Source organism: Lactuca serriola, chromosome 6 (assembly GCF_051521515.1).
Source record: "Lactuca serriola cultivar US96UC23 chromosome 6, Lser_US96UC23_V15, whole genome shotgun sequence".
NCBI lineage: Eukaryota > Viridiplantae > Streptophyta > Magnoliopsida > Asterales > Asteraceae > Lactuca > Lactuca serriola.
The window spans coordinates 26,188,157-26,260,245 of record NC_136413.1 but is presented as its reverse complement, the minus strand read 5'-3'; the positions used below and the strand labels follow the sequence as shown (position 1 = coordinate 26,260,245).

The 72,089-nt window shown below is 35.8% G+C and overlaps 1 protein-coding gene and 1 pseudogene across 1 annotated transcript; one reads left to right on the top strand and one right to left on the bottom strand.

The window, feature by feature from the left end:
• Nucleotides 1–40,984: 40,984 nt before the first annotated feature.
• LOC145058522 (uncharacterized) lies at nucleotides 40,985–42,140 on the bottom strand. Its single transcript, XM_079006415.1, has one exon. The coding sequence runs from the start codon at nucleotides 41,985–41,987 to the stop codon at nucleotides 41,130–41,132; it is 858 nt and encodes a 285-aa protein (XP_078862541.1). The 5' UTR covers nucleotides 41,988–42,140; the 3' UTR covers nucleotides 40,985–41,129.
• Nucleotides 42,141–42,645: 505 nt separating this feature from the next.
• LOC145059590 (mitochondrial import inner membrane translocase subunit TIM23-1 pseudogene) lies at nucleotides 42,646–51,528 on the top strand (annotated as a pseudogene).
• The last annotated feature ends 20,561 nt before the right edge of the window (nucleotides 51,529–72,089 follow it).

The following is a 72,089-nucleotide window of genomic DNA, read 5'->3' as shown; positions in this document are numbered from 1 at the left end:
GCATTTCATATGTAACGCTAGGTTATAAAGATATTCCAATGATGTAGTGACATTCGGTATATACCAGTTCAAAAATGGTTAGAAACCAATGATAAAAGGAGTCACCCTGTGTGCTCATGTTTATGGGAGGAACACCTTTAGACCCAAGAACTCCAAGAAGGCCAACAATGATGGATCTTGTTTCTACAATGGAGAAACCGAACACTGGAAGAGAAACCGTTCCTCTTATCTGGAAAGAAAGTCTGGAAGAGACTAGTACTTTAGATATCTACTCGATAGAACTCATACTTTTTATATAACACTCAAGTACTTTGTACTTAAATCTTAATCTGATATTTATAATTGGCTTGCAGATATTACATAAGAGTTACTAGCTGAGCACAATCAAGTTGGAACTGCAGTCTTGGAGCATAGTTTACTAATTATGTTAGGATCATAATTTAGTTGTATTGTGAAACAATGATTGTTTTTGTAACATCCTGTTTCGGATCGTTTGTGATTTAGGGTTCGTGGGCTGCAACCCGGGCATGAGAAAGCCTTGAGACTGCGGCGAGTTACTAGAAGCGTTGGGCTTCTCACCATTTTTCCGTGGATGTGGGGATTGTTGGAAATATGCTTATAGTGAGGAAGCTATGATAGTTCGAAGCATTGGCAGGTTTGGTCCCTTATTTTAGAAAAGGTTGCAGCTAAGTACGCGGGGCGTACATGTGTGTACGCTCAGCGTGCTCATGTGCTTAATTTGGACGCAAAGCCACCTAGTATGGTGGGTGTACTAGGCTCAGAGAGAAAACCCTAAATGTGGGGTGTGACCCTATTTAAAGAACATGATGGCCTCATTTCTGGCCACCATTTCCAGCCTTGAACCCTCTTAAAACCCTAATATCCATTTCTCAAGCTTGAGTGTCCATTTGTGAGCTTCTAAGTGTTCTTGTGGTATCCTTGAAGTGAAGAAGGAGAATTGAGGAGGATGGAGTTTGGAGTCCAAGACTTAACTCTGAGCTTTTCTGTGGTTGGAGCATCATTTGAAGGTATAAAACTCAAACCTTTCTCATCCTTTTGATTTGAGCATATTATGGTTCATTTTAGGGTTTTGGTTCCAAAGTTTGAAACTTTATGAGTTGTTGAGCTCCAGAACTTAATATCTGTCCTATTGAGTGTTATTAATGGAGTGGATTCATAAATATCAGGTCTTGGTTGTTAAAAACACCCCATGCATGAGATATGAGCATTTTAGGGAGTAAAGAGTGAAAGTGTTTGTGTTTGGGACTTCCTCAGCCATGCAAAGGCTTAATGTCACGAACTTTATGGAGTATGAGCCTCTAGGAGGTCCAGATCTTAGAGTATAGCTATGGTATTAACGGATTAAGACCAAGCGAGTGGGAAGAGTAAGTCTTGGACGTACGCCCCACATAATCCTAGTACGCCCCATGTACTGATCCAATGTCCCCGATCAGGATTTATATGGACGCTTGTGTACGCTGAGCGTACCAAGGGAGGTAGACCCCGTGTAATCTAGCTGTGGGATTTTTGGGCTAAATCTCATATTGGGCCGTGAGTGTTGGGCCTGGATTTTGGGCTTGTTGTACTAGATATTTTGATCAGAGAAATATTGTGTATGTTCTGGGCCTTGTGTTGGTCTTCTCATTGGGAATTAAGTTTAGGAATTGGGCCTTGGGAGAGCCCATTTAGTATTTGGCCTTGGTGGGCCCAATGAGCTTGAGTAAATTGTGGGTCGGATAGTGAGCTATCTTTAGACCTAATGAGTAAGGTTTGGTCTTAGATCTTAATTGGGTAATTGTGGGTTTTTGTTCAGCATTAAAGGCTGGTGTGCAGCAGCAGCATCTATAGGAGTTGTTCATCATCCGAGGTGAGTCTTCTCACTATACTTACCTTGAGTGGTAATCTATGTGTGACCAGAGGGTCGTATGTGGTTATATTGTGTATTGTGATATCCTGCATTATGTCTTTGTGATTTATGTTGTGTATTATACTGAGTTTACTAAGTTACAACCGGAGGGTCCACCTGAGTTGTGGGACCGGAGGGTCCCTCTGAAACACATTGACCGGAGGGTCTTATTTGAGCATAGCCATGTGTGGTATTTTTGGGAACTCACTAAGCTTCATGCTTACCGTGTTATGTGTTTCAGGTACTTCTCCGGATCACGGTAAGGCATCGACTTGATTGTACACACGAGATTGAGTTATATTTTGTGGATACTGGATTTTTTATTATAGACATGTGTTTGATAAATTGAGATTTTGGAGAATTTTTGATTTATATTGATGAGATTATTTTGATTTTTAAATGAAAATTTTGTTTGAAAAATTACAGTGTTACAAGTTGGTATCAGAGCCTTGGTTTGCGGGATTCAGATGCACCTTCAGGTATGTCTAGACTCAAACTGAGGATTTGAGAAAAGGTTTCTAAATAAATGATTTTTCTAAAATGAGTAAGAGTTTGTAAGAGAAAAACAAGAAGGAGTAGTGTGTACAATATGCCACAGCCCGAACGGTGATTTCCCAAAATACCTTAATTGTTCACTTTATGATATATTTATGAGATATTTATGAGATATTAGAATTGCATGCTAGAGGATAGGCTAGGTATTTCAGATTCTAGGGCTAGAGTTTCCTGATTTGTGATGCCTTAGCGTAGGAGATGTTGCTATCTGTTATTTGCTTTGTGAATGTGCTGAGTAGGAGTACCTAGCATGAATCATTTAGAGAGAGAGAGAGCTTTGAGTAGCGGGGTAATCTAGGAGAGATACCTAGATGAGCATTTGAGGACTCTACTGAGAAGAGTGATTAGATACCATGAGATGTAAGATAGCCTAAGTTTGGTGATGCCTTTTGACTTGTGAATAGAGCAAGTGGAGTTGTGTGCTCGAGTAGTGTTTTGTGTCAGTGGAGGTTATTCGATGCCCGAATGTTGCTTGCTTCGTGCTTTGTGGAACTCTTGATGATGGTAGTCTGCTACTAAGAGAATATAACGATATTCAGGAGGTAGATGGCTGACATCATAAGGTGTTCTTCAGAAACTCGTGGCATAGAAGTGTGAGAACCTAGGAAGAGCCTAGGGAGTGACCTTAGTCAGATGAGTATGCTGATAGAGGAGAGTATTCGTTGGAGAGCGACCAGGTATAACGGGATTGGTGATTAAGAAGGTTGAGAAGCTACTTAGGAAATCTGGGATGATCCATGTGGAAAGTTTGGGTAGATGTGGCAGGTAATATGGGCCCATACTACTGAAAGCAGAGGACCCATACTCTAAATAGGGAGAATTCCAGGGGTCTAAGTAGCAGATTGAGGGGAGATAACATGATTCGAGTACCATGATTCGTAGCATACAGTGTTTCTGACTTTACTAGTTATCCTGTTGTGATTTTTTAGACTGAAAACCAATATGATATAGTGTTGGAACAGAGGTCCATGTTGAGCAAGCTTCAATTAGAGCGTACCTAGAGAGGGATATTGAGTTAGCTTCCGAGAGATTTTACTAGTGAGATGTCAGTTGGAGTCGCAAGACTCAGGGATGAGTAGAGATGATGCTTTATGGAGGATTGTGATTTGAGTTGAGCAACCGGCTGATAGTTAAGATATCACTTTCTGTGACCAAAGTTGCATTGTTTTTGTTTAGTGTGAGAAGAAGAAGAGATATTGAGCTTCCGGTTTCCGAGTTTGGAGGTAAAGCCCGTGGGGTAGCATATGGTTGCGACTTTTTGACCAGAGTATTTGGGCAGTATGTCTGCTGTGAGGTATTTATTATACCATGAGAGAGTCATCATTAGGGAATAAAATGGATGAGGACAAGGGTATACCTTCGTTGATTATGGTAAGGTATAATCAGTAGTAGTTCTAGCTTCAAGGGGAACATATCGGGGCGGTGGCCCTCATGGGTTATATCGGACATCGAGTGTCGGAGTGAGGTCTCATGTTTCCATGATAATTCTCATGATGGAACGATGGTTGAGGAGTCGAAGATGAGGAGTGTGATAGTTCATTATTTTCCGACTTAGATTCATCGCTACTACGGGACAGTTGAGATGTCCGGTAGTGTGTCGGTATGAGATTTTGGATGACTAGAGGCAGTCATGTTGGGAAATTTTCGAGGAATTCATATGAGATTCGGGATATTTGGAGTCGCTTGGTCTCTATTAGGAAGATCATCGAGTGTTACGTAGTACGTTCCAAGAGTCAAGTGTGATGTACCTGGTGAAACAGTTTGTGTAGTAGATTGTTGGTATGCTAATTGGTGATGGTTCGAACCCTGAGTGGGGGAGAATTGGGTATTTTATTTAGAGGATCAGAGATTTGTTCAAGTGCGGTTAGAGAACTGAATATGGAGATCTGTAGTATGGATTCATGAGACTTGGGTTATTGGTGGATGAGGCAAGGAGAGGAGCGAGATAATGCATGTTGTGCGTGTTCAGGAAAGGACGGGTGTATCCACGGCGGGTAGCCGTTGGTCAGGGACCTTATAGTGGTTAGGAACACTTCGAGGTTGTAATGGTTGAGTTCGAGGCGGTTGGCTCGTTAAGGATAGTTTCGACGGTTGAGAATTTCTAGTTCGGTGTATGGGTTGTTATATGCACTTTGGGAAGGACAGAAGTTGATTAGCAACCAACTACAGAGTTAGTGTGAGTATTCTTGCATGGGTTTTTGAGTAATAGAGGATGCGGTTTTGGATTGTCGTCAACATATTCTGATTTATTGACGATTCTTCTGTGTTTCAAATTGAGAGTTGGAGTATTTCGAAGTTACGAGTTGTGCGAGAGGAAGATCAGTAGTCGAGGCAAGGCATTGTGAGATTATGAGAGGGTGCATTGCGGTATCCGAGTATGATGTCGTGAGTCGGGGATCAGTGGTTGACGCATGACATCGTGAGGTTCTGTGATGGTGTACCGAGGTATCCGAGAATGATGCCCTAAATTTTTGGATTATTTTGAGACTTGAGTTATGATATGGCAAGTGGGGTACCAAGTGACTATGGTTCCAGTGGGAGCCCTTCATCTATTTGTCATCAAACGGGATTATCCAAGAATGTGAATTGTAGTGAGAGAAAGTGTTTTGTCACGACGGTTGTCGTCAGGAGTAGTGATGCTTAACCTGGGTGGGTATGTGTACCTATCTATGTTGGACTGTGGAGTATTCGATAGTGAACTTAGTGGGGTGATGACTCGAGAATGAAATTATGGGTTGATAAGAGAGTGAGTGGATCCGAGTAGGAGTAATCAGTGGAGACTATCAGGTAAAACCATGTGGTGACCCCCTGCTGAGCGAGAGAGTATTGTGAAACTTCAGGGAGTCGAAGCTTTGACTGGCGAGCGAGAGAGTATCGTCAAACTGCATGGAGCCGTAGCTTTCACTGGCGAGCGAGAGACTATTGTGAAATTGCGGGAAGTCGTAGCTTTCACTGGTGAGCAAGAGAGTATTGCGAAACTGCAGGGAGCCGTAGCTTTCACTGGCCAACGAGAGAGTATTGTGTAACTGTGGGGAGTTGTAGCTTCCACTAGCCAACGAGTGAGAGAGAGAGCATAAAGAATCCACGAGGAGCTGTAGTTTTCACTAGCCAACAAGAGAGTATTGTGAATCTGTGGGGAGCAGTAATGATCACTAGTTAGAGCATGACGCAGAGGAATTCTTAGGCTTGGGTAGCCTTACCCATTGAGTCTTTAGGAACCGGGTGGCCGGACCAGGGGTGAGACTAGGGTCTCTATGATGGTCAGGAACAATTATATTCCGAGTTGGGGGTGGGGTTATCGTAATCGAAAGGAATTGGAGAAGTGATGTACGCATGAATGCGCGAATCACTAGTCGTGAGTTGAGTATCAGACTGGAGATGAGTGGTCCCATTTCTGCTGTCGAACCAGACTCTCGAGTTTGAGTTTGGCTCTAGTAGTGTATTGGGTAGACAAGATGAGATTCCGTAGGTTCAGATGGATTTCATTTTGAGAGGAAATGATTTTCACTTAATGTCTTAGACCTGAGTGGGTCAGTTCGTTGGTTTAGGAAGGACCACAAGATGCATAGAACTAGTGAGTGGTAGACGACAGAGGTCGGAGGTGAGAGGACTTCGGAAGGGGTTGTAGTGTTCGCTTAAGGTAAGGCGAACTTCATGACTTGTGTGTCACATGTTGGGCTGAGATAGGCATTGTGAGAAGAAATTTATCAGGCCGACTTGTTAGGTTTGCAAAGAGTAGCCTTTGGAAGTTCAACTGTTGGGTCGGGAGTTGACCTAATGCTTGGTGTTGGAGGGAACATTTGAGAGGAAGCTGGGGCTTACAATTATAGATGTCAGAGGATCGTTCCGAGCAGGCATGCTGTTTCGGATGAGTTATAATAACTTTTCAGGCGCTGGGTCCTTGGTGGGATGTGACCCTTCCATTCCTTTTGAGATATGATCTGGATCGATTGGTATATCTGGTATGAGTAATCGGAAGCCAATTTTTGGCAACGACTTGTTTCCATCAGTCGTAACAAGAGAATCAGAGTTGGTAGTGTGTTCTCAGGGTCTGTTATTTGAAGAGTGATTAACATGATGAAATCTTGCAAGTGCAGTCTGGAAGGGAGAGTCAAAACGGGGACCATAGAGGCAGAGGGGTCCGTCTTTTTCGGGATTGGGAGTTCTTGTTTAGGTTCAGGTGTCTTTGGAAGGGGATTGTTGTAGGATATGATATCCTTTCAGTGGTGCTTCACTGGATATTGGGTTCAATCTATGTGTTGTTGAGGAGCGATTTCGAGGGAGAAATCAAATTAAGTGGGGGAGAATTGTAACATCCTGTTTCGGATCGTCTGTGATTTAGGGTTCGCGGGCTGCAACCCGGGCATGAGAAATCCTTGAGACTGCGACGAGTTACTAGAAACGTTGGGCTTCTCACCATTTTTCTGTGGATGTCCCTTATTTGAGAAAAGGTGACAGCTAAGTACGCGGGGCGTGTGTGTGTACGCTCAGCGTAGTCATGTGCTTAATTTGGACACGGAGCAACCTAGTACGTTGGGCGTACCAGTGGGTATGCTGGGCGTGGCTCATAGAGAAAACACTAAATGAGGGGTGTGACCCTATTTAAAGAACATGATGGCCTTATTTTTGGCCACCATTTCCAGCCTTCAACCCTCTTAAAACCCTAATATCCATTTCTCTAGCTTGAGTGTCCATTTGTGAGCTTCTAAGTGTTCTTGTGGTATCCTTGAAGTGAAGAAGGAGCATTGAGGAGGATGGAGTTGGAGTCCAAGCGTTGGATTTGAGCTTTTCTGTGGTTGGATCATCATTTGAAGGTATAAAGCTCAAAACTTCCTCATCCTTTCGATTTGAGCATATTATGGTCCATTTAGGTTTTTGGTCCCAAAGCTTGAAGCTTTATGAGTTGTTGAACTCCATAACTTAATATCTGTTCCATTGAGTGTTATTAATGGAGTGGATTTATAAATATGAGGTGTTTTTTTGTTAAAAACACCCCATGCATGAGATATGAGCATTTTTGGGAGTAAAGAGTGAGAGTATTTGTGTTTGGGACTTCCTCAGCCATGCAAAGCCTTAAAGTCACAAACTTTATGGAGTATGAGCCTTTAGGAGGTCCAGATATGAGAGTAGAGCTATGTTCTTGACGAATTAAGATCAAGAGAGTGGGAAGAGCAAGTCTGGGATATACGATCCGCATAATCCAAATACGCCCCGCGTAGTGATCCAATGTCCCCAATCATGATTTATGTGGACGCTTGTGTACGCTAAGCGTACCAAGGGAGGTACGCCTCGCGTAATCTAGCTGGGGGCTTTTTGTGCTAAATCTCATATTGGGCCTTCAGTGTTGGGCCTGGTTTTGGGCTTGTTGTACTAGAGATTTTGATCTGAGAAATATTGTGTATGTTTCGGGCCTTGTGTTGGTCTTGTCATTGGGACTTAAGTTTAGAAGTTGGGCCTTGTGAGAGCCAATTTAGTATTGGGCCTTGGTGGGCCCAATGAACTTGAGCAAATTGTGGACCGTGTAGTGAGATATCTTTAGACCTAATGAGTGAGGTTTGGTCTTAGATCTTAATTGGGTACTTATGGGTTTTGGTTTAGTGTTAGAGGCCGGTGTGTAGCAGCAACATCTATAAGAGTTGTTCATCATCTTAGGTGAGTCTTCTCACTATACTTACCTTGAGTGGTAGTCTATGTGTGACCACAGGGTCTTATGTGCTTATATTGAGTATTATGATATCCTTCATTATGTCTTTGTGATTTATGTTGTGAATTATACTGAGTTTACTGAGTTAGGACTGGAGGGTCCACCCGAGCTGTGGGACCGGAGGGTCCCACTGAGACACATTGAGGAATGAGATATGTGTGGTATTTTAGGGAACTCACTAAGCTTTGTGCTTACCGTGTTATGTGTTATGAGTTTCAGGTACTTCTCCGGATCACGGGAAGGCGCCGACTTGATTGTACACACGAGACTGAGTTATATTTTGTGGATCCTGGATTTTGTTACTATAGACATGTGTTTGATAAATTGAGATTTTGGAGATTTTGTGATTTATATTGATGATATTACTGATGGGTTTTGAGCATTCTAACACTTCCTAAGTGTACATGCAACCCTAATAACCTTGGATCTATGTTTTCTCTATATACATGCAAATTTCTTTTTCAAGGTTATTTCCTAACTAGCATGGCATGGGGATTACATAAAACATAAAACTAGTAGAAATACATACCTTGTTGTTGCTTGGATTCCTTCAAGACTTTGTGAGCCTAGCACCCCAAATGTTGTGCCTCAAATGCTTCACACAACACCACAAAACTTGGAATAACTTGAGAGAATACTTCTTAGACTCAAAAATCGGTTATGCCCTCTCTAGTAACACTAGGTACCGATTTTGCTAACCAAAGGGTCCCTTTTATAGTGGTGTCACAATTAGGGTTTCATCATGAAGACCCATAATTGTCATGACTCTTCATTTCTCATGACCCATGGGTTTGTAACTCCCATGGACTATCCATGGAGCTCCAAATTGTTACATCCATAACCCATAAACCATGGATCATTAATCCACCATAAAAATTTGATGATTGTCATAATCAACCCTATATATTTAATTAGTCTCACTCTGATCAGCAAATTAATACTAGATTAATACTTGATCAATACTAATTAAATAATATATTAATAATCATAAGTGCCTTATTCTCTCATTTAGTCTATCCAAGTATTGCAATGCCATGCAACCCAAATGGACCATGCCAGGTCGGGTCAAGTACATACCAAATAAAGTTATGGACTTAGACATTATAACCAACAGTCTCCCACTTGGATAAGTCTAATAATTATATTTGCAAATATGACTTCAAAATCCGACTAACAATGGTAGCTCTTTCAAAGTCTCTCGGAACTGAGATGATGATGATATGCCATTTAAGATAAGTGGTCATATAATCCTCGATCTCTGATTTGTTTCGACATAGAACTAAATTGAACACATCAATTAGGTTCTGATCGGGCCCAGTACATAGGTCAAAACCAAATCATCGAGGGGCCCAAATATCGCTTCTATTTCTAGAAGGAACAGATAAACTTCGACTGATATGCTTGTACTAACTACTTGTTGAATTATTAACAAAGGCACGTTTTATAACATCGAGTTACCAATGCGTTTTCGTACAATCAATGAATAACCAACTCATAGTCAACAACTCATATCTCTAGGTTTGAAGATTTATATGATATTACCGTCTCACGATCACTCGAGATAAATTCAATGAAGTGATGCAAGTGAGCGTGGGTTGAATCCAATACTCAACCCTTATGAGTACTCATGAATGTTGTAGCAACCATTTCATTGTCTAAAGCACTTTAGACAAATCATACAAGCCAAATTCATGACAGTCTTGATTCATATCTACTTCCAACATATGACTGACTGTGGATGGTTTGAATAATATGATATATACCATAACATAATTATTCTAGAAGTCAAAACATGCAAAGTGAAACACAAGAATAATACTAATCTTATATGGCCCCAACACTTTGAGTGTAAATAAAACACCTTTTATTTAAGCACCATATTGATTACTCATTATTTATGTTTCCATTTATCAACTTAATACTTGAATTTAAACAATAGTCAGTCCATGCTCCAAGCACACACACTATGTTTTTCCAAACAATAGTTATGCCATACTCCAAGTATGCATACTATGTTTACATAAGGTCCTCTCTTTGTGAAATATATCAATTGACAATATTCCAATGATGCTCATTTCACAATTCCAATCCTTGTTGTAAATGCAAGAATACCAAACTCTTGCCATTTGCTGTAATCTGTTAGATTCTAAACTTATATGCAATGATCCCCTTGTAATGACTATGCACAGAAGTCAAAAAGACTTGGCAACAGACATTACAAAGTATTCCAATGGAAAACAATTCCATGGAAATGAAGTCTCAAATTCAAAGTACATTCCTTTGAACATCCTTCTTAGCATTAAGTTCTTTAATCTTACACAGATTCAAAGAATAACTTCCACATATGGAGGCAACTCAATATTACCATTTTGACCATCACTTCTGAACAAGAGTTGCCTCTTTTCAAAATATGTCAATATGGTCCTTACTCTATACTTCTAATTGTCATGAGCTGCCACTCTTTGGTAAACCTCAGATTGTCCTCGACAACTTTTCTTAATCATTTTAGTCATTTCTAGTTCTATTCCTTTTTCCATCTTAATGCCCTAGGCATTTGGAAAATTTAGAATGGATGGATATTATAGCACATGTAATCAAACCTATACCCAAAGCATATGAGACATGATTTATGCTATCAAATTTTTTATTTTCCATGTTTTCATAATTCGAACTATGAAGAGGGATGCCGTAATCATAATCGAATTTTGAGAACGCAACATATATAGAATTTCCTTATGTTGAACCATTCCATCATAACATTCATATATATTCTTGACTAAAGTAGATTAAATTCTCAATCTAAGCTTGTAGAATTGGAGTGACGTATAAAATCGTCTCCCTTAATTATAGACTAACAACTTTTTCAAGGCGAATTGAAACTTTTGTTTTCTATAATTAACATTGCTAACTTGCAATACTTAACATAATCATTATGCTCTCACTAGCATAATGATTACCAGCATAACACTTTATGCTCCCACTAGCTTTGATATGTACTCAGAAATCAACTGGACTTCTAGAAATCAATACTTTATTGACTTTCTTACCAAAGTTCATATTTCTGATACTAGATTGCTTTGATAATACTTTATCAAAAACATACACCTTTCCTTAGATAGCTCACATGTTTGTCTAGACCTTTTGTAATTCTGACTAGTTAGTGTGTCGGTTAACCACACACGCTCCACAAACTAGATGAGAATGCAAATATCACAACCGCTATCTACTTAAAATCATCTTAGTGAAAGCGTTTCCTCACCATCATTTTCATGAATTGAAGAGAAACCTTATGACACTTAGATTTTATGGTGTATGTGTTCCTATCCATGTGAATTTGTCATAACCATAATTACAAGACAAGGTTAGTGACAAATCCAAACTCATATGGACTGAACTTGTTCAATCTTAATTTCTTGCCACCTGGTAGCACAATGCCTACCATTGCTTCCGGGTTGTTATGCAAACAATTGAGAACTCATAGAACTCACAAGCATAATCAACTTTTGACTGGAATAGACATAGAAATAAGAATATATCAACACGATAGGTTACAAACCCTTAATCGTGGGCTAGTGATTAACAAAACTCTTGATTGGTTCTTGAAACTTATTTCAGAATCTTTTAGACTCCTACTGTCCTCTTGACATATATGACTTCTCTTTGTCAAGAACCATTCCATGACAAAACAAATATTAAAGAGCTAGTGCGGTTTCTTATCAAGTTAAACACTTCTCAGTATTGGACTTAGCTGGTCTTTGTTTTATCCAAAACATCACAACTTACCAATGTCAAATGTACAAGAATAGGAAACATCTTACTCTACATTTGACAAGTGTTATTAACTTTGTAAAGACTATATCACTCAATGGCTCAATCTTGGAGTATGACTCTAAGATTTGATTTTGATGTATGATTTATCTTTTGATTTAACCATTTCAACAACTCATGATTCCTCTCCTTAGCCAAATAAATGAACTAAGGTGTCCTTAGAGGATCAATTGTGATATGGTTCCATAATCACTAAGATAATCATAAAACAAAATACACAAGTACTCTCCCATCTCTTCAGATTGGAGAAACTTTTATCTTTCTGCCTTATTTGATTCGTCTTATTCATTCTACCTATCATTGAAAATCTTCAATGATCCAGAATTATACTTAAACTTGTAAGTATAACCATATTTACTAAACTTTAGTAAATCATGATGAATAATCTTATCATCCTTTGTGGTGGACCTGACCAACACACAACCAAGTGTACCCAATCTTTTAGTCCTTCACTTGACTCACATGTACATGTGAACAAGGAATTAGTCTTAATTTACCAAAGATTAAAATTCTCATTCATCACACAATACAACTTGCATTATTCTAAGTTTCTATCCAACTGAAACTTAGGTGATGAGAATCTTTCCTTATTTGGTAAATTATGACACTACCAGTAATGAAAGAATCAAATCCATTTACCCATATTGCTTATCAATAGAAACATATAAGCAACAACCTTTTTCACAAATGCCATTGTAAGGATACTTCAAATAAATAAAATCAAAACCATTTTCTTTTATTTTAAAAACTTTGCGGAAAACTTGCCCTTACAATCCATATAGAAAACTTGTTGTTATCTATTGCTAAGCAATATATCATAACTCTTAAGTAACAACTCAAAATTCTGATCACCGAACCATGCGATCGAAATCCATCTTCACGATCAGAATCAACATATACTTCCTTTAAGTTTCTTCACTCTTCTTTGATTCTTAAAACATCAATATGTGACCCAGTCACATCATGCTATAAGAATCTCAGAATAGAAACTTAATAAAGTTTGACAATGGACTTTACCTAAATCAAAGTCAAATATTTGACTTTACTATCCTTATGGACTTTTAGGTAAATTTTGGCAGCTTCGCAACCAATGCCCTACCTTTGGCAACAGAAACATATGGACTCTTTGAAATGGTAAATGGGACTATCACAGACTCAACCTTTCTCTTTACCATTTGGTCAACCGAGTTGACTATGGCCAATCCTTTTCCATTGGGAAGAGAAAGTTTTTCTAGACTTCCGACGTCACCATTTTCAATGTCCAAATCGGTTTGGGAAGTAGATCTTCCAGTATAATTTGCTTTACCAATGCTCCAAATCATTGCTAATTCAGCATCATCAAGCAAATAGATAAGATCATTTAAGGGTCACGTCGTGATCTGTCATCAGGGAGTGACCATGTCAACAGCCAGCTACCTTGAGACTTCGACACCCGACTCTTCCGGCTTGTCAATATGTGACTTAATCTCCAAGACCTAAGCACATATAGACTTTGTTTGCCAATAGGGATTGAGTGACTTAGAACTTATCAGGTCTTGAAACTTGTGGGATAGGGAGATTTATTGGAGGAGGTGGAGGAAGTGAAGTATGATTTCTAGTCTCACTAATGCACAACAAAGGGATTGATCTTTCACCTTGGTTGTCATTTGGGATATCATCTTCATTAGGAAGCTTGTTCCTAAAGATTTGGGAAGACCATATCTGTCTAAACTAGACATCTATAATGGGAGAAATTCAAGTTAGTTGATTTAAAGTCCTTAATATAACACCCAATATGAGATATTAAGGCTAGGACCCAATAACCTATTTATAACTGGAAGATGGATGCCGTAATCCAAATTATAAAATAGTTAAAGGTAGGTAAATGACGATTTACCAATTTCCACCATGAAAAACAAAATATTTTATTATTAAGTTTTATTGGTTTTGAAACTCCTAGATCTTTTGAGATACATTGAACTTTTCAATGGCATGTTTGAATCTCGATTGTGCCATCTCAAGTTTGTGACTGGGATGCCGAGGATCACAAACAAGGTGTCAATACCCATACAAATTGACTTGGTACCCTTAACAATCTTACATAATCGATGTGCCGGTTAACCACACATGCTCCACCGATCTATAATAAAGTCAAGTTACCCTTTGCCACTCTTACTAGTCCACGTTAATGTCAAGGTTAACCACACACGCTCCATTAACGACTTGGTAGGGTACAAAGTGTAATTTTATGGGCTAGCACCAGTTTCACATTTTCATAAAGTAACTAAGATTGAGAATTTATAATGTATAGTTACTTTATAATTCATTATACTTTTAATGAATATTTAAAGTCGTATCCTACCCGTTCGGCTAACGACCCTCCACCGATCAAGGAAGCGGTGGGTGAGAGTGGACACCCATTAAGTCACCATTTTATAGGCAACAACCTTATACCCCCCTTATAGACCGGCTTCGTGAATGAGGCCTACTAACGGTAAGAATGCCATATTCTTATACATATCTATATAATAAAATTATAATAATAGTATAAGTGTTGATTTTTAAACTTTTTAAAAATCTAAGGTTTAATTTGGAATTAAAGTATTAAAGTGTAAGACTTTTCAAATTCCAAAACTTGAGGGCAAGAATTGAAACTATTCCAAGTCTCTTCAATTTGTAACTTATGAGTTTTAATGGTTCATAAAAATGAAGACTCTTCATTTTATGAAACCTATTTAGTTCTTTAATCATAATTTAAAAAGTGACTTTTGGTTATCCATAACTTGAGGACAAGTTATGGACACCATCATTGCCACTAAGATCATGAATTAAACACACATGGAGGTTACACATAATTCCTATGATCTTCTAAAAACTCATAAGAATACAAATTCATGTCAAGCAATTTCAAGAAATCATATAAACATATACAATTCTTGAAAATTGATAAAAGTCATGTAAAATGGGTTAACATAATCATTATCACTTTGAAAAACAGATTTTACAAGTCCAAAACAGATTGGGATAATGATTTTAATCCATTTCCAGCAACAAAACTCGAAAAACTGCCCAGCACGCTCCTACTCGTCGAGTGTGTGATCCTACTCGACGAGTAGGATGAATTTGTTCATGGACTCAGCGAGTCCTCCCCATGAACTTGGCAAGTCCAGTCGTCAGTGAGCATATTTTTCGATTTTCAAGCAGTTTTGCATCAAGTATACAGAAAACAATCCTAAGCTCTGATACCACTGATGGGTTTTGAGCATTCTAACACTTCCTAAGTGTACATGCAACCCTAATAACCTTGAATATGTTTTCTCTATATACATGCAAATTTCTTTTTCAAGGTTATTTCCTAACTAGCATGGCATGGGGATTACATAAAACATAAAACTAGTAGAAATACATACCTTGTTGTTGCTTGGATTCCTTCAAGACTTTGTGAGCCTAGCACCCCAAATGTTGTGCCTCAAATGCTTCACACAACACCACAAAACTTGGAATAACTTGAGAGAATACTTCTTACACTCAAAAATCGGTTATGCCCTCTCTAGTAACACTAGGTGCCGATTTTGCTAACCAAAGGGTCCCTTTTATAGTGGTGTCACAATTAGGGTTTCATCATGAAGACCCATAATTGTCATGACTCTTCATTTCTCATGACCCATGGGTTTGTAACTCCCATGGACTATCCATGGAGCTCCAAATGGTTACATCCATAACCCATAAACCATGGATCATTAATCCACCATAAAGCATTGATGATTGTCATAATCAACCCTATATATTTAGTTAGTCTCACTCTGATCAGCAAATTAATACTAGATTAATACTTGATCAATACTAATTAAATAATATATTAATAATCATAAGTGCCTTATTCTCTCATTTAGTCTATCCAAGTATTGCAATGCCATGGAACCCAAATGGACCATGCCAGGTCGGGTCAAGTACATACCAAATAAAGTTATGGACTTAGACATTATAACCAACAGTCTCCCACTTGGATAAGTCTAATAATTATATTTGCAAATATGACTTCAAAATCCGACTAGCAATGGTAGCTCTTTCAAAGTCTCTCGGAACTGAGATGATGATGATACGCCATTTAAGATAAGTGGTCGTATAATCCTCGATCTCTGATTTGTTTCGAAAACGGATATAAAGAACGTTGAAAACGGAGTTCGTATGAAGAAGATATGAATTTCCGAAGTTTATTAAATAATTAAGATTTAAATTTAATCTTTAAATCGGATGTATATCCGAAGGAGTCACCAATCTGATCCGAGGTACGCCCCGCGTACAGCGAAGCATGACACGCCTCGCACTCGAGTTCTTCGGATGACGCATGCAGTGACGATTTTGGAGCCTTACGCCCCGCATACTCCGAGGCTCCAGCCTCCTATAAATAGGATGCGAGGGTTCCGGGCTTATTTGCTCATTTCTCCTCGTTTTTGTGCCGAAGCTCTGCGTGTAAACCCCCGAAGCCATCCCGACACCCCGGATCTCATATCCAAGTTAAGAAGGAAGTTTTACACTCCCGAGATCCCGAGAAGTGCGATTCCCGAGCCGAAGCTCTGCCCGCGAGGAGTCCGGTTTTTGTGAAGATCTTCCAGATCTACCGGAGAATACTACTTCTGCAAGTCGTAGTGCTGTCCGAGCATCTTCTAATCAAGTGAGTGTGTGGTCACTTTCTTCTAACACATAAATAAATACGTGATATGTGTATAATATTTTGTTGTTTATTTGAGATGATTGTGGAACGGGTGAATTATATAAGTTTTAATGAGTTAAACTATATATGTATTTTGTATCTAAAGGTATGTTGAATAGAACATGAGTAGATGAGGTTGTTGGTAAGCGATAAAATATGGGTTGGGCCATGAGATAAAGGAATAAAGAGATAAACTTGTTTTAGATCCGAGAGTATGGATCAGATAAAAAGGTTAGTTTTAGATCCGAGAGTATGGATCTGATCAAGAGATTAGTTTTAGATCCGAGAGTAGGGATCAGATCAAGAGGTTAATTTTAGATCCGGGAGTACGGATTATGTATTTTTGAGTTACATGTTCATTCGATAAGGTATCTTGTGTATAGTCCCTTTTAGGAACGTGATTTTAATACAAGAATTGATTAAAGTATGAAATATACATATGTACGTGAAGTATTTGTTATTTTCTGAAATACGTGTTAGATATATTTGATGATATACAACGTACGAATCAGATATGGTTCAATATGTGTTAAGATGTATATATATGGTATTATTACTTAAAACCTTGTGTTAAGTATACGCCAATTAGTCTTTTTCCTAAATGGAGATAGTATTGGGAATTGATTATAAGTATGGTAGGTTTTCCTAGTGATGGGTTAATACTTAAATGGGATGTTTAGTTCAATTAAGTTTGGACATTGGGTAGTCTCTTATTAAGAGTACGTGTGTTGTGAGATTGATGATCGGTGGAGTACGTCCTACGTACAGAAGTACATTTTATGTACGAAGTCTTTTTCAAAGCTCTGTGTCTTGGGTGCTGCTTGTGCCAGGGTACTATTATGTTCTCGGGTACGATTCTTTCGCATACCAAAGTACTATAATGTGCCAGAAGTACTATCATGTACAAAGTCTTTTTGACAATTTTGTGTGACGGTTACGGGAGTGTACGGGAGTACTCTAGTAGTATTTCCCAATACTTTTATTTTGAGAGAGCTTTGGAGTCAGCGTTTCTTTTATGAAGTGATCGACCGAGCTTCATATGTCAGCGTTTTCTTTCACGAAGTAATTAAGGGAACTTCGTAGACTGCCTAATAAAGTGTGTCGGTTATAGACCACTGCTAGGTATGTTTGGTGTTATGTTGATGGATAGGGTGCGTCTGGGGGTTAAATACCTCATGTATTCAGGCCACTGCCAGACAAAGTTCGATGTTGGGATAGGTAAAGTCTGGGGGTATAATACCTCATGATAGTCAGACCACGCCTAGGCATTGTTATCTAGATAACTACCCCTGACTTAAAATGTCTTGTGGTTCTTTGTTTTGCGAACGAAGGTTCGTGGTGAAACTCATTCTATTCCCCTCATTTGATGTCTTTATTGATCCTCGTTTGCTGCTAGGGAATTTCCGAAGCAGCTTCGTCAGTTTGTTGTTCATACCGATTCCTTAGGCTAGATCTCATAAGATCATAGTATAGGGTCAGTTTGTGGGGATCGACGGGATGGGATATCTTGTTTTAGAAATATAATTTATATGTGTTTATAATATTAGTGATTTTGCAGGATCGAGATATACTATATTATCACGTTGGTTGAGCTAAGAGCTTTCATACTCTGTGTTCCTTAGGTGATTGGGTTCACCAGGGATATTCGAACTAAGTATTCATTAGATATTTGAATTTAGTGTTCATCAGAGGTAATTGAACTGAGTGTTCATCAAGTGTTTGTGAACTAGGTGTTCGTTGGGTAATATTGGAACTAAGTGTTCATTAGGTGTTCTTGAACTAGGTGTTCATTAATTATTGTGAATTACGTATTCACTAGAGGTAATCTAAGAACCATGGAAGCACTAGACATTGTGTCAGTTCCTTAGGGAAATCCTTATGAATGAAGGGGAGAAGGGCAATTGGTTCTTAGGATAAATCTTTAAGAAATAAATGGAGATAATGGGGGTGGGTATTTGAATTGATTGTTTGATAAATAAATATAATAATTATATTATTGTGGGTTGAAAACCCTATATGCTCACTAGGCTCCCAAGCTTGACCCACTCAGTTTTCTTTGTATCACAGGTATCGATACGAAGACATATTTCACAGAGAGATTTAAAGGAGATATAAATCATTAGTGTAATTGAATGTAAGTTCTGTTTATGCTTATATGTCTGTATCGGAACATGACATCCCGAGGTTTTATTATTAAATGAAAATACATTCTCTTTGATAAATGTTTTGATAAGTTATTATCATATCTTGTTTTGGGAACAAATTCCGCAACCGTTTTCTTTAAAAGATTACTCTAATTTTATAAAACAAAGCATAAACAAATCGGTCTTTTCTGGCCGTGAAAATGGGGATGTCACAGTTGGTATCAGAGCATTAGTTTAAGCGAACTAGGAATTTGTAGGAAATTTCTAGACTTAAACTTAGAATGCTAAGTAATGATTGTGAGGAGTGTGTCTAAAATATGTTAGGTAGTACACCTAAATTGACACAAGCACTAGTTTATTTTAGGAGTGATGCCTAAAATGCTTTTATGTGCTAAATTTTTTGTGTGATAGCTATATTGATGCTATTATTTGTTCGGATCTATGGTCTGTTGCCGACCGGATCTGGAAACCTTATGTGTTTAGGATTCTAAGCGTACGACTACGATATTAGAACTATCATGTAAACGTTTCGGAGGGATAAGGAGATTTATACGTTTATCGTAAATGAAGCTTTCTTATCTTAAATTCTCGTTGGTACACCGAATGTCTGCTTGGATGTACAAAAGGTCATGGTGAAGACTTGTAGAGAATTGAGTAAATGGAGGAAATAAAGAAGGCTTATGATAGTGAATGACACCTATCAGAAGATATCATAATAGTGGTATCTTGCCTTTAGAGTATGTCTTATGAAATAAAAGTACGTTTACAGGAGTACGGTACGTCTAAAGGACACCTTCGATTAGCAGGATGATGGAACGATTGGTGAAATTCTTGAAGTTGTCTCATCGTCTGGTATTTCCATCACCAATCGAGTTGAAGTAGAGTTGATGATTGAAGATTGAGCAATAAAAAAGTCCTAGTAGAGTCTAGGGAAATTGTTTATGATTACTTGGACACATTCGTATGTGTTAAATTGTTTTGTGATTTTCTTGTATGGTGACTTGGTTGACTGCGGGACAATACTTGGGACGAGTATGAGTAGGTGTGAAAGGTAGTAGATGCATATACTACCGCAAGCACAGGACTCGCACATGGATCAGGGAAAGTCACAAGGTTACCAAGAAGCTAGTAATTGATTCCGTTTTGTTCAAGTGTGTCATTACCCTTGTTTCGGTAGTGACTAGTAAGATGGTTATTGTTCCGATCCTAGTGGTCATGTTTAAATTTGAGTTCGACTACGAGGAGTATGTTACGTGGTCTAGAGGACCAAATTAGATGTAACATCTGACTTAAGTCAGAAGGTTGAAGTTAATGCGATTGATAGTGTCGCGCTCGTTGTTAAAAGAAGTTTGCAGGTAGAAATGCTACATGCTGAAATGTGATTAAATCACATAAGAATATGAAGGAAGGTATATTCCATTCTGGAATTTAACTTTATTAAAGACCGAGTCTAAGCGTCGCATCGTGCGATGAGTGGTCAATAGAGCACGACCCATCGGTTTGTTACAATAGATAAAGGAAAGTATTTATCCTGAGAAGAAGAAGGAGTCCACAATGAGGACTTATTTGGTAACTTGAAGGTTACGATTGAAAGTACAACATAGTAAGATAAGAAGATGCAAGATTTGGCATCTTCTACGGTCAAGAAAGCCATAGATTTAAATACTCTTTCGAGGAAACATAGAAGTTACGGTTATTACCTAGGATGAATAAATAACGTGTGGAATCATTATGCAAGTCCTATTTCGTTGATGATTCCGGGACGTAATCATCCTAAGGGGGAGATAATTGTAACGCCCGTAGGTCGGGGCTAGTCAATTTAGAGACGATAGGCGTCAAAAATGACTTTTTGATGGAAGATTATCTATAAGGATTAATCTTAACCAAGTTGTAGTATATGTCACAAGGTTTCCGTGCATATAAAGAACGCCAAAATCCGAGTTATAACGAAGAAGTTATGACCTGTCGAAGTTTCGCAACAGAACCGGCACGACACAGCGCGACGCAAAAAGTGAATTTACGATAGAGTGATATTTAGCCTTAGCAATCTAAATGAAAGTCGTATAATACGTTAATCCATGAGCGTGCATAAAAAGAACGCCCAAATCTGACTTCGTATGAGGAAGTTATGATTTTTCGAAGTTTCGACTTAGCGGTATGCAGCCCGAATACTCGATTTGAGACCGAGCGGTTTTTAGCCGAAACAATCTAAATGAGAATCGAAGGTCTCATTAATTGTAGTAAAACGATAAAAAAAGATAGGCGAGAACGGACGTCGGATGAAGAAGTTATGATTTTATAACGGCGTTTTCCTGTCCCAGCCTACTAAAAATAAATAATAAAAATAAATTCAAAATTAGCCGACGAAGTCTAAACAAAAGTTGTAGAGCGTAGTCTCACCTTCGCGTGGATATAAAGAACGTCAAAAACGGAGTTCGTATGAAGAAGACATGAATTTCCGAAGTTTATTAAATAATTAAGATTTAAATTTAATCTTTAAATCAGATGTATATCCGAAGGAGTCACCAATCTGATTCGAGGTACGCCCCGCGTACAACGAAGCATGACACGCCTCGCTCTCGAGTTCTTCGGATGACACATGCAGTGACGATTTCGGAGCCTTACACCCCGCGTAAGGCAGTACGCCCCGCGTACTCCGAGGCTCCAGCCTCCTATAAATAGGATGCGAGGGTTCCGGGCTTATTTGCTCATTTCTCCTTGTTTTTGTGCCGAAGCTCTGCGTGTAAACCCCCGAAGCCATCCCAACACCCCGGATCTCATATCCAAGTTAAGAAGGAAGTTTTACGCTCCCGAGATCCCGAGAAGTGCGATTCCCGAGCCGAAGCTCTGCCCGCGAGGAGTCCGGTTTTTGTGAAGATCTTCCAGATCTACCGGAGAATACTACTTCTGCAAGTCGTAGTGCTGTCCGAGCATCTTCTAATCAAGTGAGTGTGTGGTCACTTTCTTCTAACACATAAATATTAAGTCTTTGCTATGAAATACGTGCTATGTGTATAATATTTTGTTGTTTATTTAAGATGATTGTGGAACGGGTGAATTATATAAGTTTTAATGAGTTAAACTATATATGTATTATGTATCTAAAGGTATGTTGAGTAGAACATGAGTAGATGAGGTTGTTGGTAAGCGATAAAATATGGGTTGGGCCATGAGATAAAGGAATAAAGAGATAAACTTGTTTTAGATCCAAAAGTATGGATCAGATCAAAAGGTTAGTTTTAGATCCGAGAGTATGGATCAGATCAAGAGATTAGTTTTAGATCCGAGAGTAGGGATCAAATCAAGAGGTTAATTTTAGATCCGGGAGTACAGATTATGAATTTTTGAGTTACGTGTTCATTCGATAAGGTATCATGTGTATAGTCCCTTTTAGGAACGTGATTTTAATACAAAAATTGATTAAAGTATGAAATATACATATGTACGTGAAGTATTTGTTATTTTCTGAAATACTTGTTAGATATATTTGATGATATACAACGTACGAATCATATATGGTTCAATATGTGTTAAGATGTATATATATGGTATTATTACTTAAAACCTTGTGTTAAGTATACGCCAGTTAGTCTTTTTCCTAAACGGAGATAGTATTGGGAATTGATTATAAGTATGGTAGGTTTTCCTAGTGATGGGTTAATACTTAAATGGGATGTTTAGTTCAATTAAGTTTGGACATTGGGTAGTCTCTTATTAAGAGTACGTGTGTTGTGAGATTGATGATCGGTGGAGTACGTCCTACGTACAGAAGTACATTTTATGTACGAAGTCTTTTTCAAAGCTCTGTGTCTCGGGTGCTGCTTGTGCCAGGGTACTATTATGTTCTCGGGTACGATTCTTTCGCATACCAAAGTACTATAATGTGCCAGAAGTACTATCATGTACAAAGTCTTTTTGACAATTTTGTGTGTCGGTTACGGGAGCGTACGGGAGTACTCTAGTAGTATTTCCCAATACTTTTATTTTGAGAGAGCTTTGGAGTCAGCGTTTCTTTTATGAAGTGATCGACCGAGCTTCATATGTCAACGTTTTCTTTCACGAAGTAATTAAGGGAACTTCGTAGACTGCCTAATAAAGTGTGTCGGTTATAGACCTCCGCTAGGTATGTTTGGTGTTATATTGCTGGATAGGGTGCGTCTGGGGGTTAAATACCTCATGTATTCAGGCCACTGCCAGGCAAAGTTCGATGTTGGGATAGGTAAAGTCTGGGGGTATAATACCTCATGATAGTCAGACCACGCCTAGGCATTGTTATCTAGATAACTACCCCTGACTTAAAATGTCTTGTGGTTCTTTGTTTTGCGAACGAAGGTTCGTGGTGAAACTCATTCTATTCCCCTCATTTGATGTCTTTATTGATCCTCGTTTGCTGCTAGGGAATTTCCGAAGCAGCTTCGTCAGTTTGTTGTTCATACCGATTCCTTAGGCTAGATCTCATAAGATCATAGTATAGGGTTAGTATGTGGGGATCGACGGGATGGGATATATTGTTTTAGAAATATAATTTATATGTGTTTATAATATTAGTGATTTTGCAGGATCGAGATATACTATATTATCACGTTGGTTGAGCTAAGAGCTTTCATACTCTGTGTTCCTTAGGTGATTGGGTTCACCAGGGATATTCGAAGTAAGTATTCATTAGATATTTGACAGAGGTAATTGAACTGAGTGTTCATCAAGTGTTTGTGAACTAGGTGTTCGTTGGGTAATATTGGAACTAAGTGTTCATTAGGTGTTCTTGAACTAGGTGTTCATTAATTATTGTGAATTGCGTATTCACTAGAGGTAATCTAAGAACCATGGCAGCACTAGACATTGTGTCAGTTCCTTAGGGAAATCCTTATGAATGAAGGGGAGAAGGGCAATTGGTTCTTAGGATAAATCTTTAAGAAATAAATGGAGATAATGGGGGTGGGTATTTGAATTGATTGTTTGATAATTAAATATAATAATTATATTATTGTGGGTTGAAAAGCCTATATGCTCACCAGACTCCCAAGCTTGACCCACTCAGTTTTCTTTGTATCACAGGTATCGATACGAAGACATATTTCACAGAGTGATTTAAAGGAGATATAAATCATTAGTGTAATTGAATGTAAGTTCTGTTTATGCTTATATGTCTGTATCGGAACATGACATCCCGAGGTTTTATTATTAAATGAAAATACATTCTCTTTGATAAATGTTTTGAGAAGTTATTATCATATCTTGTTTTGGGAACAAATTCCGCAACCGTTTTCTTTAAAAGATTACTCTAATTTTATAAAACAAAGCATAAACAAATCGGTCTTTTCTGGCCGTGAAAATGGGGATGTCACAGTTGGTATCAGAGCATTAGTTTAAGCGAACTAGGAATTTGTAGGAAGTTTCTAGACTTAAACTTAGAATGCTAAGTAATGATTGTGAGGAGTGTGTCTAAAATATGTTAGGTAGTACACCTAAATTGACACAAGCACTAGTTTATTTTAGGAGTGATGCCTAAAATGCTTTTATGTGCTAAATGTTTTGTGTGATAGCTATATTGATGCTATTATTTGTTCGGATCTATGGTCTGTTGCCGACCGGATCTGGAAACCTTATGTGTTTAGGATTCTAAGCGTACGACTACGATATTAGAACTAGCATGTAAATGTTTCGGAGGGATAAGGAGATTTATACGTTTATCGTAAATGAAGCTTTATTATCTTAAATTCTCGTTGGTACACCGAATGTCTGCTTGGATGTACAAAAGGTCATGGTGAAGACTTGTAGAGAATTGAGTAAATGGAGGAAATAAAGAAGGCTTATGATAGTGAATGACACCTATCAGACGATATCGTAATAGTGGTATCTTGCCTTTAGAGTAAGTCTTATGAAATAAAAGTACGTTTATAGGAGTACGGTACGTCTAAAGTACACCTTCGATTAGCAGGATGATGGAACGATTGGTGAAATTCTTGAAGTTGTCTCATCGTCTGGTATTTCCATCACCAATCGAGTTGAAGTAGAGTTGATGATTGAATATTGAGCAATTAAAAGTCCTAGTAGAGTCTAGGGAAATTGTTTATGATTACTTGGACACATTCGTATGTGTTAAATTGTTTTGTGATTTTCTTGTATGGTGACTTGGTTGACTGCGGGACAATACTTGGGACGAGTATGAGTAGGTGTGAAAGGTAGTAGATGCATATACTACCGAAAGCATAGGACTCGCACTTGGATCAGGGAAAGTCACAAGGTTACCAAGAAGCTAGTAATTGATTCCGTTTTGTTCAAGTGTGTCATTACCCTTGTTTCGGTAGTGACTAGTAAGATGGTTCTTGTTCCGACCCTAGTGGTCATGTTTAAATTTGAGTTCGACTACGAGGAGTATGTTACGTGGTCTAGAGGACCAAATTAGATGTAACATCTGACTTAAGTCAGAAGGTTGAAGTTAATGCGATTGATAGTTTCACGCTCGTTGTTAAAAGAAGTTTGCAGGTAGAAATGCTACATGCTGAAATGTGATTAAATCACATAAGAATATGAAGAAAGGTATATTCCATTCTGGAATTTAACTTTATTAAAGACCGAGTCTAAGCGTCGCATCGTGCGATGAGTGGTCAATAGAGCACGACCCATCGGTTTGTTACAATAGATAAAGGAAAGTATTTATCCTGAGAAGAAGAAGGAGTCCACAATGAGGACTTATTTGGTAACTTGAAGGTTACGATTGAAAGTACAACATAGTAAGATAAGAAGATGCAAGATTTGGCATCTTCTGCGGTCAAGAAAGTCATAGAGTTAAATACTCTTTCGAGGAAACATAGAAGTTACAGTTATTACCTACGATGAATAAATAACGTGTGGAATCATTATGCAAGTCCTATTTCGTTGATTATTCCGGGACGTAATCATCCTAAGGGGGAGATAATTGTAACGCCCGTAGGTCGGGGCTAGTCAATTTAGAGACGATAGGCGTCAGAAATGAATTTTTGATGGAAGATTATCTAGAAGGATTAATCTTAACCAAATTGTAGTATATGTCACAAGGTTTGCGTGCATATAAAGAACGCCAAAATCCGAGTTATAACGAAGAAGTTATGACCTGTCGAAGTTTCGCAACAGAACCGGCACGACACAGCGCGACGTAAAAAGTGAATTTACGATAGAGTAATATTTAGCCTTAGCAATCTAAATGAAATTCTTATAATACGTTAAACCATGAGCGTGCATAAAAAGAACGCCCAAATCTGACTTCGTATGAGGAAGTTATGATTTTTCGAAGTTTCGACTTAGCGGTATGCAGCCCGAATACTCGATTTGAGACCGAGCGGTTTTTAGCCGAAACAATCTAAATGAGAATCGAAGGTCTCATTAATTGTAGTAAAACGATAAAAAAAGATAGGCGAGAACGGACGTCGGATGAAGAAGTTATGATTTTATAACGGAGTTTTCGAGTCCCGGTCTACTAAAAATAAATAATAAAAATAAATTCAAAATTAGCCGACGAAGTCTAAACAAAAGTTGTAGAGCGTAGTCTCACCTTCGCGTGGATATAAAGAACGTCGAAAACGGAGTTCGTATGAAGAAGATATGAATTTCCGAAGTTTATAAAATAATTAATATTTAATATTAATCTTTAAATCGGATGTCTATCCGAAAGAGTAACCAATCTGATCCGAGGTACGCCCCGCGTACTGGCGTACGCCCGGCGTACAGCGAAGCATGACACGCCTCGCACTCCAGTTCTTCGGATGACGCATGCAGTGACGATTTCGGAGCCTTACGCCCCGCGTAAGGCAGTACGCCCCGCGTACTCCGAGGCTCCAACCTCCTATAAATAGGATGCAAGGGTTCGGGGCTTATTTGCTCATTTCTCCTTGTTTTTGTGTCGAAGCTCTGCGTGTAAACCCCCGAAGCCATCCCGACACCCCGGATCTCATATCCAAGTTAAGAAGGAAGTTTTACGCTCCCGAGATCCCGAGAAGTGCGATTCCCGAGCCGAAGCTCTGCCCGCGAGGAGTCCGGTTTTTGTGAAGATCTTCCAGATCTACCGGAGAATACTACTTCTGCAAGTCGTAGTGCTGTCCGAGCATCTTCTAAACAAGTGAGTGTGTGGTCACTTTCTTCTAACAAATAAATATTAAGTCTTTGCTATGAAATACGTGCTATGTGTATAATATTTTGTTGTTTATTTAAGATGATTGTGGAACGGGTGAATTATATAAGTTTTAATGAGTTAAACTATATATGTATTATGTATCTAAAGGTATGTTGAGTAGAACATGAGTAGATGAGGTTGTTGGTAAGCGATAAAATATGGGTTGGGCCATGAGATAAAGGAATAAAGAGATAAACTTGTTTTAGATCTAAAAGTATGGATCAGATCAAAAGGTTAGTTTTAGATCCGAGAGTATGGATCAGATCAAGAGATTAGTTTTAGATCCGAGTGTAGGGATCAAATCAAGAGGTTAATTTTAGATCCGGGAGTACAGATTATGAATTTTTGAGTTACGTGTTCATTCGATAAGGTATCATGTGTATAGTCCCTTTTAGGAACGTGATTTTAATACAAAAATTGATTAAAGTATGAAATATACATATGTACGTGAAGTATTTGTTATTTTCTGAAATACTTGTTAGATATATTTGATGATATACAACGTACGAATCAGATATGGTTCAATATGTGTTAAGATGTATATATATGGTATTATTACTTAAAACCTTGTGTTAAGTATACGCCAGTTAGTCTTTTTCCTAAACGGAGATAGTATTGGGAATTGATTATAAGTATGGTAGGTTTTCCTAGTGATGGGTTAATACTTAAATGGGATGTTTAGTTCAATTAAGTTTGGACATTGGGTAGTCTCTTATTAAGAGTACGTGTGTTGTGAGATTGATGATCGGTGGAGTACGTCCTACGTACAGAAGTACATTTTATGTACGAAGTCTTGTTCAAAGCTCTGTGTCTTGGGTGCTGCTTGTGCCAGGGTACTATTATGTTCTCGGGTACGATTCTTTCGCATACCAAAGTACTATAATGTGCCAGAAGTACTATCATGTACAAAGTCTTTTTGACAATTTTGTGTGTCGGTTACGGGAGCGTACGGGAGTACTCTAGTAGTATTTCCGAATACTTTTATTTTGAGAGAGCTTTGGAGTCAGCGTTTCTTTTATGAAGTGATCGACCGAGCTTCATATGTCAGCGTTTTCTTTCACGAAGTAATTAAGGGAACTTCGTAGACTGCCTAATAAAGTGTGTCGGTTATAGACCACTGCTAGGTATGTTTGGTGTTATATTGCTAGATAGGGTGCGTCTGGGGGTTAAATACCTCATGTATTCAGGCCACTGCTAGGCAAAGTTCGATGCTGGGATAGGTAAAGTCTGGGGGTATAATACCTCATGATAGTCAGACCACGCCTAGGCATTGTTATCTAGATAACTACCCCTGACTTAAAATGTCTTGTGGTTCTTTGTTTTGCGAACGAAGGTTCGTGGTGAAACTCATTCTATTCCCCTCATTTGATGTCTTTATTGATCCTCATTTGCTGCTAGGGAATTTTCGAAGCAGCTTCGTCAGTTTGTTGTTCATACCGATTCCTTAGGCTAGATCTCATAAGATCATAGTATAGGGTTAGTATGTGGGGATCGACGGGATGGGATATATTGTTTTAGAAATATAATTTATATGTGTTTATAATATTAGTGATTTTGCAGGATCGAGATATACTATATTATCACGTTGGTTGAGCTAAGAGCTTTCATACTCTGTGTTCCTTAGGTGATTGGGTTCACCAGGGATATTCGAACTAAGTATTCATTAGATATTTGAATTTAGTGTTCATCAGAGGTAATTGAACTGAGTGTTCATCAAGTGTTTGTGAACTAGGTGTTCGTTGGGTAATATTGGAACTAAGTGTTCATTAGGTGTTCTTGAACTAGGTGTTCATTAATTATTGTGAATTGCGTATTCACTAGAGGTAATCTAAGAACCATGGAAGCACTAGACATTGTGTCAGTTCCTTAGGGAAATCCTTAGGAATGAAGGGGAGAAGGGCAATTGGTTCTTAGGATAAATCTTTAAGAAATAAATGGAGATAATGGGGGTCGGTATTTGAATTGATTTTTTGATAATTAAATATAATAATTATATTATTGTGGGTTGAAAAACCTATATGCTCACCAGGCTCCCATGCCTGACCCACTCAGTTTTCTTTGTATCACAGGTATCGATACGAAGACATATTTCATAGAGACATTTAAAGGAGATATAAATCATTAGTGTAATTGAATGTAAGTTCTGTTTATGCTTATATGTATGTATTGGAACATGACATCCCGAGATTTTATTATTAAATGAAAATACATTCTCTTTGAGAAATATTTTGATAAGTTATTATCATATCTTGTTTTGGGAACAAATTCCGCAACTGTTTTCTTTAAAAGATTACTCTGATTTTATAAAACAAAGCATAAACAAATCGGTCTTTTCTGGCCGTAAAAATGGGGATGTCACAGATTAGCCTAGAGGTTTTCTTAATCCACGATTATCCTAGTAAAATGTGTAAAACTTGAGATCCACTTATGGATATAAAGAAAACATATCAAGTTTGCAGTCATCATTTTAATATAAAACCACAAGGTATGTTTTTATATCAAAATGAATAGAACATGTGTGTTTACTAAGAACTAGTGGGAGCACAGTAACATTTATAACATTGTATGAATGAGACATACTTAATCATAAGAAATTACATTATGACCTTGCCAAGACTTTTCTCCTTAACTCGGAATGCATTTCTAAGATGAAATACTTATAAAGGACAAGATACATTCTTGGAATGTACACTGTATAGAGATAGATAAAAATGAATGTTAAAACTTTTATATATTTATGCATATATTAACAATAAGGCACGTTACCAAAAGTTTAGCACCTAATGAGATTGACCGCGGTCTGTATCTAATGTTTTACTTGATGTCTGTAGCAAAAGGATAACTGATAAACCAATTGTAGCTTTGAGCAACTGGGACTTGGGAATTGATTGAATGGCACAAAGTCGTATGTTGATGGGTGCAATGAAATTTTCGTATACGTTCATCGGTGTCTATATCAGTCTAATATGAGTCTTACGCAAGTGGAAGATTGAAAAATCTAGTATGATACAGAATCATATTAAAGTGATATTGCTAATTAACATATTATACTAATGGGTCACACTAACAACAACTTGATACAATTGATTATTTATTATATATTTATTTTAATAAATATTCAACAAACTTCTATAATTAATTAGAAATTATTTACTTGTATGAAATCATAATTTTCATTAGCAAGTAACATTACATAATTCATATGGTATGAATTAGTATGTCATGCACATAATTTTGGACTAGATAAATCCTTTTGTCTTTTAGCAAAAAGTTAAAGTTATATTTTATAAAATTGGGTTATAAAATATAAAACTATAGCCTTTGTTTTCTCTTGCGAAATCCGAAATTAGAGAGTGTTAGAGGAGTATGGACTCGCAAATTGCTTAATCAAAAGTAATGAGTAAGGCGTGCATGCATAGGAGACATGTTGGTCTAGTGCCATAAGTGCTGAAGGGGTTAAGGACTTTTAGTCACTCATTTTACTTTAAAAAACACATGAGGATTTCATTTGGTGCATCCTTTTTACACCAATTGTCGAGAGCTACTTCATACTCTCCCTGTATTCTCTTGCTTTTAAATCAATATCAATTGTTGCTCTCATTTTGCTTTCTTTGAACCATACTTGGGTTTGGTTCAAATCTTAAGATTTTTATAAAAAGAAGTAGAATTCTATATCAAGTTTAGTCATTGATGGTGTCTCTAAAGTTCCACATTCTCCATCAACTTCCGAGCCTCTCAAGAGGACCCAAAGAACTATAAAGGTTGTTATTTCTTCATCTTCTTCTTTGGTGCTTGTTTTTCTTTTTAAACTTTGCAAGATGATCTTTTGTGGGTTGTAACTAGCTCATTATGTTCGAAAATTTGAAGTCTTCCTTTCGCCATTTTATAAGTTGTCGAAACTATTTTTGAACTAAAAGCCAACAATTATTTGTTCTAGAAATAGGGCTATGTATGAGGTTCTATCCAAGTAGCATAGCGAACACTTGACTCCTTCCCCATATTAGACATAAACTTGTTCATAACTTTCACTACATATTCCTTGTGTATACCATAGAGCATGTCAAGCTACCAATTGTCGTGGAGTAAGACACCATAACATTTTTGTTTTGTCTTCTTTTGTCTTCAGGGATTGCTTCTTTGAGATTCTTTAGTGACTTCCTAACTATGTAAATTTTGGCCTTAGCATCCATCATGTTGAATTTCTCTATAGCTTTATCGATATATTTTTCTTAGGGAAGTTTCAAATTACTAGTAACTTTGTCTCTGACTATGCTTAGGTTGAGTATATGCTTATAAACCACTAGCTGCTTCATCTTGAACTTTCTAGATGATGGCTTCTTTAGGTTGTTGATCTCTTATATTGTTAATTCATAGCAACATATTGTCAACATATAATTATACTATTATATATTAGTAGCCAAAATTCTTCAAGTATCAAAAGTGATCCACCTCACATCTCTTGTACCCACTCCTCTACATGAAGCTATTAGATTTTAAGCACCACTAACTTTGTGCTTTCTTCAACCCATATAAACTTTTCTTCAACTTAGGCACCAGATTTTTCTTACCAAAAGTAAGAAAACCATCAAGTGTAACACATGTGTTTTGAGGCTAAGCATTGATACAATGATGTAATAGTTAGAATCAACAAATGTAACTTATTTTGAAGTAATAAATAGGAATTACTTGAATATTATGTGGAATATGTGATTTTATGTGCATTACACTTATTTATAAGATATAACAAAGAAGTTATGACGTGTCGAAGTTTCACGACAAAACCGACACGACACTGTGTGACGTAAAAAGTGAGTTTACGATGAAATAGTTTTTAGCCTTAGCAATCTAAACGAAATTCGTATTATACCCTAACCGAGAGCGTGCATAAAAAGAACGTCCAAATCTGACTTCTTATGTGGAAGTTATGAATTTCTAAGATTTGGTATAGTAGTGTGCAACCCGGAGTTCAAATTTTAGATCGAGTGATTTGTAGCCGAGACAACCTAAACAAGAATCGAAGATCTCGTTGATAGGAGCTCAACGATAAAAAGAAAAGATGAAAATGGATGTCGGATGACAAAGTTATTAATTTTTAACGGAGTTTTCCTGTCCCGGCCTATTAAAAAATATAACTTTAAAAATAAAGTCAAAATTATCCGACAGAGCTAAACGAAAATTGTAGAGTACGTCTCTACCATTGTGTGGATATAAAGAAAGTCGAAAATGAAGCTCGTATGTGAAAGTTACAAATCTTAGAATTTGAGTGTGTAATTTGCGAATGTTGTCTGAGGGGAATGCCTCGCGTAGAAGAGCGAACGCCCTGCGTTCGCAAAGACTAGGCTTCGGTTCTCCACGTCGTTCGCAAATACTAGGCCCCGCTCCTACGACCTGCGTTCGCATGAGCGCCTTGTGTACGAGGAGCGCAACGTACCACCGAGGGTACGCCGAGCGTACTGCGAGGCTTCGGCATTATAAATAGTGGTGCGAGGCCAACCATGTTCTTCACACTTTAAATATATTCTTTCTCTCTATACTCTCTCTATAAACCTCCCAAATACCCCCTCGCCCAGTCTAGGAAACTTCCCTAGCACTAGAGGAAAGCCCCGAAGCGCCAGAAGGCTCCGAGAAAAATAGTTTTTCGGTTCGGAAAGTTCTGCTCCTGCAGAGTGCAAATTTCAGCAAACCTCCCAGTTTCGTCAAAAGAAATCATATTTTTAAGAAACGAAGTGTTGTCCAAGTTGGAATCACCACCATATCAAGTGAGTGCATATTTACTTTCATTTTGCACATTGATATGAAGTATTTAATATAAATTACGTGCTATATGTGCATATTCTCTGTGTTCTTGATATCTATGCTGGATGAACGATTTATACATGTTTTAAATGATTTAAACTGTATATGTATTTTATACCTACGAAAATGTTGGGTAAATCATGGGTAGATGAAAACGTTGATGTGTGATAAAACGATGAGAGACCACGATGTTGACGATGTTCCAGTCATCTAAAATGAGTATAAATGACGACCACGAACTATTCTAGACAGTCTAGAGGAACGCTAGTAGGCTCGCAACCTGTAGGTGTTTGTGGACGATGTGTTCACCAGTGTAATCCATCCCCCTCATGGTTGCCTTATAGATATTTATTGCTGAGGAACCCCCTTAGCAGTAGTGTCCATCCCGATGAGATTCCTTAGGATAGATCCCTTATGACAGATGTTTTAGGGACGTAAAGTGAAGATATGGGAAACGGGTAATTGAGTTGATTTATTTAATGGAGTTAATAAACTTAACTATTGTGGGTTGAAAACCCTATGTGCTCACCAGGCTCCCCTGCCCGACCCACTCAGTTTTTGTATTATAAGTAGTGACACAAGACCATATATGCGATGATTTGATGAGAGATTATGCATTATAGGCCAGTAGAAATAAATGGAATGTTGTAAGGCTTATGTTGTTTTTGAGGCCTATGTTGTTTTCTGGCCTATGTTGTTTTGGTTATGCTTCTTATCTGTATTGACAATGACATCCCGATGTTTGTAATGTAATGAAAATACATTTCTTCGAAAATAATTTGATACTTTATCATGTTTTTGGGGACAAATTCCGCAACAATTTTCTTTAAAAGTATACTCTGATTTTCAAATAAAGCATAAACAAATCGGTTTTTTTTCTAACTGTGAAATTGGGGATGTCATAATTATTATCAGAGCATTAGTTTAAGCGAACTAGGAATTTGTAGGATTTATCGACTTAAACTTAGAATGCTAAGCGATGATTGTGAGATGAGTGTCTACTAAATTTTAGACACAAGCACTAGCTTATTTTAGGAAAGATGCCTAAAATGCTTTGATGTGCTAAATGATTTTTGTTATAGCTATAAAGATGCCTTATATGCTATTAGTTGTTCGAATATATGGTCTATTGCTAACCGGATCTGGAAACCATATGTGTTTAGGATTCTAAACGTTCGACTACGATATTAGAACTAGCATGTAACATTTCAGAGAGACAAGGAAGATTTAAACGTCTATTGTAAATAAAGATCTAAATTCACCTACTTTGGTGTATAGATCGACATGGAGAGAACCCGAAGTGGACTTGGAAACGCAAATGGAAATAGGAATCAAAAGCCTTAACCCCAAGTGATTGAGCGTGCATCGAAAGGATCTTTCCTAAAATAAGCTAGTGCTAGTGTCTAAAATTTCCTGGTGCAACTAAAAATCCAATACTGCTCCCGAGCTGGATCTTCTGGAAATCAACAATGAGTTTTAGAATCTGAAGAAGGGAAGAATGAACGTCATCGAGTACGCTGTAAGTTTTATAGAGAAGATGAAGCTTATTCCTTACCTAGTTCCAATTGAACTCTCTAAGGTCAACAAGTTTTCCCATGGATTACCAGCGGACTTTGGTTCAATGGTCAAGAAAACAATCATTTTGAAAGCCGCTATTTGGGCTGCTAAGAATGTTGAGACCCAGATAAGGGAGAGGGGCTTGGAGAGAGCCTAGGTTGGGGAGAAAAGGAAGTTCAATGGATCGTCAAAACCCAAAAAAAGAGCAAGTCTGTTCAAGGAAATTTGAAGGAGAAGGAGGCGAAGCTAAGTGGTGCGAGAAGTGTAGAAAGAAACACTTTGGGAAATGTAGCAAGGAGATGACTTGCTACAAGTGTGGAATGACTAAGCATCACGCCAACGAGTGCACATCTAACAAGAGGGCGTGCTATGGATGTAACGAATAAGGGCAAATTTTGAAAGATTGCCCAAATAAGAAGGAGGCACCAAGGCCTAACGTTCCACCAAAGCCAAATGCAAGAACATTCCACATGATCCTCGACGAAGTAGGTGACAATGCAAGAGATCAGGAGTGAGGATCTATATATCCATAGATCGGCATATGGAGTAGCCATATAGATAGTATCACGTGGTATAACCTATTATAATTGGCCTAGTGTAGCGTGAACTTAAACACCTATGTAATAGTTTCAAGAAATAATATAAATCTTGGTTATGTTATCCGATGTGTTAAATAACTATGTGAAATTCTTGTATGATGACTTGGAAAACTGCGAGACAATACTTGGGACGAGTATGAGTAGGTGTGAATGGTAGTAGAGGCCTATACAACCGGAAGCACATGACTCACACTTAGATCAGGGAAAGTCATAAGGTTACCAAGAAGCTAGTAATTGATTATGTTTTGTTCAAGAATGTCGTTACCATTGTTTCGATAATGACTAAGAAGATGATTGTTATCCCGACCCTATAGGTCATATCATATTGAGTCCGACTAAGATGAGTAGGTTACGTGGTTCAGGGAACCAAGATCAATGTAGCATCTGACTTAAACCAGACAATTGAAGTGAAAGATAATCGAAGCGATCAATATAAGTATCACGATCGTTGTTAAAGTAAGAAGCTTGTAGCTAGAAGTGTTGCATGCTAGAATGTGATTATGTCACATTAGAACATGAAGGAAGGTATATTTCGTTCTGGAATTTGACCCTAAGAGACCTGAGTCTCAGCATTGTGTCATACGATGAAAGGTCATTAGAACATGACCCATTAGTCTATTATGGTAATCGAAGGAAAGAACATATTCTAAGTTTTTTAAAAAGAAGGAGTCTCCGATATAGATCGAGATTGTGACTAAAAAGGTCATGAATAAAAGTCCAACATGAGAGCAGGTGCAAGATCAAGCACCGCCTGCAGTCAAGAAGTGCAAATGTTAGATACTCATTCGAAGGAGCATAGAAGCTATAGTAATTACCTAGGATGAAGATATAACGTATGAAGTCTTTTACAAGCCCTGTTTTATTGATGATTCCGTGACGGAATCATCCTAAGGGGGAGAGAATGGTAACGCCTGTGTTTCGAGGCGAAGCATTGATACGATGATGTAATAGTTAGGGTCAACAAATGTAACGTATTTTGAAGTAATAAAGACGAATTACTTGAATAATATGTGGATTATGTGATATTATGTGAATTATAGTTATTTATTAGATATAATAAATTAAGAATGAAAATAAGCGCCAAAAATAAAAATATAGATAAACCCAATATCTATGAAGAAAGTTGTAGTCGTCATGACATGGATTCCAAAGATATAAAGAACGCCAAAATCTGAGTTATAACGAAGAAGTTATGATTTGTCGACGTTTCGCAGCAAAACGGACACGACGCTGGGTGACGTAGAAAGTGAGTTTACGATGAAATGATTTTTAGCCTTAGCAATCGAAACGAAAGTCGTAGTATACCCTAAACCAAGAGTGTGCATAAAAAGAATGTCCAAATCTGACTTCGTATGAAGAAGTTATTAATTTTCTAAGATTTGGCATAGCAGTGTGCAGCCTAGAGTTTGAATTTTAGATTGAGCGATATTTAGCTGACACAACCTAAACGAGAATCGAAGATCTCGTTAATAGGAGCTCAATGATAAAAAGACAAACAAAAACAGACGCCCAATAACAAAGTTATGAATTTTTAACGGACGTTTCCTGTCCCGGCCTGTTAAAAATATAACTTTAAAAATAAAGTCAAAATTAGCCGACAGATTCTAAACAAAAGTTGTATCTACCTACGCGTGGATATAAAGATAGTCAAAAATGGAGCTCGTATGCGAAAGTTACGAATTTTAGAACTCGAGGGTGTAATTTGTGAATGATGTCCGAGGGGAACGCCTCGCGTAGAAGAGGGAACGCCCCGTGTTCATAAAGACTAGGCTCCGGATCCTCCACACCATTCCATGTGATGTTTGAAATGTAATTTATGAACCTTGGATATCACCTCGCTCCTACGCCCTGCGTTCGCATGATTTCCATGCGTACAAGGAACGCGTAGCGTACCACCGAGGGTACGCCCAACGTACTGCAAGGCTTTGACCCTATAAATAGAGGTATCGGGCCAGCCATGTTCTTCACACTTTAAATATATTCTTTCTCTCTCTACTATCTCTCTAAACCTCCCAAATACCCCAAGCCTAAGAAACTTCCCTAGTACTAGAAGAAAGCCCCAGAGTGCCTGAAGGCTCCGAGAAAAAGAGTTTTTCGTTTTGGAAAGTTCTGCCCCCGCAGAGCCCGGTTTCCAGCAAACCTCCCAGTTTCGTCAAAGGAATTCGTATTTTTAAGAAGCGAAGCGTTGTCCAAGTTGGAATCACCACCACATATTATTCTAGACAGTCTAGTGGAACGCTAGCAGGCTCGCAACCTGTAGGTGTACTCCATCCCCCTCATGGTTGCCTTACAGACATTTATTGCTGAGGAACCCCCTTAGCAGTAGTGTCCATCCCGATGAAATTCCTTAGGATAGGTCCCTTATGATGGATGTTTTACGGACGTAAAGTGAGGATAACGAGAACAGGTAAATGGATTGATTTATTTGATGAAGTTAATAAACTTAATTATTGTGGGTTGAAAACCATATATGATCACCAAGCTCCCACGCCTGAACCACTCAGTTTTGGTATTACAGGTAGTGACACAAGAGCATAGATGTGATGATCTGATGAGATATTATGGATTATAGGCCAATAGAAATAAATATAATGTTGTAAGGCCTATGTTGTTTTTGAGGCCTAACTTGTTTTGTGGCCTATGTTGTTTTGTTTATGCTTCTGACATGTATTGGCAATGACATCGTGCGGTTTGTAATGTAATGAAAATACATTTCTTCGAAAATGCTTTTATAAATTATTTATCATATTTTTGGGAACAAATCCCGCAACATTTTTCTTTAAAAGTATACTATGATTTTCAAATAAAGCATAAACAAATCGATCTTTTCTGGCCATGAAATTAGGGAGGTCACATCTGGTTATGCTATATAGATGTCTACTTCCATGTCACCGTGTAGAAAAGCTATTTTGACATGTAGCTACTCTAAATGGAGATCTTATATAGCTATTTTACCTAAGACAAACCCGATAGTAGTAATCTTCACAAATATAGAGAATATCTCATTATATGAAATAGAGGTTCGTTGAAAGTGGGTCTCAAAATAGTAGTAGATTTAGTCTTTCCCTTATATGTAACTTCATCCTCTTGGCTCCACTATCTCCAGGTTCATCATAGTTCCCACTGCTTCTGAACTCCCCATATGTCAAGAATACTAATTGGTTTTACAATGTCGTCAGTAACGACCCAATTTTTCAAAGAAATTTTTCGTTTTTAATTAATCAAATACATTCCCATAAATCATGAAACTCCAAAACAAATGTTTTCAAATCCTTGTTCATTGCAACTTTATTTTCAAATATCATGGTGTCCCATCAAATCGCCTGAGAGAGAGAGAGTGCACGCCGCGTCATCAAACTTTGCCCTTGCCCTTGGACTCAGATGAACCTGAAAAAAATCCACATACTGTAAGCTAATGCTTAGTGAGTCCCCCAGAGCATATCCCACACACAAACCACATAACACATATTAAATTAGCCATAAGCTACATATATCACATAAGCCATGCATATAACATATAAGGAAGCCTTGGAAACCCTCCCGCATCTTACACCTAATGCCACGGGAACCCCAATGTGGTCTTATCTACCATGGGAACCCCCACATGGTCTTCCTGCCTTGGGAACCCTCACAAGGTCTTCCTGCCTTGGGAACCCCCACAAGTTCTTCCTACCAAACAAGACATAATGCAAACTATACAAGTAGATATACTAGGATGCCATGGAAACCCTCCAGGGTCTTATACCAATTGTCACGGGAACCCCCTCGTGGTCTTTCATGCAACTATCACACTATCATATCGCATATTCAATCAATGATCTGCATCTCATAGAATGGGCCGACCTTGGTGCCTTAGACCCATTGATATGGTGAGAATAATCACTTCTCAAAGGCTGAACTGGCAAACTGAAGTCATATATATCCTATGCTACTCCTCCCAAACTGCCTATAATCAATGAGTAAATAACTCAGCATAATCCCAAAAATACCCTCAAGGTCAACCCTGGTCAAAGTCAAGGTCTATAGTCAAGGTCAACAGTCCATATTGACCTTGACTCGTTGAGTACAGTCGGCCACTCGCCCGGTTCCCTGCTTAACTCTTCGACTCGTCGAGTTCCCTGATGTTTACGACCGTAAACCACCAACCGTGAACCCTTGGCCGTGAACCCTTGACCGTGAACCCTTGACCGTGAACGAGAAAACCCTCTCGACTCGCCGAGTCACTTGCACAACTCGTCGAGTCCCCCCTTAGTCCCTTATGTTTACGGCCCTTTCCAGTGGGACTCAAGGCCCCAAACTTCAGATCTATACTCTACTAGTGTGGATTACACGTAAAGTTGCAAACTTTACGTGCATGTAAGGCCTCACATGGCCATAACACCAAAACTAACCTTCAACCAAGGTGTCATGCATGGAAAGGGAATGAGCTTAATAAAAGGTGCAACTTTATGATATTTGGGACCTAAGGAGGTCTAGATCTGGAACCATATCCTTGTGACGGTCCAAATCTATACTTGCTTCCATTTCCTCAAGGTTGGCCCTAAACTCTCAAATAAAATCTATGCTTAAGATAATAGATTCATACCTTAATTCGATGCCCAAGACGAAATAGATGCTAGATCTAGCGTTTTCCCTTTGATACCTCTTCTTCAAGCTTGGTTTCCTTCCATAATCTCAAAGATAAGCTCCCAAATAATCTTACTTCACACATTAGCAGGTTTGCGGCCGTAAACGCTCTCTTATGATGTTAGGGAAGGCTACAAAGGCGTATAATGATGCTTTTTATTGGGGACAAACGCTGAAACTAGAGCTTTCTCTAAACAGCTCTAACTCGTCGAGTCGGGCCTTTGACTCGCCGAGTCAGTTCCGACTTGCGTCCAAAATGTCTCGAATCTACTCAACGAGTTGATCCCCTAACTCGCCGAGTCCATGCCTAAAACCTCCCCAAGTTGGCAACTTTCCAACCAACACCTGAACCAGATGTTACATTACATCGTCGTTTGAGATTACACCGTGAATTGACTTTTTTTTAAATGCTTTTCTCTGTCGCGGTTTGTTGCAATCTCAAATGTAAAACACTTGTTGAGCACTACATCCCAACATCTAATAACCTTTTGTTATGGTTATCCCATAAACGGTAACCTATGTCATTTGACCCGTAGCATATGAAGGTTTATTTCCTTGCCTTTGCCTTGAGCTTGTCTCTTTTGAGTCCATGATCTTGAAACATGAGACATAACCAATGCGAGAAACAATTCAACCTATGAAGTCAAATGGAGAATTAGTTCATGCTTGGTTTGTCCAATGGCTATGAAGTCAAATAGATAATTTTGGCTCAACAACTCAACAAATGGCATCGAAGCGCACATGTTTTTGAATTGTTTTGATCCCAACCGCTAAGCTTAGGAATGACATCCAGCGACACATGTTTCTTTGATGAAAGATCAGATTGAAATATATAGTCTCAATTGGATTTTTTTTGTTGTTTTAATCCTTTGTTTTTGCATGTTTGGCTTATTTGTAGATTTTTGGCTTTTCGTCTAGTCTAGTGTCTTGCTAGGTATCTTACTTAGAAAAAAAAAATCATCATTCAGTAAAAGATATACAAAAACTAATAGCCAATTACTATACGAGATAATAATAATAGTTGTTACAACACATATTGGGTTTATATGTTTTCTTTTCAAGATTATTAAAGATTGTTGCTAAAACACCAAAATATTTAACCTTTTTAAGAAAGTAATTAAAAAATCAGTTTATTAATAAGTTATTTCAATCAAGCTAGTTTATCATTAAGTTAGATCAAGTAATTTTATAAACTAAGATAAGTTATTTTTATGAATTTATAAAAGGAAAGCTTGATGTAATTTCAAATCTGATTCTTTTTCTAACTAGATGGTAAGATGGACGTGTTAGAATAATTCATGAAACATAGTTATGGTTGAATTTTTGGACAATTCTTATTCTTTCGTACCATCTCCACTTTTTCTTTGGTGGGGTGGGTTAGAAATGATCGAAATTAATAAATATATAACCAATATCTGAAATCAATCTTTCCAAGATCTAAAATATACACACTATTTTCAATTTTCAAAAAATAAAGTTAAACAAAAAACCATAAGTATAAATGATTCTCGACCCAGAAGGATTAAAAAGGAAAAAAAAAAATATTATATGTAATTGAATTGGGGAAACTGATTAGAGCTTGAGGGACAAGTCAAGTTTTTGGGACTCATCTTGATTAGTCTTCAACTCCGGCCACCATAGACCACCAATCTCATCCTTACCGGTTGAACTCATTCCTGTCCTAACTACCTCAAACCTCCCAACACCGCCATGGGATGATGGAGCTGCCGCCAAACTTGAGGCGTAGCTTGCTGAACTAAGCTTCCCTATAGCTGGTTGCTGATCAACATGAGGTCTAGATGGCCATCCTTTTGATCCATAAAAGCTCTTGAACCCCGAAGCCGAACTCGAAAACATGGAATTAGAAGGCTTGTGGATCATTGAGTGTACCTGAATTCCAAGTGATCTGTTGTTGTTATATCCATGGAGAGGAAGCGATGAAAGGCTAGAACAGTAGTTTTGATCCTGGTGTTGCTGCTGCTGCATATATGTATGGCCAAAAGCTGCAGCTGCTGAAATCATGGGACCTGATAGGAACCCCATTCTTTGGCCTCTTTTTGCAAGATTTCTCTCTCTTTTATGGGCATTTTGGTGACCACCTAGTGCTTGTGAGCTGTAGAACTTTCTTTGGCAGTAGTTGCAGGAAAAAACCCTAGGCTCAGTTGTATCTGATGCTTGTGGGGTTGTACTTTCTGATGAATTACCCATGTTTAAACTGTCTAAAAGATTGAGTTCTTGATTCAATCTTGATTCGTCAACACCATCACAAGCTTTTGTCTTTCTTTCTTCTTCTTCTTCTTCTTGACCGATATCTCTTTCTTCATCTTCTCCTTCATCTTTTAGCATAATCTCTTTCGGTTTTCTGAATTCAACATCTGAAAATACGGGATCACAAGAAGAAACTAATTCTTCTTCATATGACAACTCCATCTCTCTTTCTCTCGATCTCTTTCTCTTGCTTGCTCCGAAAGGGTATGGGAACTGAAAGGGGGAAAAGAGGTTGTTTATGGAAAGTGAATGCTTTGTGCTTTAAGTGGAAAATACTATGTGAAAAGATTTCCCAAGATAAAGACTAAAGAGAGATGATTTGAGCTATTAAAGTACAGTATAATTTTAGGTAAAGCTTTTCACCTGACTCATGTTACCATGAATTATACCCTACACATTTAAAGTTGTACTAATCATAAATGTAAATATGTAATCATTTTAAGAGTGAGAAAGATTCAGCTGACAGTATATATATATATATATATATATATATATATATATATATATATATATATATATATATATATATATATATATATATATATATATATACATATATATATATATATATATATATATATATATAGGAGACGGTTCACTTAAGATTAAAGAAAAAGTAGAGATCTTGAGATTAAACCTCAGCCACATATTTCGCATTTGCCGCTCTAATGCTCCAGCGTACCAATAACGACGTATGCCTAATCATATATGATTATATGGCAGAGAGGTATAATCATACATGATTATAAATGTTTATACGTATATGAATAATCATAAATGATTATGCATATATATCTGTTCACAGATTGAGTAATCATAAATGATTATTACAGTTAGTCGCAGAACAGGTGGTGGTGACAGAGGTGGCGGTGGTATAAATAATGGAGGTGACAATGGTGGGGTCGAATGGTGTCAGAGGTGGTGGTAGTGGTGGTGGCGGTGGCGGTTATGGTGGTGGGGATGGTGGCGGAGGAGAAAAGAACGAGTGATACTTTGTAATCATTTATGATTACACCAGACCTGCCGCGCCGATACGCTGAAGGGTTAGAGCGGCAGATGTGAAATACGTGGTTGAGGTTGAATCTCGAGATCTCTATTTTATTTTTAATCTCAACGGAACCTATATATATATATATATATATGGAGTGGTTCAAATGAGAACAAAAAAAGGTTAAGAACTCTAAGAACCCTCATTTCAGAAATATTTCTTAACTATGTATTGTAAATACTTATTAAATATGTTAAAACTTGATTTTTTGTATGAAAAATTATAATTTTTCCAGCCTAGTATTTTCATTCAGACATTCATTTATATTAAAACACAAATTTTATATAAAATACACAACTTAATACAGTCCATTCATAGTTTTATACAAAAAATTCACAACTTAATAAAAATCCATTTTACATTAATTCACATATTGAGAGAAGTCAAACATAAACTCTACCACTACCAACAACCACATGTTGCTATTAACCAGTTGTTCCATCGTCGTAACCGTCCTTCCAAATCAGATCTGTATAGATAAAATCATGCGTTTGCAGCTTAAATTATGTATTCACAGTTTAATAAACATGAATTTACTCATTCAAAGTTTCATACAAATAATTATAAAAATTAATACAATTTTACTTATTTATTTAACACAAAAAAAATGAATACAAATACATAAGTAATTCGTATTTTAACATAAAATTCACAAAAAGTTTGTAGCATATTAGAGTCAAATTCATAGCTTGATATAGTTAATTTATAGTGTAATAAACAAAATTCACAATTTAATACACAAAAATTATTCATTCACAACTATATTCTCAACTTAAAACTTACATATATGCATTCAGATTTGGAGGCTAATGTTTCTCTTGAAGTTTAATTTACATAATATTAACAACTTAAAGTTTACATACTTTATTCAAAGTTAAAGAAAATTATATATATGTGTATAATGTTTTCTTTCATCTCATATTTCATTTGCAAAAAACAAAATTCATTAAAAAAATTACAGTTTAATACTGTCAATTCACAACTTAATACAGTTAATTCACTGTTTAATATATAAAAAGTATACATTTAGAGTCCTATTCTCAACTTAATAAATTTATACACTAATTTACAGCTTAAAACATATAAAAATTTATAAATTCACAGCTTAAAACTTAGATTTTCTTATTAATAATAGTTAAAACGTACATTAACAAAACTAAACAATAGCGGAAACATTTAAACATCACAATTCACACCTTATAAAGACCTAAAAAAACCCACAACTTAATACAATTAATTCGCAGCTTAATATAATTAATCCACAGCTTACAAAGACCAAAAAAAATCACATTGTAATGCAGTTGATTTGTAGTTTAATATAATCAATTCACAGCTTAATACAACTAATTTACTGTCTAATACATAAAATTCACAGCTTAATATAATAAATTTACTGTTTAATACATAAAAATTATACATTACAACCATATTCTCAGCTTAATAGACTAGTTAATACACTAATTCACAATTTAATACTTTAAAAACTCATGAATTCATAGCTTAAAAACTTATATTTTCTTATTAATAATAGTTAAAACTAACATTAACATAAATAAACAATAATTACAACATTAAAACAAAACAATTTACAACTTAAAAAGAGTTGAACTCATAGTATTTGAAAAAACATTAACATAATAACCCACATTATAAATTCAATTCATATCATAACAACAACAAAACAGAATCGGTTTAAAACACTAAATTCACACTTGAACAAATAAGATAATAAACCTGGATTCACAACTTAATAGCCCGGTAAAAATAAGATTAAAAAAAACAAAACAAAAACAAATAAACAAATAAGAAATTAAAACATTAAATTCACAGTTTAACAGAAGTAAAAACAAGTAACACAAAAATTGACATACCTAAAAGATGGTTATGAGCTAGTGGTGGTTCACCAGAGAAGGGAGGTAACAGTAGTGGTGGTGGTTGATGGCGATCTTTGATGTGATCCCTCAATCTAGTTGGAGATCATTGATCTAGAGATATAAATCTTAGATCTAGAGAAGGACATCGTAGATATGTCACCAGAGAGTGTAGATCTATCATCAGAGATTGTAGATCTAGACCAAAAAACTTCAGATCTGAGAGTCTCGTTGATGAAATCGTGAGTATGATGTTCTACCTAGGATTTTTGAACGAGAGGCATCGAAATTAATAGTGTTCAGGTTCATCTCCGGTGAAGATGAACCCGCCAGACAAGGTAAAAATGGTGGCAGATCACGAGTATGGTGGACAAGGAAGACCAGGTTGTTGTAAAATGGTGGTATAAAGTTGGTCATCGGAGGTGGTGGCAGTAGAAACACCGACAACGACTCAAAATCACATAACCAACATCGGTGACGAGAGATTAGAGCTTTCAAAAGTCGAATTCACTTAGATCTAACCAGATCTAGATAGATCTAGACTAGGATCACCATCAGAGACAAGAAAAACCATCAGAATCGCGCATATCTAACAAGATTTGAGTAAGTTGAACAAAGGAAAGTCTCTGGAATCAACATCTGTCGGAGATCACATACGTCGAGTGGTTTTTGTTTGGAACAAAGCTTGTAGCTTTGATAGTAAAAGAAAAAGACATGATAGTTTCGACGGTGGCGACAGTCGACGGTGGTGGTCAACAGTAGTGGTGGCGGCCGGCGGTACTGTTGGCCGGAGAAAATGGTGGTAGAGTTTGTGTTCTTAAAGATGGGTGGAGAGAGAATAAGAGAAGTTGAGAGAAGATATTATTTTGCTTTTGAAATTTGAAAGAAAACGTAATCTGATCTATTAGATCTGAACCAAAAGAATGGGTTTTAAAAAAAAGATCATTATGCCCTTTTATCTTTTTGCAATTTATAAAACTAATTTTAAAATTAGTAGTTCTTAGGGTTCTTAACTTTTTATGGTTCTCATTTGAACCTTTACCTATATATATATATATATATATATATATATATATATATATATATATATATATATGTGGGAAAATGAATATACCCTTAAGGGTATATATGCTTAGATACCTAAATCCACCATAATATTTTATTTTGTTTAATATATTCATTATATTGTTCTTAAACTTCAATCCCTAACTTGATTTATTTTCAAGATTTTTAAAATTCCACTATTATCATTTTCTTACATCACATCTTTTTGCTGAACACCTACTAGAAAATATATATTATAGTTCAAAATGAAATTATGTAAGAGGAAGATAAATCTTAAATTTATAAAAATATTGGAAGTAATTGAATGTTAAAAGTTGAATTATAAGAATATTGGACAATTACAATGTATATATATGATACAAAACGATGTACAATGATAAGTTTGGGTACATAAGCTTATATACCCTTGATGATATATTCAATTTTCCATATATATATATATATATATATATATATATATATATATATATATATATATATATATATATATATATACTAGATTATAACCCGTCAGAACCACAATTATAAAATTAATTAAACTTTCATATTAAAAAATCAAAATTATTAATCAATTATTTAAAATAAATAATTACTTAAGATATATATTTTTAGTTATATAAAATTATAATCGTTGATTTAAATAAATAAATGAAGTTATCAACTTATAATCTGTATTTATTTAATTTAATTTTTTAATCTAATGTTATTAATTTAATATAATTAAAGTGAAAAATTTTAAATGGAAAATCAATTAATAATTTAATGTTATTAGAATGAAAATTTTAAAATTAAAAATTTTAAATTGATAATTAATAAGTTGACAAATGACATAATATGTAACATACAATATTAATGAAGAGTTCTAATAGCATGATATTTGGCAGTAGAAGAATAAACCTATTCATTTATTAGAATATATATATATATATATATATATATATATATATATATATATATATATATATATATATATATATATATATATATATATATATATATAAGGTAGGTTCTGTTGAGATTAAAAATAAAATAGAGATGTTGAGATTCAACCTCAGCCATGTATTTCACGTCGCTCTAATCCCCCGGTGTATTGGCACGGCGGCCTAGTATAATCATAAATGATTATACAGCACTGCCCGTTCCTTTCTCCTCTGCCACCATCCCCACCACCATAATCGCCACCGCCACCGCCGCCACCACTACCACCACCACTAACACCGTCCGACCCCACCACTGTCACCTAGGTTAATTATTCCACTGCCACCTGTGTCACCACCACCTCTTCCTACCACCAACTGTCATAATCATTTATGATTACTCAATCTGTGAACAGACATATATGTATAATCATTTATGATTAGACATATACGTATAGACATATATAATCCTACATGATTACACCTCTTTGTCATATAATCATTTATGATTAGGCATACCTCATTGTTGCTGGTATGCTGGAGCATTAGAGCGGCAAATGAGAAATATGTGGCTGAGGTTGAATCTCAAGATCTCTATTTTTTTAATCTCAAGTGAACTGTCCCCTATATATATATATATATATATATATATATATATATATATATATATATATATAGGGTCAGGTTCATATGAGACAATAGTATTTTGTGAGACAAGGGGACCAAATCTTGACCACTCATCTTCAGTAATCTAAGGCTAGAATTAAATCAGATTACACAACATAAGGAGGCAGTGACATTTTTGCAATTAAATGGAACTTTAAGATTAGACTAAGGGCGCAGAGGGGCAGTAAGGAGATTTTACTTTCTATTTCATTCAGGTCGCAAAAACACTTTATATCCTCTTCAATCTTCTTCATTCTGATCGAACTAAGTAACCTCGATACAAACACCAAAATCCATCTTATTCAATCTTGATCGTCAACATCTTATGTTTCGTTCTGATTCGGATTTTCAACATTGTTATTTTAATTCTAAAATTGGATCAAGTTCTCGAGCATCAACATTCTTGAATAAAATGAAATTGGAGCTTGGTTTTACAACAAATAGGTCTTTCCGAATCAAATTCAGATTTTGCATCTAGATTTAATCCAGATGACATATAATACTATAATTTCTTACTAATTTTCTATCTGTAAGTGATTTTGAGTTAAAATACTCTAATTTCTTCTCGATAAAACTCTAAAAATCGATTATTATTCACTATCATTTTGATTTTCAACGTTCTGATTCATATTTTGATCTTGAATCGTGATCACATTTTTCTTTCATCAATTTAAAGTTCGTTCATGATTAAACTTTATTTCCAATCTCTCAAGGCTTGGGTACACCAATTCGAAGGTTTTTTTCTAATCGAGCATCAATCGTGACTCGTTCTGCTAAAATTGATTCTAATTCAAGCTCTGGTTTGTGTGAGGATTCGTCAGAAGTAGTTGATTCTCAATCAAAGGCTTCAGATCGAAGTTTTCATACAAAAAACTTCCCCTGCTGACTTAAGAGATCCAGAACATGAGGAAATTACATCTATGCAGGTATTTTAGGTTTTAATATTTGATAAATTAGGTTTTATCTCCTTATAATGTCTTAATGATATCAGGTTTGCTTATTTGATGAATTATAGATTTGATTTTAGAAGTAGATTTGTTAATTAATGACATGACCTGCTACTAAATCTGTATAATATGGGTTGATATGTTAGTATTCTAGATATTTTTATATGATTCTGATTTGTATATGATTTTGATTTATATTAATCAATGGATTATTAGTTTAATTTTTTGATTTGGTATTTAATTGAATCTCTTGTATGTTGTAAAGCCTTGGAATATTACTAATATTTGATGTTTGTAGTTAATTTAAGTTAGTTTGTTTCATATTCACCATAACAAAAAACTAAAATGATCACAAAAATGGCTCATTCTACACAATTAGATTCTGATTATATACATGATGAATCTCCACTTTGCAATACATGAACTTTTATAATTCCACTAAAGTCTATATATTCTGGAATGTTTTTATGTGATATTCTAATTCTTATATGAAGTATAATTTATGTTTTAGTTGAATACTATATATATTTTGGATTGATATTTATTTATATATTCTTGATTGTTATTATGCTATATTTTAACTATTCTAATTATTATAATGTATGTTCTAGTAAAATATTCTATATATTCTTAAATGTTATTACATGGTAACTTGTTAGTCTATGACTTGAAATGTGTGTTTTAATATAAAATTATATATATTATGCTTGCTATTATGTGTTGTAAAAATTCAAAACCCTAGAAAACGGAATCACCAAGCTCAATTTTCATCTATTTATGTATCAACATGTTTTTCGTGTTTATAATTTGTTTTAGGTTTCATCACGATAAACACTAAACCGGCCATAGAAATGCTTCATTCTATAGATTCATATTCCTGATTATTCTCCAATCCACAAAACATGTATTGATTTTTCCTATATTCAAACTATAACTTGGTAATAAAATTATTCGGATTTACGTAGTTAGGGTTTATGATATAGTTATTCTAATTTATAAGTCAACGAAAATTCAAACTTGTGTATTCTACATGCTCTTGAGTTATCCTCGATTTTGTTCCTGATTGTTCAACAATTATGATTTATGAAGCATTTTTTTTATGAAATTGTGTACTCTAGCTACATATAATAATCAATTTATAACATCATAAAAAAATTTCTAGATTTTCTAAGAAGTTATATGTGTTTGGACTACAATTTAATCTGATATGTTATTGTTATTTTGCTTATTAGTTGAATATTCTAGAAAAAAGTTTAATAAGTTGATGTTTCATAAGTTGATATTCTAGGTATTCTGATATGATTTCATATATCAGTTCATAACTTTATTTTAGTATATGATATAGTGTTTTATAACATTGAAGTCTAATTGTTTACGATTTCTTTAGAGTTTATGATATATGTTTATTGTATATATAGGTTTAGCTATGAATTTTAGAAATTTATATGATGTTATAGGTGTCTGAACTATAATATAATCTTAGATTTTATTGCTATTTTGTTGATTACATGGATATTGAAGAAAAGTTTATTAATATAATGTTTTATAAGTTGATATTCTAGCTATTCTAATATGATGTCATATGTTACTTCATAACTTTATTTCATTAGATGATATAGTGTTTTATAACATTGAAGTCTAACTATTTTTGAATTCTTTTACATTTATGATGTAGTTTTATTGTCGACAGGTTTAGCTATGAATTTCAGATTTTCAGAAAATTCAATACCAAAGAATCGAGGATAAAGGATTCAAAAAAAGTTCTCAAACAAAGTAACACATTATGATTCCATTGAGGACCATATGTGAGTTATTTCAGGTTTTATGTTAATTATTTATCTTCTAGTATAAATTTAGTAAAAAAAGTTTTTTCGATTTTGATATTCTACATATTCTTGTTAGTATAATCTAAGTTCAAATGTTATTGCATTATTTAATTGGAATATGCAGTACAAATAAATTGATATGGGTGTTGCTATCTAAATATTCTGATTTTGTCTAAACTACTTGATTCAAACATTTTGGTGAAGTAATGTGTAATATTCAGAGAGCATTTGATATATTATGCAGTTACGTGAAATATTTTAAAATTATATGTCATATTCTAATTTCATACATTTTGATTTTGTTGGAAACAACTTTCTTTCAAACTTTTTGTTAAGTAGTATGTAATATATTATTTTGCACAACTTAATTTTGTAGAAACAACTTGTTTTGAACATTTTTGTTAAGTAATACGTAATATATGATTTTAAACAAAATGGATTTAGTTGGAAACAACATGTCACTACAAGAAAACAACCCTTTAATGACGCACAAACAATGACACTCGCTAATAGACGACGCGCATTTGTAAGTGCCCTAAAAGATAATGTCAGTTTTGCAAAATTTAAAGGATAGAGGGCACGCATTTGTGCGCGCCCTAAAATTAGTGTCAGAAAAGAAAAAAAAATGCGGAGGGCGCCTTTCATAAAATGTGCGTCATGTAAATGTGTCGCTTTATAGTTTTTAAGTGAAACACGCGTTCTAGGCGGGAAATGAAATCAACGAAAATTACCCCCGCCTATTGAATCCTAAAAAGTTAATCCCCCGCCTCTTATACTTAGCAAGAAAAAGCCCTAGATCCCTCATCTTCATCTTCAGTATCATCAAACATCTCTCTCTCTTGGAATCAGATTCTTGAAAGATCGAAACCCTAATTTTAGCCCTAATTACGACATATCTTACCAACCGTTATCTTCAAATCGCATCATAAACGATGACCACCACGACAACAGTCGGCTATACAACCCTTACCAAGATCTTAGAGTCCCTGTACAAACTTCCCACATCTCCTGAATACCTCTATCAAGAGGAATCGATCGCTCAACGACGTTCATGGGGCGAAAACCTGATATACTACACCGACATCGGTTACCTCAGCGGCGCAGTAGTTGGCGCCGGGAAGGGTTTAGTAGAGGGCGTGAAGGCTTCTGAGGCTAGATACACCATGAAACTTAGGGTTAATCAGAATGAAATTCGTGGTGGCTGGATTAGCGACTAGAGCGTATTGGCTGGATTAGCGACCGGAGCGCTTTACGAGGCGGCGGCGGGCCCTAGGTCGGCGGCTGTTGCCGGAGCTATTGGTGGAATAGCAGTGGGATTAGCGTAACAGGGAAGCATATTTTGAAGAGATACGTACCAATCTGAGCTCGATCTGTATTCAATTTCATCTTACTACAAGTTTTGGTCTTTTGAGATTTCCAAGTGTGGTGGCTGTGAATACTCCATCGTCAAATAGTTTGCATAAACACGACATAATAGAAGAAGGGAGGAAGTGCTAGAATTTCCTAAAAATGAAACAGATTTGGGTGTTATGGAGGAGCCACCGGTGGTGGCAAGTGAAGTTGAAGCATCTAAGGATAATAGTGAACTGAAAGTTGAGCCAGTGATGAAGGAGGTCGACGGTTGGACTTTAAATGTTAAAATTAAAGTGGAAAAGGATCCAACTCTCGGTGCAACAGCGGGATTGAAGACGAACATAAGCTCTTATTTGAATGCTGAGATCATTCCTGGTGTATATTCTGATGAAAAACCACCATTTGTAGTGGAACTTGATGGATCTCTTCCTTTCTACATGCTCGATGCATATGAGGAGTTTTTTGGCTCTAATGCTGGCAATATCATTCTGTTTGGGAAGGTATTTTAGCTAATTCAGTTACATCTCAGTTGACCATGTACATATGTATTATAAAGCTTGAGTAATTATATAAGACTCACTATTTTATCATTCTTACCAAGATAAAGATTGATCTTGATCTTTAATAACTCTCATTTGAATCAAGGTCAAAGTAGGAAGTACGTATCACAGCTGTTGTGTGGTGGTGAAGAATATGCAAAGATTCATGTATGCTATCCCAAATGGCCCTGTATTTGAAGACTCTATTATTATGAAGCTTTTCACACCATGGTTCATGTAATACACCTCTTGCCTTTGCTCCCCTTTTCTTCTTTAAATTTACCAGTATCATATTGCTTATATTATTATTTACTATCTATTTATGCTTTTTATTTTATTTAATCAGGAGATGGCATTTGAAAATGATTTGGTGAATAATTAGAATCAAATATTCATTTCTTGGATATTTATAAGTTATAACCCCTAAACAGCTAAACCTATACAATAAAACTTTATTTGAAATAATCTGATAATCATTTCCAAATCCGACATTTCGAGTTTATAAAAACTTTATTTGACATAATATGATATTTATAAGTTATAACCCCTAAACAGCTAAACTTGTACATACTAATTCTTTTCTTTCTTTGTTTGATTGCATGACTTGCAGATAAGATTCATGGGAAAATGGGAGAAGGTGAGTACAATTTATGAACAAATTACATCTAATTGTTTGTAATATATCATTATATATATTGAGTAATCTGATTGATTCTTGTATCATTTAGGTACACAAAACATACTTCTCGTGTCTCCGGAGTATGTGAAAGTGGCTGATTACAAGGTATGATTACAATTCATGTCAAACACTTTCTTAGGTGTTTTATTTAACAGGATGGACACAATTCCCACTTTTAAAACTCCCAATCTCGGCACCAACACACAACCATAACCATTGTAGTTCTGCCTTGCCTCAATCCTAGCCTCTGGCATCTTTATAAATTGAAAAAATTACAATCCAATTTGTGATGGTATGGAAGATTACAAAAATAGAGAACAAATATAGAAAACTGAAGACTTTACATTTGTATCAGAAAGATTAGAGAGAACCATTAATTCCCGACTTTTTACATATTTGCCCCCATTAATTGTTTGGTTTGAATGATGTACATAAGAGAGCAGAAGAGAGATTGTTATGAACTGGATTCTAAGACCAGATTCAATAACATAAAACAATCAAAAGATTCTAATATGGATTGAGAAACCTCTATAATACCAAATGATTACAAGGTTGAAGATAGGATAGCTGATTCGAGATAGCCAATCTCCTGAGGAATAAATTCCAGATTTCACAAAAAGATTGATTTATCACTCCCTTCCCACTACCCTCTACTTATACTATATGGCATAACAAACTAAATAATATAAAATACCTAAACTGTCCCTAATGTCCTTTTATTTGTTGAATTTCCCATATTGCCCTTATCTATCATATATTGCAGAAGTTGATGCATAGCAATACCCCACCCCAAAAGAACCACCTTGTCCTCAAGGTGGATAGAAATTGTGTATAGCATCCAAACGCTCCTTGGCGACCTCTTTGTCTTGCCCTTTTCCTTGCCATAAATCTTGAATGGTGTTCCCGGGATCTCAAAATGCAACACGAATTCTCTATATTTTTCTGTTAATTCATCCCCCGATCTGGTATCTTCGAACTTGTAGCTTACACCAATGAGTTTATTCAAAACAAAACTTACCCCAAAGGCACCAATCCATTCTAGTAACCCATTAAATGAAGCGTTTCTATCTTCTATCTCCACCAGTGATGCTTGTATTTCCCGGCTGGTTGTGAGCTTTTCTTTGAGTTTTGCTATTTTAAGATTCAATGGTAATAGGAGAAACTTTTCATGCGGGGTAAACTGATCATCAAATTTTGTTCCAATCTGACCATCAATTCCCTTCTGCTTGTTTCCAACAATTGCTAATATCACCAAATCAAAATGATCACAAGGATGAACCCTGGTTGTATAACCCATTCTCATCATGTTAGCACTAGTCACAATTGCTGGAGTGGTCCATTTAGCTATCTTGTTAACATTATTCTTTATATCTGTGAATATTGCACCCCTTTGAGTGTTCATCTTCCTTGTTAACAGGTTTAGAAATTCTGGGAAATCGATGGTTCCATTACCTTCTAATTCTAATTCGTTGATCATATCCTGAAGTTCAACTTCAGTTCTATTTTGCCTAAGCAATTTCATAATTGTTCCAAGTTCCTTTGTTGTGATGCAACTGTAGCCATCCTTATCGATTAAGTTGAAGGCTTCCTTCTTGATACCTCCCAGCTTGTAGGTGGTTGTAGACTTGCTAGAGTCGACATGTCCAATAATGCCGATGCTAGTGTGAATATTTTCCTTGCTCCTCTTTAATGAAGTATCTGTAGACAAGCTTTCTCGATAGAATGAGGAAGATGAAGAATTGCACGGCGGTAAGGGTGAGGCACTGATACGATTGGGCGATATTGATGCCGACTGGGTTACTTTTGTAGTCGTAGATTTAACTTCACATGGGCCTGATTTCTCTTTAACATTCATGGGCCAATCCCCTGGCTGATTCAATTTGCGTATGTCCACAGATCTAATTTTGGCCCACTCATTATTTCCCAGCCAAGTTCTTCGATGACCTAGGTAACACTTGTCCGTTCCATCGGGTCCTTCAATTGCCTCACTGACACCTGTGAAAAGCCAAGCATCTGTACTTGTCTTTCTTAGCCATGGCTCTGTTCCTCTATCATGATACAGTGTACAGCAAGCTATTTCTTTCTTGGAGTTTTGAAATGCAGCCAAGCTGTTGATACTCATGGTGCATGTTGAGGGGTCTGTAAGCATCAACAACAACAGATTTTTCACATTTACTTGAAGAACATGCAAAACCTACCACAGCCAACGAGAAATTTCAATTGTGGTCCTTGTGTTCAGCAAAAACTTTCGGTTTTGGTCCAAATCTGAATTTTTTGGTCTTTATTTTCATGTTTCATAAGGAATTTGGTCCTAATTTTGTTAAATCTAACCACTCAGCTAATAATTTGGACAAAACCTGAAGAAAACAATATGCCACAGGAACCAGAATCGTAATTTTCAATTTATTTTATCAATAAACTAATTTTGAAATCACAACATATTTTATTTTTGACTGTCTTAAAAAGCATAGTTCTTGAGTCATGAAAGTACCATCAAGAATTCGAGCACCACGAAAGGTCTACATAGCAATATTGCATACACACAGGTTGGACTAATGAGATAGAAATTGCAATTTTTTGTCACTCCCAACCAAAAAGGTAGAACCAGTTGGGAAATTTTCTCTCTCTGTGCAAATGACATGAATGCCCTTCTCATTATCTCATAGAAAATAGACCTAAAGAGCTTGTCTAGTCCCATCCCTTGTAACAAATGCAGACTAGGTGTTTGTTATCTTTCTCTCTGTGTGTGTTCTTGTAACAAGGATGTTTGTATGTAAGAAAGCCTTGTTTTCTACTTTGTGGTAAGTTGTGTTACTTGTGTGTGCATTATTGGGTCAATGAAATACACACTTATATAATATAGCTTTACCAGATTAAGGGGTTGTTTCTATTTCTTTTGATTGACCGAGCTTAATCTAGACACATGGTTGTTCTTTATTTGACTTAATCTATACAGCATGACATAACAGATTAAACCAAAAAACTTGGTTTAATCTATTTTGATACACACTCTTTACCTATTTATTTTTCTACTTTTTTCTTCACGTTAAAACCTGGTTTAATCTATTCTGATACACACTCTTTACCTATTTGGTTTTCTACTTTTTTCATCACGTTAAAATTGATGAATATTATTTGTTAGATTGCAAGGGTAAAATGGTGATTGAAATTTTGTATAACATATCTCATTATATGAGTGGTAATTCTTAATCTTGGTTGCAGATGGCGTTCATAGTTGCATTCTGTCAGGTGGTTAGTAGGAAGATGAATACATGTTGCAATATTGTTTTCGATTGAAATTTCAAAGTAGGATCTCTCAGTCTCAGTCTCAGTCTTTGATGAGAGCCACGCCATGATTTCTTCCCATCTCTCATTTCCTTTGTTAAAATATTTTGTTTATTTCTCTCATATTTTTGGAACCCATTGTATTAACTAATGCCCCTTTAGTAGTAGCAGTAGTAATAGTAGTAGGGGTATATTTGTCATTGTTGTTGGCCAAACCAAACTAAATTAAAGCCTAAGCCTGAGGTGGGGTGGGGGAATTATGTAAATACTGCTAGTTGTTTTAGTGTGTAAATGCATGCAGATCAATGTTGTGTTACATTACATGATATCTTTGTTGTTGTAACCTGTTTACAATTGGCTTTCTTCCACATGATGAAATAGTAACAGTTAGGATAGGGTTTTTATTTTTATTTTTGAAAATTTGATCATCAACAAGAACAAGGCTGTCTTGTAAGTGTTATTTCATCAAATTGCAGAAAATAGCAACGTACTTGAAATATGGAGCTTGAAACTTAAAAAAGCTTACAAGTTTTCATTGGTGTATTGATTCTTTTTAAGGCTTATTCTGCATGAATTGGTTATTAGGATATATCATACTTGATAAGGTTTGTTCAAAGTTTTATAGAATTAAAGTACACTAAAAAATGTCAATGGCTAACTTTTTGGGATTTTTCAGTTAAAATTGTGCAGAAGCATTTCTTATGTTGCAGTTGCTGCTCATGCCGATCAGACTAGCAGGAAGAAATTAGCACTTTTCCAGGTTCCTTTTTACTAGGCATTGGGGAAGAAGATACAGCCCTGACTAAGGCAACTGAAAGTGGCGATACTGATCTTGTTTATCTTGTTCTCTTTCATATATGGCAGAAGTTATTTATTGTTTTCTTATTTGATTAATTATAAAATAATGGTAAAATTAAGTTCTCAAATTATTGGCTTGTATAGAGACCAACATTGGAATTATTTGGAATGATACAAGCTAGACCTATTACGCGCGATCTATTCATACGAGACTCAAGATATCATATTTTGGCATGGCTAAAAGCTTTGGAGGAAACGAGACTCAAGCAAAAGTAAACACACAGAGAGTTGTTGGCACATAGTAAGCTAGATGATGCAATTGTATATAAATGAGTTCATTTTTTATAACATTTACTCATTTTTGGAATACTTATTTGTATTTGACATATTAGTGAAATGAATTATCTTTATTATTTATGGTATTTTATTTTGTATTATGAGATTTTTATTGTATTATTTAATTTGAAAAGTAGTAAATTTATAAATAATTTTTTTTTAAACATTTAAAATTATGATACGCAAAAATGTGTGTCGTCTTCATTTATGACATGGCCTTTCTTGACAGGGGCTTTCTTGATACGCATTGCGTGTCATTAACATGCGTGTCGTAAGGTTACGACACGCGAATGCGTGTCGTCTTCCTTTATGACAAGACCTTCCTTGATACGCATTGCTTGTCGTAAACGCGCGTCGTAATTGCGTGTCGTAAATGAGCGTCGTAAATGCGCCTTGTCTATAGACGACGCACAAAAGCGCGTCGTCTCTCTTTATGACAGGGCCTTCCTTGACGCGCATTTGCGTGTCATCTGAGCCTTTTACGACGCGCAATGAGCGTCGTAATAGGCTGTTTTTCTAGTAGTGTGTTTAGAACATTTTTTAAAATTTATTGTTTATATCCTAGTTTATTGTATTAACAAAATTATGGTTTATTTTGTTGATGCATATGAGATAACGAAATTACCAAATCAAGGGAAAATGAGTTTTTGATCCTAAAGAAAAGAATGTATGACAAGGTCTATAAAAATATGTAGTTCATGATACATCTTCAGATAGCTCGTCAACTGATCAAATACACGCCAACACAATATAAAACAAGTATATATGATAATATAGTTGTAATTTTAGATATAAGATGTATAATTTTGACATTCACTTTGTGTTATGTAATTTAAGAAATAATAGTTGTAATGTTATAGTTTATGTAATGTAATGTTTAGTAATATTGTATGTTTTATGTTATAATAAGTAGATGTATAATAGTCTAATATCATAAGATTATATGTTGTCTGTTTTCATAAATGTATATTTAGAATATTTTAATAGAATAATGTAATAGGTTTTCAATGGAATAAGTTGATTTATTATTTGAAAATAATGTGCATATTTGGAATGTTCTACTAGAATGTTGTTATATGTTATTTGTTTTCCGAAAGTTATATATAGAATATTCTAAAACAATAATGTTATAGGATTTTCTAAGTTATATCTAGACTATTCTGATCGAATAATACTTAATTAAATTTAAGCTTGTTTAATACTGATTGATATGTTATTATTCTGGCTACTCTAACTATTTAACATTTAATATTGTGTTGAGATTTAATATTTTGAAACTGTGTGTAATATTCTGATATTAAAGTGTAATATTCTAATATTTTTTAATGTGTAAAATGAAATTATATTATGTAACATTCTAATATTATAAAGTTGTATTTGACAACTTGATATTATATATATATATATATATATATATATATATATATATATATATATATATATATATTGATCTGATAGTCAGATGTTACTTCTTTTTTTTAGATGTTCTTTTGTTACAAACTACTTTCTTTAATCATTTTAATCAAAGTAATGTGTGATATTATAATAGTATTTGACATATATGAAGTAATATGAAATATTATGAAATTATGTGTTATGTTATTATTTTAGACATTCTGATTTTGTTGGAAACAAATTGCTTCGAATATTTTTGTTAAATAATATGCAATATATGATTTTAGACATTCTTTTTTTGTTGGAAACAACTTGTTTTGAACCATTTTGTTAAGTACTGAGATAGTACTTGATTAAAAATGAATTAATGTGAAATATTCTGAAATTATGTTTCATGTTCTGATTTTAGAATATGTAATATTCAAAATTTAAAATAATATTGTTACAAGAATGTTGTTCGTTTAATGACTAATGTGTTGTATATTATGGTATACTTTTCATAATATTGTTGAATTCTAAATATCCACATTAAATTTGATTATTTTGATGAATTAAAATAGAATGACAAAATCAACATCCAAACTAGTCAATGAAACTAAAGCGAAGAATCTTAAGGGTAACAAAAACACAGATAATTAAAGATCATATTTCAAGTTTGTACTATAAAACTCTATAACATGGTTACATTGTTAGATACAGGGAAGAATATGAATCTTAAAAGGGTCTTACAAAGTTATAGTCAAATAAGAATGCACCAAAAATCATAAAAAGTATATTACATGTTTGCAACATAAAAAATCTATTGCATATTCTTTAAACTCGGCACTTGCAATTGAAAACTTCTAGCTTGAAATATTCAAGTCTCTTTCATGTTGGGTTTCATCATCTAAAATTCTCTGCAACAAAAAATGAATGAATTTTTAGACTCGGATATGGATTATACAATCAAAGATTTTAAATTAAAGTCAGTGTGTTATAGTAATGTAACTAATCATACAATACATTATGTAAACATTGTTAAAAATACCTTCAATGTAATTATCTCTTTTTTAGTATATCCTTTACTGCACATTATTAAGAGCATTCAATAATGATAAAAGACACGTCTCCAACCTTTTTTGTTTGAAGAAAAAAAATATTTCAACAAAACTATGCTAAGAATCATATTCTAAAAACATATTTAAGAGCAACCAATCTTTTCTGTAGTCCAACCTATCCCTACAATTTGAAAATAGCATATTCAACACAATGCTAAAAATATATCTCAAACATTTTGTGGTTGAAAAAAATTCAAGTTTTTAATAAAACTATGCTTAATTTAATAAGAGTAGTACATTACATTATTTTACGCTAATTATAACTAATATTTTGGAAGCATATTCCTATTCTTAAAGATGAATTTAGTAATGGGAAGGGGTGATACATCAAACTCTTTATTCATTCAGGATTTTCATCAAACAGGTAGAATGTGTTGGATTAATGTCTAAGTCCATAACTATAACTGGTAAGACTTGACCCGACCCGATGTGGTCGATTTGGGTTGCATGGCATCATGCATTTGGATAGACTAAAATGAGAGAAGTAACACTTAAGGTAATATATTATAAGTTCTAATATATTAATAAGACTATTTAATTAGTATTGATCAAGAATTAATCTAGAATTAATTAAGCGATCAAAAGAAGACTAATTAAATATATGAGTTGATTGTGTAAATCATCCATACTTGTATAGTGGGCTAAGACTCCATGGATTATCAAGTTGGGCTAAAATCCATAGGATTCTCCATGGATGCGCCATGGTGTATTTGAACCCATGGATCCAAGGAAATCGAAAGCCATGACATTTAGGGTTTACCCTAATTGTGACACTATATAAAGATCATATTCTTGGGAAAAATTGGCCACTATGTGTGAGAGAAAGGGCTAGCCGATTTACATGAAGTGTGTATATTCTCTCAAGTCTTTCCAAGTGCATATGATGTTGTGTGAACCATTTGAGGTGTCACACTTGGGGCACTAGGCACTCAAGCTTCATGAAGACATTCTACATCAAAGAGGTACATAATTCTAACTTGATATTTTCATATGAATCAATGTTATTATGCTAGTTAGGATGAATACCTTGGAAAGATCATATTTTCATGTATAATAGAGAAAACAAAGATCCAAGGTATTTAGGGTTGCATGTACACTTAGGAGTGTTAGAATGCTCAAAACCCAATAGTGGTATCAGAGCCTAGGCTAGTTTTCTTGTTATACTTGCTTAAACTGCTTAAAAATCAAATTTTGGTGCTGTCTGCACAGTAGACTCGCCATGTCCAGGGCAAAAAGCATCCAACTCGTCGATTTTGTTCATGCACTCGACGAGTTGGTCCCCCAGACAGCATATATTCGACTGTTTTGGCCGGAATTGGACTAGGAACATTACCCTAAGCTGTTTTTCGACTTGTAAACTTATTTTTGATGTGGTAATGTTCATACTAATCCAATTTCAAAGATAAATGTCAATAGATTCATGTTTTGTATTAGTTTAAGTGTTATGCTAATTACATGAAAAAGTTTGATTCCAATTATCTTGTTCATATGAGTTGCTTAGATTAATAGAAAAGGTTAATTGATTATGTGTCTTTGATCCATTTTAATCTAAGAATTGATTCTAAAATGTGTTTGTGTAACTTGTCCTCAAGTTATATGAATGGTTATATGACTCCATAACTTGTCCTCAAGTTATGGAGGTTCAAGAGTCACTTCATTAAATCATTAAAATGTGTAACCTTAATTAGTTCCATAAGTTACAAAGAAGAAGAGTTACATCCTTTAATAGTTTAAAGTCTTCCATAACTTGTCCTCAAGTTATGGAACTTGAAGAGTTTTTTAATTAAAACTACTTTAAACACATAAGTTAGGGAATTAATTAGTTTTGAATATTTTCAAAACATGCCCTCAAGTTTTGGAATTTGAAAAGTTTTCTCTTATGAATACTTTAATTCCAAGTTAAGCCCTTAGAATTTTAAAAAGTTAAAATTCAACCCTTATACTTTATAATATTATACGTTAATATATATATATATATATATATATATATATATATATATATATATATATATATATATATATATATATATATAGTCAGTCTTACCATTAGTAGGCCTCATTCACGAAGCCGGTCTATAAGGGGGGTATAAGGTTGTTGCCTATAAAATGACAGTTTAATGGGTGTCCACTCTCACCCACCACTTCCTTGACTGGTGGAGGGTTATTAGCTGAATAGGTAGGACAAAGACTATAATTCTCCATTCATTAAAAGTATTAATGATAAATACTAAGTAACTAAACTCTTATAAATTCCCAATCTTAGTTACTTAGGAAAATGTGAATTTGGTGCTAACCCATGAAATTCCACTTTGCACTTTGCTTAAGTTGTTAGTGGAGAGTGTGTGGTTAACCGGCACACTAACCTGGATTTAACAAGGTAGGCAATGGGTAACTTAATGTTTATCATAGTATCGGTGGAGCGCGTGTGATTAACCAGCACATCGATTGAGGGGTAAATATTAAGGGTACCAAGTATATTTGCATGGTTATTCACTCCTTGTTTTGTGATCCTCGGCATCCCAGTCACAAAACCTGAAGGGCACACTCGAGATTGAAACATGCCATTGAAAAGTTCAATGAATCTCAAAAGAATCTAGGAGTTTCAAAACCAATAAAAACCTAAGAATACATTTCGTTTATCTTGTTGGAAATTGGTGAATCGTCATTCACCTACCTTCAAATATTTTGTAGCTTGGATTACGGCATCCCTCTTCCAAGTTATAAAAGTATTGTGTTGGGTCCTAGCCTTAATATTTCATATTGGGTGTTATATTAGGGACTTTAAATCAACTATCTTGAATATCTCCCAAAAGATGTCTGGTTTAGACATTTATGATCTTCCCAAATCTCTTGAAACAAGCTTTCCTAAATGAAGATGATGTCCCATGGAAATCATACTTCTTTCACCTCCTCCAATTATTCTCCCTAACCCACAAGTTCCTGAAAAATTTAAGGTCACTCAAGCCCTATTGGCAAGCAAAGGTCTATGCGTGATCACATCTTAGAGATGTAGTCACATGTTGACAAGCTGGGAGAGTTGGGTGTCAAAGTCTTGAGAAAGTTGGTGGCTCAATTACTTTCTAAGTCACATAGTGAGTTCATTTGGGACTCCTATGAAACAGAATATGACAAGACCCTTAATGATCTTATCTATTTGCTAAGATCAACTTCTTAAGACTTCATGGACATTGACAATGATGACATTGGATATCTAGTAAAGCCCTCTCTTCCCAATGGAAAGGGATCGACCATAGTCAAATCGGTTGACCAAATGGTAAAGAGAGAGGCTAAGTCTGAGATAGTCTCATTATCAAGGGTCCATTTCCAAAGAAAGGGGCATTGGTTGCGAAGCTGCCAAATTTACCTAAGGATGTTAAAGTCAATAAGTTTGACTCTACTTCAGGTAAAGTCCATTGTCTAACTCTATTAAGTTCCTACTTGGAGATTCTTATTACATGATGTGACTGGGTCACATGTTGGTAGTTAAGAATCAAAGGAAAAGTGTAGAAACTTAAAAGAAGTATATGCAGATTCTGATTGCGAAGATCGATTTCACACGCATGGTTCGGTGATCAGAATATTTGGGCTATTACTTAAGAGTTATGATATATATTACTTAGGAATAGATAACAACAAGTTTTCATATGGATTGTAAGGATAAGTTTTTTCCGCAAAGTTTTAAAATAAAAGGTAAATCTTTTGATTTTAGTTATTTTATGTATCCTTACAATGGCGTTTGTGGAAAATTGTTGCTTATAAGATTCCACTGATAGCAATATTGGAAAGTGAATTTGATTCTTTCATTTGTGGTAATGTCTAAATTTACCAAATAAGGAAAGATTCTCGTCACCAAAGGTTTCAACTGGACCGAGACTTGGAATCATGCAAGTTGTATAGCATGATGGATGAGAACTTTCAAGCATTGGAAAAATTAAGACTAACTACTTGTTCACATGGATGCGTGAGTCAAGTAAAGGACTAAGGGATCGAGTACACATTCTTGTGCACTGGTTAAGTCCACCACAAAAGATCGATAAGACTATTCGTCATAATTTACTATAGCTCAGTAAATATGGTTATACTTACAAGCTTAAGTGTAATTCTGAGACATTAGAAAAGGTTCCAATGTATGGCAGAGGGAATAAGAAGAATCAACTTAGGCAGAAAAATAAAAGTTTCTCAAATCTGAAAAGATGGGAGAGTACTTTAGTATCATGTTTTAGGACCATCTTAATGATTTTGAGACCTTATCACAATTCATCCTCTAAGTGCATTCAGATAGTTAAGAAGAGGAGTTATGAATTGTTGAAGTGGTTAAATCAAGAAGATGATTCATACTTCGTTCCAAAAACAATTATTAACATTATACTCTAAGATTGTAACTTGAGTGAAATGTCTTAAAGAAGGTTTAAAACACTTGTCAAATGTAAGAGTAAAAGTTTTCTACTCTTGTACATTTGAAATTAGTAAGTTGTGATGTTTTGGATAAAACAAAGACCAATTAAGGTCAATTGTGTGAAGTGTTTGTCTTGATTAGAATCCACACTATCTCTTGAATCTCTGACAAGAAAGTCTTATATGTCAAGAGGACAGTGGGAGTCTTGAAGTCTTGAAAGTCTCAAGAACTAGTCAAGAATAAAACCTGAAGTTCTTCACTAGCACACGACTTGAGGTTTATAACCTATCATGGTGACATATTCTGTGCCCATTCCAATTAAAGTTGGTTTTGCATATGAGTTCTTAGAGTTCTCAATTGGTTGCACAACAACTTAGAAGCAATGGCAGGCCCTTGAGCTGCCAGATGGCAAGAAATTAAGATTGAGTTCAATCCATATGAGTTTGATTTATCATTATCCTTGTCTTATGACTATGGTTTTGATAATTCACATGGATAAGAACACATACACCATTAAATCTAAGTGTCATAAGGTTTCTCTCCGATTCATGAAAATGATGGTAGGGAAACACTTTCACTAAGTAGATTTTAGCTAGATAACAATTGTGATATTTGCATTCTCAAAGTTGTTAGTGGAGCGTGTGTGGTTAACCAACAAACTAACATGGACTTGTGAGAAGTGGAAAATGTCTAAACAATCGAGACTATGATTATGGCATCCCTTTTAATAGTTCTTAAAATTGTTTAGACACACCTGTGAGCTATCTAAGATAAGGTGTATGATATTGATAAAGTTTTATCAAAGCAATCTAGTATCAGAAATCTAAACTTTGGTAAGAAAGTCAATAAAGTATTGTTTTTCTTGAAATTCAGCTGATTTCTGAGTACAAGTCAAAGCTAGTGGGAGCATAAGTGTTATGCTAATAATCATCATGTTAGTGGGAGCATGATAATTATGATAAAGGTTGCAAGTAAGCAATGTTAATTATAGAAAACAAAAGGTTTCAATTGGGAAAGAGTTGTTTTGCTATAATTAAGGGAGAGGAAATTATACTTCATCTCAAATCTAAAAGCTTAGATTGAGGTTTTAATCGTATTTAGTCAAGGATATATATATGAATTTCATGTTGGAATGGCTCAATATAAGGAAATTCTATATATGGGTCTATTATTTACGTTCTAAAATTCGATTATGATTACGGAATCCATTTTCATAATATGAAATTATGAGAACATGGCAAATAGAAATATAGTAGCAAAAGGACTGGTATAGTATCATGTCTTTATGTGAGACATCATGAATCATGTCCATATGCTTCGGATATAGGATCGAATGCATGTGCTATAATATTCATCCTTTCTAAAATTTTCCAAATGCATGGGGCATTAAGAAGGAAAAAGGTCTAGAATTGGATATGACTAAAAGGATTAAGCAAATGTTGAGCACAAGCTAAGGTTTACCAAAGATTGGTTGCTCAGGGACAGTCGGAAGTATAATGTTAATTGTTGGAAGGACCATATTGACATATTCTAAAAAAAGGTAACTCTTGTTCAAAAGTGATAGTCAAAAGAGGAATATGGAAATGAACCCATAAGTGGAAGTTATTCAATAAATATGTGTAAGATAAGGAAACTTAATGCAAGAAGGATGTTTCCAAGGAGTTAATCTCCTTTGGAATGCTCTTTAATGTTTGTTGTCAAGCCTTTGTGACTTTGTGCATAATCATTACAAGAGGATCAATGCATATAAGTTTAGAATCTAACAGATTTCAGTAAATGAAATGAATTTGGAATTCTTGCATTTGCAGTAAGGAATTGGGAGCGTGAAATGAGAATTATTGAAATTATGTTCAATCGATCTGTTTCATAAAGTAAAGATCATAGACAAACTTAGTTTGCATACTTGATGTATGGAATGACTAGTGTTTAGAAAAAAAACATAGTGTACATGCTTGGAGCATGGGAAAACTATTGTTTTTTAATTCAAGTATAAAGTTGAGAGATGAAACAGTATGCAATGAATAATGTGTAATCATATGGTGATAAATAAAATGTGTTTTATTTATATTCATAAGTTCTAAGACCATATTGGATTCAACTATTCTTGTGTTTCATTTTGCATGTTTTGACTTCCAGAATAACTAGGTCGTTCTTCCTGAATGATTAAGTTATTCAAACCATCCACAGTCGATAATATGTTGGAAGTAGGTATTAAGGCAAGACTGTCATGAATTAGGTTTGTAGATGTCCAAGGTATGGGACATAGCCAAGAGGTGCTACAACATTCATGGGTGCTCATAAGTTCTGAGCATTGGATTCAACCCACACTCATTTGAATCACTTCATGGATTTTATCACGAGTGATCATGAGACGATAATATCTTATATTCTTCAAACCTAGAGATATGAGTTGTTACTATGAGTTGGTTATAAATTGATTGTACGAAAACGCATTGGTAACTCGATGTTATAAAACGTGCCTTTGTGTATGATTCAGCAAGTAGTTGAACAAGCCATCTGAGTCGAAGTTTATCAATTCCTTTTACCTTCGGGATAAAAGTGATATATGTGGGCCCCTCAATGATTTGGTGATGACAAATGTAAGTGATCGGCCGAGTCTGGATTGATTTGATTTGTTCAACGTCATAAATCGGAAATTGGGAAACAACAAATGGACAGAGAGAATGATTATAAGTCATGTCTCAGTCCATATGATATCTAGAATGGAGGAATATATGATCCCTTATCTAATGGACAAGTCATTGACAAAGGTCAGAGATCATCGGCAAGGTCATAGTTCGATAGAAGCTTTTGAGAGCTACGATTGCCAGTCGGTTCTTGAAGTCATACTTGAAATAATAGTTTTAGACTTATCCAAGTGTGAGACTGTTGGATTAATGTCTATGTCCATAACTATAATTGGTAAGACTTGACCCGACCTGGCATGGTCCATTTGGGCTGCATGGCATCATGCATTTGGATAGACTAAAATGAGAGAAATAACACTTAAGGTTTATTAATATATTATACGTTCTAATATATTAATAAGATTATTTAATTAGTATTGATCAAGAATTAATCTAGAATTAATCAAGTGATCAAAAGAAGACTAATTAAATGTATGGGTTGATTGTGTAAATCATCCATACTTGTATAGTGGGCTAAGACTCCATGGATTATCAAGTTGGGCTAAAATCCATAGGATGCTTCATGGATGCTCCATGGTGTATTTGAACCCATGGATCCAAGGAAATGGAAAGCCATGACATATAGGGTTTACCCTAATTGTGACACTATATAAAGATCATATTCTTGGGAAAAATTGGCCACTATGTGTGAGAGAAAGGGCTTGCCGATTTTCATGAAGTGTGTATATTCTCTCAAGTCTTTCCAACTGCCTATGATGTTGTGTGAACCACTTGAGGTGTCACACTTGGGGCACTAGGCACTCAAGCTTCATGAAGACATTCTACATCAAAGAGGTATGTAATTCTAACTTGATATATTCATATGAATCAATGTTATTATGATAGTTAGGATGAATACCTTGGAAAGATCATATTTGCATGTATAATAGAGAAAACATAGATCCAAGGTATTTACGGTTGCATGTACACTTAGGAGTGTTAGAATGCTCAAAACCCAACAGAATGCATGTATAATTTAAGAGATTGTTGAAAAACATATTCCTTAAAAGTCATTTCAAAATCAGGCCTTGAAAAAGATGATATATTTTAACAAAACTAAAGTATTTGAAGGTAGGCGAATGGAGATTCACCAATTTCCACATGAAAAACGAAATAATTTATTAGGTTTTAATTGGATTTGAGACTCCTAGATCTTTTGGAATTCATTAAACTTTTCAATGTCATGTTTCAATCTCGATTTTTCCCTCTCAAGTTCTTGTGACTGGGATGCCGAGGATCACAAAAAAAGGTGTGAATAACCATGCAAATATACTTGGTACTCTTAATTTTTATCACCTAATCGATGTGCCGGTTAACCACACACACTCTAGCGATTCTATGATAAAACTTAAGCCACCCTTTGCCAACCTTGTTAAATCCAAGTTACAGTGCTTGTTAACCACACACGCTCCACTAATGACTTAAGCAAAGTGCAAAGTTTAATTTCATGGGTTAGCACCAAATTCACATTTTCCTAAAGTAACTAAGATTGGGAATTTATAAAAGGTTTAGTTACTTTCTATTTATCATTATACTTATAATGAGAATTATAGTCCTTTTCCTACCCATTCTACTAACAACCCTCCGCCAATCAAGGAAGCGGTGGGTGAGAGTGGACACCCATTAAGCTGCCATTTTATAGGAAACAACCTTATATCCCCCATATAGACCGGCTTTGTGAATGGGGCCTACTAACAGTAAGACTGACTTGATCTTATACATATACATATTATTAACTTATAATACTATAAAGTATAAGAGTTGAATTTTAACTTTTAAAACTCTAGGGATTGGAATTAAAGTGTGTGTGAGACTTTACAAATTCCAAAACTTGAGGGAAAGTTTTGAACAATTCAAAAAACTATTCAATTCCATAACTTATGAGTTTAAAGTAGTTTTAATGAAAAACTCTTCAAGTTCCATAACTCGAGGACAAGTTATGGAAGACTTTAAAACATTTAAAAAGTGAGACTCTTCAAGTTCATAACTTATGGGAATCTTATGAGTTTTAATAATCATAAATGTGACTTTTCATATAGCTTGAGGACAAGTTATAAAAACACAAATTATGAACAACTTTTAGATCAATTTGGATTGAAAACATATTATCGCATAACTTTTCTTTTAATCTAAATCAACTCATAAGAACAAGATAATTCAAATCAAACAATTTTCATGAAATTAGCCTAACCATTAAACTAATACAAAACATGAATCTATTGACAATTATCTTTGAAATTGGATTAGCATGAACATTACCACATCAAAAACAGGTTTATAAGTTCAAAAACAGCTTAGGGTAATGTTCCTAGTCCAATTCCATCCAAAAAACTCGAAAATATGTTGTCTGGGGTCCAACTCGTTGAGTGCATTAACCAATTACATGAGTTCGATGATTTTATGCATGGACTTGGTGAGTCCACTGTCCAGAACAGTAGAAAAATCAATTTTTTCAGCATTTTTCAGCAAATTGCATCAAATATAATTGAAAACAAGCTTAGGCTCTGATACCGCTGAAGGGTTTTGAGCATTCTAACACTCCTATGGTGTACATGCAATCCTATAAACCTTGTATCTATGTTTTCTCTATTATACATGCAAACATTCAATATTCGAAGGTTTCATCCTAACTAGCATAATATGAAGCAATTATACTACAAGAAACAAGTAGAATGACATACCTTTTGATGGAGCTTGAATTCTTGATCTTTAAGAGCTTAGCCCCAATAGTGTGGAAACCTCAAGTGGAATCACAAATCACCAAAAACACCTTGGAAAACTTGAGAGAATAGAATGCTTACTAGAAATCGGCCCACTCTTGTATCCTCACACACTAGTGCCATTTCATGTGCCAAAGACCTCTTTATATAGTATGGAGGATTAGGGTTACATTCATGTAAACCCTAATATCCATGACCTTTCATTTCCATAGGATCCATGTAGCACCTGGTTCCTGGTATGTGGAATTTATCTAAGTGTTTTGCATTTTTAGCCTTGGACTCGGCGAGTTGTAGGCCCGACTCGCCGAGTAGAGACGGGATATGGAACACATTGAAGTTGGCGACTCGGTGAGTCCATATTCTGGACTCAGCGAGTCCCCGCTATCTGATGAAACCCTAATTTCAAGGGTTTGCACCCTATTTAAATCATCTTATGCGCCCCCAAGCTCGCCCCCTTCACCCTCAGAGCTCTGTATATATCGTCCAAACCTTGTTCCTTGTGAGATTGAAGTGCTTTGGTGTGTTTTCTTGAAGATTTTGAGAGAAAAAGGAGAGTAGATCAAGAAGAGAAGAAGGAGGCCATACATCTTGGTGTTATTTCAGTGATTCCTTGAGGTATAACTCATGTTCTCTTAGTTTTCATGCTTATAGTCCCTTAAAGCTCTATTAAAGTCCTTCTTGAGCCATTTCCCAAGCTTGGATAAGAATTAGGGTCTGTGATAAGCTGATTAACCTTTAGATCTAGGCATGATTGAGCTCCAGGAGCTCGAATCCACTACCTTTATGAAGCCATATTGCATGAAAGCTCTAGATCTACTCTTTTAGCGCATTTTGAGCCCTAAAACCTTCATTGGTGTTTATTTATATGTAAAGTTGGAAACTTTACGTGTTAATCAAGCCCTAAGAACCCAGATCTGCGTATGGAATGAGCTGGATCCAAGCAAAATCGAGTATATAGTAGTTGCATGTGGTAGACTCGGCGAGTCGTTCATCGAACTCGTCGAGTCGAGTCGCAAGTCCCCGAGTTTTCCCCCTTTTCGTGTTTGCGGAATGGAGTAGTGAGTCATGGGGTGTGAATCAGTGGGTCGGAAGCCGGACTCACTCATGGAGAAAATCGGCGAGTCAATGCCCTGACTCGGCGAGTTCAAGGCAATCTTCTTGTCTCAAGAACAGACTCGACGAGTTGTTTATACAACTCGGCGAGTCTCAGCATAGAATGTTCTTCGGATGAAGATGAACTCGACGAGTTGTTCATACAACTCGGCGAGTAGGATGAAGGACTAGTGGACTTTGGTTTAGAAGGAAAACTCGTCGAGGCAATGCCTAACTCGACGAGTAGAGACAGGATTATTGTTAGGTGCAATTTTTGTACCTTTTTGCACAACTTTTAGTCTCATTTCATGCATCTATTTAGCATAATTGTCCTTCATTTGTCTTGAATTTAATCACATTTTATGTTAGTCTCTAGAACAACCTTATTTGCACATTTTCATGTCTTTTTCAGGTAAACCGGAGGTTAGAACGCACTTTGAGAAGTGTCGGGAAGCATTGGTGAAGATTTCGAGATGATCGGGTGAAGAACGAAAAAGTTGGAAAAATCAAGTTTGGATTCGAAGTCAGAGGGGAACACAGGACGTGTTGAATTTACACTGAAAAGTAGGCACGGGGCGTGTTTGACCAAAATGGTAGCTGTTGACCATGCTAAACACAGGGCATGTCAGTTTAGTGCAAATCAACACGGGGCGTGTTGCTGAACACGACCCGTGTCATTTTAGCCTATTTTAACACGGGCCGTGTTTGTAACAACCCAAAAATACGACCCAAAAATTTTCATTTTTCAATATAATCAAAACCATATTATGAATATCATAACATAAAAAAAACATACGCGATGTATCCCAATCATAATAAAATACTGTGCGGAAAACTGTATCATACTACATCAAATCCAAAACAATTAAAACCATCCCCAGGATAAAAGCTAAACTGTGGTGTGTGCGATGCTATCACCCCGAGCTCTTCCCTTTGCTTGCGGAAGTACCTGAAACCAAAACAGAAACGGTAAGCACGAAGCTTAGTGAGCTCCCCCAAAATACCACATACCATACAATAACATATAACACATATTGGGCCTTGCCCACTGCATCGGGCCGAAGCCCGGAAACTGCATCGGACCGAAGTCCGGAACTAACTGGGACCTTGTCCCCTGCATCGGACCAAAGTCCGGAACTAACTGGGACCTTGTCCCCTGCATCGGACCGAAGTCCGGAACTAACTGCATCGGACCGAAGTCCGGAACTAACTGGGACCTTGTCCCCTGCATCGGACCGAAGTCCGGAACTAACTGCATACTGCATCGAGCCGTAGCCCGAAACACATAACACGTAACACATAAAACATAGCACATAAATCCTGTCTGAGCCACGAAGGCATCAAACATACTAGCTGCTACATCGGACCAAAGTCCGGAAACTACTGCTAACTGGACGGGCCGGCATTGTGGCCTTAGACCCGTCCCTACTTGAAGGAAACTCACCTCGTAAGCTGGCTGCTGAGTGTGTGGCTCGGGAAGCTAACGGCTGCTGCTCCTGAATTTCCTCGGCTACAAGTCCATAAGCACACTCAATCAATACTAAACA

Bases quoted from the DNA above. Each gene is read 5' to 3' on its own strand.
- LOC145058522 (XM_079006415.1), bottom strand. From the start codon at position 41,987: ATGGAGTTGTCATATGAAGAAGAATTAGTTTCTTCTTGTGATCCCGTA.